Source organism: Scomber scombrus, chromosome 6 (genome assembly GCF_963691925.1).
Source record: "Scomber scombrus chromosome 6, fScoSco1.1, whole genome shotgun sequence".
Classification (NCBI taxonomy): Eukaryota; Metazoa; Chordata; class Actinopteri; order Scombriformes; family Scombridae; genus Scomber; species Scomber scombrus.
The window spans coordinates 30,766,207-30,838,295 of NC_084975.1; the positions used below are offsets into that span (position 1 = coordinate 30,766,207).

At 38.9% G+C, this 72,089-nt stretch overlaps 2 protein-coding genes across 2 annotated transcripts; both read right to left on the bottom strand.

The window, feature by feature from the left end:
* Window positions 1-2,053: 2,053 nt before the first annotated feature.
* il17c (interleukin 17c) lies at window positions 2,054-4,350 on the bottom strand. Its single transcript, XM_062421587.1, has 3 exons — window positions 4,251-4,350; window positions 3,872-4,124; window positions 2,054-2,300 (listed from the first exon to the last, which is right to left on the bottom strand). Exons 1-3 carry the CDS (start codon window positions 4,348-4,350, stop codon window positions 2,054-2,056), a joined length of 600 nt encoding a protein of 199 aa, XP_062277571.1.
* A 14,676-nt stretch (window positions 4,351-19,026) lies between these two features.
* On the bottom strand, window positions 19,027-59,556 carry zc3h18 (zinc finger CCCH-type containing 18). The gene is made up of 20 exons (XM_062420766.1): window positions 59,407-59,556; window positions 57,339-58,321; window positions 55,432-55,516; window positions 49,667-49,815; window positions 49,360-49,455; window positions 46,992-47,134; window positions 46,541-46,570; window positions 45,889-46,003; window positions 44,788-45,059; window positions 34,616-34,798; window positions 32,419-32,544; window positions 30,844-30,936; window positions 29,843-30,121; window positions 25,995-26,111; window positions 25,809-25,817; window positions 25,353-25,561; window positions 25,006-25,226; window positions 24,104-24,200; window positions 22,125-22,221; window positions 19,027-20,337 (listed from the first exon to the last, which is right to left on the bottom strand). Exons 2-20 carry the CDS (start codon window positions 58,308-58,310, stop codon window positions 20,121-20,123), a joined length of 3,510 nt encoding a protein of 1,169 aa, XP_062276750.1. The 5' UTR covers window positions 58,311-58,321; window positions 59,407-59,556; the 3' UTR covers window positions 19,027-20,120.
* Between the last annotated feature and the right edge of the window lie 12,533 nt (window positions 59,557-72,089).

A 72,089-nucleotide genomic window follows, 5' to 3' on the forward strand; every position in this document is an offset into this window, starting at 1 on the left:
TTCAAAATAAATTCCATCGAAGTGCAGTCTTTAATCATACTTATTTCTGATTATGAATTTACAAGCTGGGAATCATGTAGACTCTTTTGATGCCACTCACCTGTCCAGCAGAAGTCTTCTGTGACTGCTGCTTCATCTTCATCTGTGTTACAGCTGCTGTTCTGACAGCAGAGGATGCAGTAGCACCATTACATACCAATGAATCAATGGCTTATTAAACTGTCATGTAGTGATCAGCTGGTTTTTTTTTAAATGTAGAATTTAAGTTTGAATTTCAAACTTATTTTTTAACTTACGTATTTAAATCACAAAATAAGAACATCTGGGTTTAGTGGTTTTGGAAAAGTCGACTGACATGTAAACCTGCACACTTATAATATTTTAAAGCCAAAAATATTTGAATGGTTTTAAGGAAACCATTAAACTCCATCCAAATCTGTTGAAAGAGAATTTCATTATAAATTAGGGCTTATTTTGATAGCAATAGCGACTGCAAAATAAAATATGTAATTAAAATATTAGATTTACAAGAACACAGATAACATCTGAGTTCTCCAGCTGTATATCATTCATGTGCATTACATGTGTAAATGTGTCAGATATCCACTTTGACTGCTGAAGCCTCATATAAGCTTCACATCTACTTTTAAATGACTGTGTGGACACACTGTGGATTTTGTCCTCCATCACTTTACATTGAAAGCACATTTAAAAGAGATCTTTTAATAGTAAATAGTAATAAATAATAAATGTTAACCTGTCCTTTAGTTTTCAGTTTACAAGTCCAAATGAACAGCAATGCATCTCTTAACACTCTATTGGCTGGTTGTCCATTGGATAGGAAGGATGATGACCTTTTTACCATTTTGATAGATAAGTACATTATGTTAGGAGTTAATTGCTCTGTTCATTTATATTCAGTATTCAGACACACTTAACAAATCATTGATGCATGTGTGAACATTATGTGGTTTATACGTTTGTGTTACAATACTGAAGCTATATGTTCTATATAGTATAGTATAGTTTTTACTAGTATTTATTCACTATTTTTCTCTACTCTTATTCTTAGTGAGCTACTGTTACCTGACTAAAGCCGTTAATGCACCTGCAGTGTTTATTTCTCAATTTTTCTCACTTACTGGCAACATGAGTACATCATTTTTCTTGCTTATTTTGTACTGCATATTCTGTACCTGGATCAAACAAATTCTGAATAAAATATATTAGCTTCTATGTCCTGACAACCCCTCAGAGAGACTGCCAGCTAAACATATTTAACATAATAAAACAAAGTGACATCACCATCCTGGGGTAATGGGGTCATAAAAGCAGCTGCTCACTTTGTCCAGTTGGTAAAGAAAAAACCTTGAATGAAGAAACACACTGAGAAATATTCTTTAACCATCTATTTTTTTTAATTTATTTTGCTTCAAAGAAGCTGACCTTTCAAGTCTTAGACTTATAAAGTTTCAATGGTTACAAAACCAACAAGTTATCCAACATAAATAAATACAAATTCCATCACTGACAGGTCCACTCAGAATCTATTCCATCCACTCATGAGTGTTCTACAGCCTTCGAATGCTCAAACATTTCACATGCAAACACACCAAATAAATACATATTGTTAAAATATGTTATCAGTTAAATAGTATTAATAGTATTTTACAAAACTATACAATAGCTAGTTTTTCCGATGACAAGGCCATCAATATGAAAACAAGTAAAATACTCAGTTTACATTAGCTGCACTATGCAGAGCTGTAAACAAGTCATAATTAAGAGAAAACAGGACTTATAAAGACCTACAAAACACACGTTATAGATGTATTCATTATGATGTTATCATTTTGATAATAAATAGGCTGATGTGACTGTGACGTTTGAAGCCAATATAGGTGTTGGCTGTAGGGTATTGATATAAAAAACAGGCTAGAGTTCCCTCTGACCACACCACAGTTAGACATTCCAGAATATTAAGTGCATTTTAAAACAAACACAACAAGAAGTAGAGCATGTCACTGTGACAGCTGTTCTGATTGGGTCCCCTCTAGGAGTGGGAGGCTAAAGCTCTGACACAGGTGCAGCCCACCTTTACATTTCTGCTGACGGGCTTTAAGTGGTACGTGTTATTTCCGCAGGACTCCTTCTTGAGAAACAGCTTGCTCTGCACGACGGGGACTGAGTTGTAGTCGTAAGTCTCAAATGGTTTTTCTTTCTTGAACACGATGCATCCTGAGCATAGGCAATCGGCCTCAGCATAGGTAGAAGGGTAGTAATCCATATCGGTTTGGAGTCTGGAAAGGATGACAAGATGTCAGAGTGAGTTGCTGATCTGACTGAGATACATGACATCCGTTAAAATGACACTTTCCTGAAAATGCAGCTGATTGATTGATGTGTTTTTATTCCTATATCAATAAAAAAAAATCTAATGTGTTTTTTTTTGGAGATACAGGGTTTTCCCATCCACACTTTGTATGATCAGACATAGATAACACATTTCCATCATCACGCATCATTTGCAGGGCACCACGCATCATTTTCACTGTCCTGCAGTCATGGACAAACTACTTAAATCATTTATTTAAGTAAAAGATAATACTTTACATTATGAGTAAAAGTCCTTCATTCAAAATCCTACTTTATTTATTTATTTAATTTTTTACCTCAAACAAACAGTTTATGATGATGATATATAATATATGTTACTATTAAAGCTACTCAGTGAGCTAGTGAATATGAGACAGGGAGATAGGAAGACTCTGGAGCAATACTGACACTTCAGAAAGTTTCGGAAGACCTAACGTAAACAGGAAAAAAGCTCTCAGATCAGCAACAAACAGCCAGTTCATATTTTTGCAATAGATTACAGAGCAAGAGTTGACGCAATCACGTCATTCCCAGTGGATGCGTGCCAATAAAACAGCTGGCGGCAGTGTTGAGGGGACTTCCCCTTCTCTGAAGCCGTCATCGTCTGGTGGAGCAGAATTACTCACCGCTATATACTATAGAGGGCGTGACAGGTACACAAATGTTGCACGAGACTGCAAATATTCATTTCCCGCCCTGAAGAGCTCCGCAATCAGTTTACTGCACCATTCCATCATATGCAAACACTTTTTTTAACAAGATGTGCTTGGGTAGCTTTAAAAACTTAAAATAATAATTTAGTTTTAAGATTTGTCTTTAAGTGAAGATTAGATTATCATTATTGACATTTATGACGACGAAAGCATGATGACGTTCCTTTTGAAGGTCTCAAAAACACTGTAAGAATTTTAATTTGAGAGGGCAGATATTTAAAAGTGTGACCACCTCAGCAGCACCCCCAGTCCATATTTACATCAGATCAGCCACCGGGAAAACCATGTATCTCCAAAGTGTAATGATTTTGAACAGGGTTATACAGTCACCGGCCTCTTCATTAGATACACCTGTGCAATCTAATTCAATCCATTACAACAGCTCTGCTTTAAATACTACTTTTATTAAGTTTATACATTTCCAGTTTTTGTTAACATTGTCAAAAAGGTGATAATTCTACTTAATGTTTATTACTGAAGTCATAGTGGGTGATGGTGGTGTTCCTAATATTTCGTCCACTCCATCAACATACATGAGAAGGGCAAAATATTGTATATACACACAACCAGTACAACCAAAATTATCACCTTTTTGACAATGTCAACAAAAACTGAAAATATACAAAGCTCAAAAACTTTATTGGATGAGCTGTTGTATTGGATAGAATTAGATTGCACAGATGTAACGCGTTATATTCAAGCCAATCAGGAGTTACACGTGATCCAATTCATTCAGCCACAGATTTAGTGTCTCAAAAAAAAAATGGACAAAGAGGACTTACACGTATCTCCACGGGGACAGGGACCTGTCGTTGTGGGGCACCAGCGGATCCTTCTTGAACTGCTCCAACGGGCAGCCAGGTGGGGCGGTCACACGGCTCACAGTGGGATGCTGCAGGTAGTGGCGGCTCAGCTTCCTCTCTGCTACCCCGCTCAGCTGGTCCTCATTATAGCACATCTTACAAGCCCACACGGGCACGAAAAATAGCCAGATGTAGAGAATCTGTGGAGGGATAGAAGGTAAGAGCTGAGCAGCTGAAGGGATGGAGGAGTCAGAGAAGAGAAGAGAAGAGAAGAGAAGAGAAGAGAAGAGAAGAGAAGAGAAGAGAAGAGAAGAGAAGAGAAGAGAAGAGAAGAGCAGTCCATATGTGTGCCACTCACCTGTTTCACGTCCATCCTCTTGTTTCAATTTGTCTCTCTCTCTTCTTTTTCTTCTGACTGTGAACACTCGGGTCTTCTTGGCTTGTTTGCTGGACCTCATGATTGCAACGTCTCTTATTTATGTCGGGAAACACCGGGGCATGAGGAAATGGAAATGATTGTTTTCGTTTACTTCCCCTTTCCAAAGTGAGAGTCGCCTATAGCCACTGTGTTAGGAGCAGGCGTGATCATGTGTTGTCACAGGCATGCATCAGACAGCCCAGCCCAGGAATTTTCTACACACACACACACACACACACAAACACACAAACACACACGCACGCACACGCACACACACAGAGCTGATGATAGATATTGAGAGAGCCATTAATCATGACATCTACCTTAAAAGTTAGGCCTACGTGTGAGTTATAACTGCCATGTCTAAAGATAGCCTTAGTGAGTGACAACTGTTAATATTTTATGACTTTCCTCATCTGTGTGTGTGTGTGTGTGTGTGTGTGTGTGTGTGTGTGTGTGTGTGTGTGTGTGTGTGTGTGTGTGTCTCAAATCAGTTATAAAAGGTTAAATAAAAAAGAAGTTCATCACTCTATCTCTTAAAATACAACAATAAAAAAAACAAATTTGTTAAAGGAGATATTTATTTAATACATATTTCGGATCACTCAGGACTAAAACAGTTTGAACTTTATTTGCTCATTCATTTTAATCACTTAAAAATAGTCACAATGAAATACATTACAGCTTTAATTCAGGAGGATGATGGGTTGTTGGGTGTGACACAGGGTTATAGTTAACTAAAACTGTGAAGAAAAAAATTATTAAGCTAACTGAAAGAGTTTTGTAAAAAAAACGAAAACTAAATAAAAACTACAATGAACAATGCAAAACTAACTAAAACTAAACTAAATTGCAGATAAAATCAGCTTAGTTTTAGTTTTCTTTTCATTTTTCTCCCTCCATTTTTACTGTATTTTGTTCAGGCCGACTTCTTGAAATAACGGGCTAGTACCAGTAGGGAGACCACAAACACAACAAACCTTACCTCAGTGTCAGCATCATTTCATCCTTTTAAGCTTCTACTAATCAAGGCTTTCCTCCTAATACCTGAAAAACTAAAGCTAAGACTACAACTAAATAAAACCTAAACTAAAACTACTTCATCACTTGTTAAACTAACTAAAACTAAACTGAAATAAAAATGCAAACTGAAAAACTAAATAAAAATAAAAACTAATGTAAATTTCAAAACTATAATAACCCTGGTGTGACATGAAAACAAACAAAAAGAGGAATAAAAAACAAACAGAGCATTACTTTCTCTCTCTGTAGGGTTCAACATTTTTTTTCCTTTCTTGTGGTATGGTATGGTATGTCTAATATATGAAAAGACATGTATTAGCATGTCCATGTGGGCTGCATAAGGGTTAAATTTGGGCTTCAAATATGGCTACCAAGTGGGGTTTTGTCTGCAGGGTGGCCCCATGTGTCTGCCCATTCAATTTGCACTGTTTATGTCCATGGCTGCTTAGCCCACTTCCATCCCTTATGGGGCTCATACAGTCAATCCACATGGGTTTCACATGTGGTGCCCATATAACTGAAACCATGTGGTACCTGCAAAATTTCACGCCCCAGTTCACGCCCATGTCGACTCAGTACCATCGTAGCCCGCATTTAACCCATGTTGGGCCACACGGACATGCTGGCTGGGATACAAAAAAAAACACTGTTCTCGTCTCCGCTTCCAGACAGTTGTGTAAACTTGAATTTCCACATTGGTGAGTCAGGTATCTGCTGTGTCAGACTATGTCAAGGATGATGATGTAATTCAACATTTTTTAAACACAACGCTTGTTGATCCTATTGGCCCAGATCCTAAAAAGTGTTTGTTTTCATTTTCATCTCCCATGCTTCTTTTGCCAAGAGAATTTCCAGCAGTGGTTTGTTTGGCTGGCATGGTACTGTACCAACTAACCTCTGAACCTGCTCCAAAGGAGATAAGGTGACAGCTACAGTATTGTCAATATACTTTTGTGGTTTCAGCTGAATGGCACGAAGCTTAAGAAAGACTTCATTGTCGTCCTTGTATAAATTCTGCTGTTGTGTAATCATATAACTCCACGGTCTCAGTGGTTGATCCTGCTCTGTTAACTGTCACTTACAGTATGTGTCACTAACCTAACATACTCTCTCTGTCTCTAACTGGTTCCTTAGATCCACCCGACGTCATAAACAACTCAGTCATGTGCTTTTACGTACCGGCCATGTATATATTTACTCATTAGACGTGTGAAACATGTGAAATATGAGGAAAACTGATAACAACCTCTATCATTCTTCTCCGGCGCTGCACTCACACGGTGTCAGGGACAGAGCAGTACCAACAACAGCAGGTGCAGAAGTGAATACAGTCAAAAAATACAGTCAAATTTAAATGAAAGCTGCACTCTTGGAAAATGAATGACATAGGCAAGGCCTTCAGGTCTGTTGTTATATTAAAGTGAACTAAAGTTAAGCACTTTATTTATATAGCACGATTTTAACAAACACAAGTTTTTTCAAGATAAAACACAATAAATAGATAACACAATAGAAGCACAATAAAAAGATGAAGTACACAATGTAAAAAATATACCTTTCTTTTCTTTCTTGTCTGATTAAGACATGTGTAATCTCTGCTTTCCTTTGAGTGCACAAGTGCATTCACACTGAGAAGTATGGAAAAATGCAGTGCACTAGTGAGTACCTGGATGGTTGCACTCATAATGGTCAAAAAGTTGAGTGTGGAACTATGGACACTTCTCACCCTCAACGGTCGCCATCTTGGCTACGTAGCAGAAGGGGAGGGACCGCTTTTCAAACAGGAAATGACAGCTGAGGACGTTGTAACTACGTTGAAAATCACCGAAGTATACAAATGCATTATAAATGTGTTTTTGCACTAAGCACCACTATACTGTTGCCAAATATAAGCCATCATAAGGTTTATCGGGTTCATTTAGTAGTCTGTAATGATTTGGTGCCACAAACGATTACACTAGCTTGCAAATGCTAGCTTGCTAACTAATTGTCAGTTCCGGTAATTGCCCGACGGCTGTGTTTGATTTGAGACAAACAATAACCTGTTGAAATGTGTGCATTGCACAAGTAAGTGCATAGTGTACACAGTGTACTACACAGACGTGTACTAACAGAAGTATGTGATTTGAGACACAGCAACATTTCTTTATTGTCTAGTGTCTATTTTTGTCTCCTGCCGTGTACACTGAGATGAGCCTTGAGGCATTGTCTCTATGCATCTGCCTGTTTGTTATCACAGCCACATTTTTTTCTTTCGCTTCATTGTTTTCTTTTTCTTTTGTTATGGGGCTGTTCTCTATGTTCTAAAATAAAGCAAATAAAATATATATTTTTTAAAAGCTGCACTAATCAATATTTTTTGTATTAAGGATAAAAATGATGATGTGTAATGTTCATGATATTGTTTGTAGTGATGAATCCGCAGAGAATCAGTTCCACTCAGCTCTATACTGCTTTACTGCTGTCTTTTGCTGATTGGTTTTAAGGCCCAGTTTTCGGGTTTTGGTTGAGTCTCACAGCTCTCATCACATTCATTTCCAGCATGCAGCAGTTTTAAGAAAAAAACACTCTAATAAACCCGCTGTACTCTATCTGCCCAGCACTGAATAGCTTTTTTTCCTTCTCCACGTGCCTTTGGAAGTAGGTGAAGTTTTGCTAGAAATTCGATATCCGGCTCCTCCATTCCACAGTCGATGTGTCCTTGGGCAAGATACTTAACCCCAAATTGTTCCTGTGTATGAGTGTGTATGAATGGTTAGTTTCCTCCTGAAGAGCAGGTTGGTACCCTGGTAGCCCCTGCCATCAGTGTATGAATGTGTGTGAATGTGTCATGTAATGTAAAAAAGCGCTTTGATTGGTCATATCGACTACAAAAGTGCTATATAAGTACAATTCATTTACCACTTTAGGACTTAATGCAACAAATATTCCAGCAGAACCCACCACCAATTTAATAATAACTGCACATGCTTGTGTTTTGGCTACCAACAGGGCATCAGCAGTGAATTCAAGAAATTCCCTAACCTTTACCCTGACCACAGACAGTGTAGAGGGAGTTCATGCCAACACAGGGCATGTAGATTCCACAGTTCCCCTTTTTTCCCCACAAGACATCTGCATATGACATCCCCGCTCCAACCTCTCAAATTCCAACCCTGTCAGCCAGACAGGAACATCAGCAATGGTTGAATGGTTACAAACCTCAGACTACATTCAGCCTTTGTGGTTTTTTCTCACTTCCTTTTCCAGTGTTTTTCAAATAATTGCTTTCTATGATATCTGTTCATGCAACCACTATATGGTGAAAATTATGCAAATATCATGTTTGCTGTGAAAGGTTAAGACTGATTGCAGGTTTGTAATGGCACACATAATTTACCTGATTGTCAGATGTGCTACATCCACCCACCCCCACCCACTACTTTATCCATGCTTACATTGATTATAACCTTCCAACATAAATTGCCGGTTATTTCCTTGAGCAATGACAGTGGACATAAATCATCAGCTGTAGAATGTATGTATAGGTACAGACCACTGACCTGTGTTTAACCTGAGCATCAACAACCATGGCTTGAGATTGAAGCTCCAATAGAGTCCCATTCAAAAATAGTCAATCCCTCTTTATTAGAAATACTCAAGTAAATAAATGAGTCATTATGGTCTCAGTTTCTAAATTCAGGCCTTCTAATAAGTGTGCTGGTGGTAATTTTGGAAATGATTGCTCCATTATTTGAAGACGTCGGTCTGCAATATTGGTGTTGATTGACAGCTTTGATTGACAGTTGGCTTACCTGCTGCTCTCCTCGACTCTTGGACTCAAACTGAGTCTGAGTAAAGTCACAATATTTCACTAATTTTAATGTAACTTGATTATGATACCTGTCCAATTAGCTCAGTTTAGCTAAAGTAGCTAATGTTAGCCCAAGTGTGCAGCACTCGGTGTTCCAAGTAATAGATAGATAGATAGATAGATAGATAGATAGATAGATAGATAGATAGATAGATAGATAGATAGATAGATAGATATACTTTATTGATCCCAAGCTGGGTAATTATAGCTAGCTAGCGTTAGCTTGGGTCCAAGAGACCATCACGCTTCCTCCTCCATGTTTGACAGTTGATGTAACACACTGAGGAACCATCCTTTCGCCTACTCAACAGCGTACAAAAATCCTGCGTGATAAACCGAAGATTTCAAATTTTGATTCATCAGTCGATAACACCTTCTTCCAGTCTTCAGTAGTCCATTGGTGGTGTTTCATGGCCCAGGCAAGCCTCTTCTTCTTATTCTGACGTCTTAGCAATGGCTTTCTTGCTGAAACTCCACCTGTCAAACCTGCAACTCGAAGTCTTCTCTTCACAGTTGAAACTGAGACTTGCTTACTACGACCACTATGAAGCTGTGCTTGAAGCTGTTGTCCTGTGAGCCGCCTATCACGCAAGCTGTTGACTCTCAGAAACTTGTCTTCTGATTGTGTTGTGACTTTGGGTCTGCCAGACCTCTTCCTTTCAGAATTTCCCCTAGTTTCTGAGTGCTTTTTGATGGTGAAGGAAACTGTACTCACTGACACCGTGACTTATTTGCAATTTCTCTGTAGGAAAGGCCTACATTTTTAAGTGTTATGATGGTCTGTCTCTCTTCCATTGTTAATAGCCTTTTTCTTGCCATTTTTATAGCAACACACTACTTTCTGCAATACAATACTGTTTAAATAATGCTCACAAGGGTATGGTACCACAGTGTGTCCCAACACTACTTTTATGCAGACAGATGGGGTTGTAAGTAATCAAGAAGAGTTGGGACATCTGTAGGAATTGGTAGCACCAACTTTCAAGGTTTGATCAACCTCCATTGCTGCAGAACAGCTTTAAGTTGTTAACCCATTTCTTGTTCCCTAAAAAGGCCATTTTGTATAATTCTGAAATATACATTATTTTTTTAGTTTTGGGTAACCTTACCTTTTTTTTTTAACCTCTGGCAGTTCACCACTTACCTTTTTACTATTTCAAGCTATTCATTGGACTTGAAATGCTTGATTTTCAATAAAAAACTGGAAAAATTGGGGTGTTCTAAAACTTTTGACCGGTAGTGTACATTACCCCTTTTACACTTTAGGTTTGGCCAGGTATAAAGCATTTTATGGGACTAGTAGGCAGATAGCAGACCTTTGTGGCCTTTGTTCTCTGAGCTTCAGATTTACATAAGATTAGAATATAACCATTCTGGGGTATTTTAACATTGAAAACTTTTCCTATTTCATCTTTTGACTCATCCTCCACCACAACATACTAGTTTGTATGTAACTGCTCTCCAGTTTGTTCCTTCATTGTGATCTTGCTCTCTTCAGCCTAGCCAGTCTTGTGCTCACTCTGAGCACAAATGATTTAAGAGACTCCCCCTCATGAGGTTTAATCACTGCTTTAGTGATAAACATGTCAAATAAACAGGACTAGTCTATTATAAAGCCATGGTTTGGTAAGAGACTTTGTTTGAGTGTGTTTGGCCCCTGAAATGCAGTTCAAATGCTATTTAATTGTGTTAGGAAGGCCAGTTCTTATTTTGATATTATTTGTACTACATGGTGTTATGATGGCCAAGACTCATTTTATGTGTTTATATATTATTTTTACACGACATATCAGGCATTGCTAAGAAGTAACTCAAAAGTAATGTAACTAGTAGAGTAATTGATTACCCTCTACAGAGAGTAATTAAGTTAAGTAATGCATTACTTAAAAAAAAAAAAAGAAGTAGTGAGTAATGTGTAATTAGGAGCCAGTTGTGGTCCAGTATCCAGTATGTGATGTGAACACTTGAAGCCTCCAGTGCACAAACACTGAGAATGGACTTTGGGGTGATGTAGGAGACATCTTGTATCTTGTACTACTACTGGATTAAACCTACGTCTTTATGGTTAGGGGACTTTCATCATTATAGTTCAAATAACTGGGTTGGTAAATGACTGTGGCCAAACTTATTAAAAAAATGTAACCAACATCAGCAGAAAATCGGCAATGAAAGCCACCACCCATATCAATACTAGACATTTTGTTGACTCATCAACCACCCAGGCCATTCTGTGTGCTTTGCTGCTTTGTAACGTCACACTACTTCCTTATTTGCTCTCAGTAGACAATGGTGACAAGTCCTACTGCTGCTACAGGGCTTTGCCTCTTGAACATAAATAAACGACTGATGCTGGAGGACATTCTCAAAACTTCTTTCTTCTCCTTGGCCTTGGTTCCCACCTGAATCCATATTTTAGCTAATATGGCTAACCCTAGTCCACCATCACAATTCTTGAAAGAAAGTCAGAAAATAACATCAAGCCCAAATACCACTCTTGACTGGGATCTCTGTCGCAACAAATGTTAAAATTTCCACAGCGCTCCACCACTGCCTTCCCCTGCTTTATGATAAAGTCTGACGCAATGACGTATGTAGCCAAATAAGGAGTGAACAAGAGATTAGACCAAGTGTGGAATAAGTATTCAGATCCTTAAGTAAAAAATACCAGTATACAGCAATGTAAAAATACTCTATTCCATCCAAGTAAAAGTACATGAGTATTATGAGCTTTTCGTAGTTAAAGTATTATATTATTATATATGACATCATTAGATTATTAATACTTAAGTATCAGTAGCCGGGCTTACATGGAGCCTAATATTCCGATTAGAATCGGTTTAGAAGCAGACCGAATGAAAATGCTTCATGTAAACACCTCAATCGGAATAAACAGGCCCAAACCGAATGGAATTTAATTTAATTTGGTTTCAGAGGGGTAGAACAATCCTTTTCCTAAACCGATCAAAGGTAAAATTTTATCATGTAAACGGTGAAACTGAAAGTTGTCTCACTGCGTTCTTTCTGCGCATGCTCAGCATTGACGTAGCCTGAATGCGCAGTGACGTTTCCTCACTTGTAGATATGGCGGCTTACAAGCAGAGCTACTGGTACAAGGCGGAGAGCTTGTCTCTAATTCAAACTCTAAAATACTTAAATATTATTGCACGTATTATCGTATGCCGTCTCTTCCTTAGTGCCTCTAGTAGGAGTGCCTTATTATCAAGCTGTTGCTTGAATAAAAGTGTCAAAACAATACCAACTACTGTGCTAACCAGATGACAGATCTCCATCTTTGGTCACGTGATGTTTACATCAATCTGCGCATGTCACACAGCTGCAAAACGTCTGTTCTAAATGCGGTGGTGCATGTAAACAGCAGATCGGAATAGATCACGACACATATAAACAGTTGTCCTGAAATCTTAAATCGGAATGATTTCAATCGGAATGAAAAAATGTCTCCATGTAAACCTGGCTAGTGTTAGGTGGACACAGGACTTGAGAAGGCAAAGCGGTCCCAACCCCCCATGAAGACCATCGCCTTTGTCAGAGCTGGAGAGCACCCAAAGCCTGCCAGAAGATCAGCTTCAGGCATCTTGACTTCAGCAGGTCAATGGCAGCTCTTGGTGGATCTCGATCGGCAGCCAAGTTCCCCAGCCATATCGCAACCACCGCCCTGCGACCAGACATAGTCTTGGTGTTTGAGTCCACCAAACAAGTGGGGAGATGTCTCCCAGTCAAGGTGGGGTGCCAGGGATTTGACGCTCACTCTCTAACCATAGCCTACACCAGCTTAGACATTGTGGGAGAGGTGAAGAGGAGAGCCATCCGCAGTACAACTGAAGCGGCAGAAAAGGCTTCAAGATGACTATGGCTCAAAAGAGGAGAGCCATGGAGTCATGGTAACTTGCTATCTGGACACAAGCTGGGTTCTGATCAGCCCCAGCTGGGTCACCTGGAGGAGGGTGTATGATGTTGAAAGACCCGAAACACCTGATGATTCCAGAAACATCACTGAAGATGTGTCCAGAAGCATCTGTAGATGTATGCTTACAGAGCATACATCTGTACATACTGTTGTAGCTGCTGGAGGTGGAACTAGTTTACACTACTTTATATACGTTTAGCTATTTTAGTCCTGTGGTTCCTAGCGTATGGGTCGGGCCCCTCCAAAGGGTCAGCAGATAAATATGAAGGGTGGTGAGATGATTAATGTGTTTTCAGGTTTTTGGACTTTTTTGCCAGTCTTTGATTTTTGATGAAATATTGGATCGTTTGAACATTTATTGAAATGTAACATATTTTGGTCAGGTGAGGACTCAGTAATGGATCCATAAAAGGGAAAGAAGGTACAATTCCAGTGAGTCTGTAGTGGGACATTTTGCCAATACAACAGTCCATCTATCAAGAGGGGAATGTCCTCTTGTCAACATGAGTGTGTTAGGGGCATTCAGTTAACTTTCCACTGGTCAATCCCCTCACTGTGTGTCCAGCAGTGTTATCTGATAGACTCTACCTATATTGCACATAAAAGAAAGTGAATAAAGGAGATTAAAAAAAATGCTGATGTAATACTGCTTGTATAGGAATTTTGACCACTGAACATGGAAGAAAATCATTGTATTGTATATCTTGTGTATATCTTCATGTGTTATGTTCATAAGGTTCACTCCATCAACTCCTTTAGTTACTTTTCAGATTAAAATGTTACATAAAATAACACTTCAGGAGTTTTTAAATGACACTTCACTGTAAAAGATTAAACCAGTGGTTCCCAACATTTTTGTCTTATTAGTTCTTCTATATAATCAGTGTGTAGAGATGTTTAGGAGCAGTAAGCAATTTTTTGAAGAGACATTTCCCCTCTAAACGTCTCACATGGTTTCCTTTTATTAACGCCCAAAGAGTAAATTCTTCAGTATTTCCCAAACAAGTTAAGATCTCAAAAAAAGTCTTTTGTTTGTTCTTTTTGCTCTCCCATTTATCACGGTGTCCCTTTGGAAGGGCCTGACCCCTAGGTTGGGAACCACTGGACTCAAGTGTATATAAATTAGTTTAAACTTACCAGTAAAATTCTGCTTACTCATTGATTTATCAGTATTAATAATGTACTTTACTAAACTTATTTAATATATCAGTTACACACGTTGACTTTTAATACATTTAGCACATTGAGTCGAAAACACCTCTGTGCTTTTATTCAAATATGATTTTGAATGCAGGACTTTTACTTGTAATGGACTATTTTTACATTTTGGTATTTCTAGTTTTACTGAAAGGACCGGTGCATAGGATTTAGTGGCATCAAGCAGATTGGAAACCCCCCAACCCCTACGTTTAAAGTGTGTAGGATGGTTGCTCTCTATGTAGATATAAAGGGCTCATTCTAAGGTAATAAAAACAAAACAATTTTTACTTTCAGGTGATTATAAACCAATTGAAAACATACTTATAAACATTATATTTCATTTCTATCAAGTCCGTTGTGCCGGATGCCTCTAAATCTTACACACAGCACCTTTAAGTAAAGAATCTGAGTATTTCCTCCACCACTGCATTTTTTTTTTATAAATTTCAAATGGTTTCATAAATATTTGTTTTGATGTCTAGGTGACACACAAATGCATACATACACACAGACGGGGGACAAATTATAGGAAAAACCTGCATAAATGTGTGGAGAAACATAATGAATGCAGATGCTTCCACACATGGGACCTGATTTACTAAGATCCCAAATAAGAGTACTACATTGCGTGTGCAGTGCAACAGATTGCATGTTTGTTTAGCGTGCATTTTGCAGGTGATCAACTAAGAATTGCTGTACAAATGACAACAGGTACACACAGCAGTATTTAAATGAGGGGTTTTGTGTCTTAATAGAGAGTTTGGATGAGTAGAAAGCCTGCAAGTGCAAAATGAAATGTAATCCCATGGAATTACAGGTTGTAGTGGAAGAGGTTAACACACATATTGAGTTACAGCAATAAAATATTTCCAGAAAAAATGCTATATGGGAGAGTATTTGTGACAAAGTTAGTAAAACCAAAAATATTCCATTCCAAAAATATGGGTGGAAAAAACCTGTTCTCTGTGTATTCTGTCATTGTGCCTCCATCTCCTCCTCACAATAACAGCAGTCATCTGTGTGCAGGTCACGGTCAGTCAAACACCCTTCAGAAGTTACCTTCAGCAAAATTACCTTCAGGTCTGGCAAATTGCAATGCATGTGCTAAATTAACATAATTGCATGAAGAATGCAAGAAGAAAAGATCTAAGAGGGTTCATTAGTGGGACGCAAGGTGCATTGAAGCTGTTCTGGCAATACATGGTGGCCCAAAACCTTACTAAGACATTTTTTCCTTCTTTAATTCTTCTTTAATTTGTCCCTCGTCTGCACATACACACAGCACGAGGACAGTTTACTGTGGGAAGCAAACAGTAACCACCACTTCTGTAAGAACAATTAACCTGATAGAAAACCTTAAGATGAAGTGGTATCAATTTATCTTCCGCTAATGTGTTAAGAGACACATCACAGTGTATATTCAGAGAGAAGTTGGAACTTTCTAAATAGATTTGTGTTCTTGAGAAAGGATGCATTGTGATGAGTAGAGGAAGTGCTTGCCTCGGATACTTTTCAGTCAGTCTTCGCACTGAGATAGAAACAGCTCAGTTTCAACCACAAATTTCAATTCTGGAGTTCAAGTACAAGTCATTTTTTCTTTTATTAGTGTGGACTTTAAAAACCACAAACATTATCTCTGTTATACGGAGAAAAGTGTGAATCAGAGCAGGTGCTTTAGTCTCAGTATAAATAAGCATACAGGTTATTTTAGGTTTTACTTGCAGCTTTGTGGTATGTGTTGGAATGATAGCACTGGCTGGTAATACTGGTTCCCTCCTTTCTCTCTCTTAATGGATTTGTAATTAAGCCATCACAACATACTCAATACAATAACTAAAAGGCTAGAGGTCATTTCCTATTTTTGAAAAGAGAAATGGTTTCATTTCAGTTCAGTTTTTATTGTGACTAAGCAACAATGTTACAACTTAATCATTTGAATACTGAGCATGATGTGTCCTGAACTTACTTCAGCCTGAAAGGTTCCATTTGAAACACCACCAGTTTTTCTGCTCAGTGGTTGAATATCGTTTAATGCAGCTTCATGAGTTTAGTTTAAACCTGCAATAATTGATTTTTAAGGCACATGGGGGCAACATAAGAAGCTAACATTGATATTATATCTCCATATGTGAATTATAAACAGGAAAGGAAGGCAGCAAAATTATGCTCAATTTTAGTCATTTCTTTTGAGGAATGAGGAAAATAGAAATCCTTAATGATGGAAGTAGCTCTGTGAATGCAGCACTGTTGATATATCTCCATCAGGAAGGGGAGAGGGGCACCAATGATCGTGCAGGCTGTCTTCACAATCCTGTTCAGCTGCCGTTATTTGTAGGCCTCGCAGCTCCCAAACCAGGAAGTGAAGCTGTAGGTCAGGATGCTTTCAATGGTGCCCCTGTAGGTAGTGGTGAGGTCAAGGGTGGAGAGGTTTTCTTTACTGAGTATCTGGACTGCTGCTGGGCTTTTTTTGATGACTGCTATGGTGTTGATGGAGAAGCAGTGGCGGTTCTAGCTTATACGGTGCCCTGGGCGAACCTCCCTTTCAGTGAAGAGACCTGAGATGAACCTACTCCTGCTCCTCTCCTCATCTCCTTCTACTGACTGAGATCCTCTCAGTAGGCAGATGCTGCTAGTTCAAACTAAAACGACATTGCAACAATGTTAATTGACCTACATGGTAACGTGTGGGTCAATTGAGTGCAAGGTTGAGTGCAAGGTTGTGGGATCTGCACCATGCTGTAAGCTGCTCCACCTCCATCCTACAACCCATCGTTGTCACTGATGAGACCCACCACTGTTGTGTCATCAGCAAACTTTATATGGCCGTGCAGTGTTGGGTGAGCATGCTGAACAGCAGGGGGCCTTGTGGTGACCCTGTGCACACTGCAATGATTCCTGTTGTGTGGCTGTCTTCAGGACATAGAGGAACCAGTTGCAGGGGCCGGTGTCTACCAGCTGTATATTTATCGAATCATGAAATATTATTCAAATCCTGTAAAACATCCAACCATTACCAAAATAATATATTCTTCAAACCAGTTCAGAAAAATAAATCTTACACTTGCAAATGTAGCATCTCATGTTTTATCATTGATACAAACTACAGTGCAATTAAACTGTAAGACCATATACAAGATTAGATACATTATAATTATTGCTGACATATCATTGGTCCGATAAGATCATCTAAACAGCTTTACCTAATAAATGTCTTATTTCTAGCGTTACTATAGTAACTAACAAATGAATGAACTACTCCATCTGTCTTTAGCTGCAGATCTGTGGTGATGTGTGTTGAGCTGTCCTTGTTAACAGTGATTGGCTCAGCTGTTTCAGAGCTATGAAAGCAGTGATATGATTGGCTGAGAGTATATTTTAATCAACACACCCACTGATGTAAATTCACCTTCACTCAGCCCTTTCGCACATACCTTACATTCACCTAAATAAAAGGTGTGCATGTCGATGCCCCACAGCCTGCGCCAAGACACCTATCAACTTTCACTTGTGGTTTCTGTTGTAATGGCAACTGTTACCTGCTGTTAAGAGCGCGGCTGCAGCTACAATGAACTATTGAATAAGCTCTATAATGATAGGTTTGACAAAAAAAAAGATTGGCCTACTGGGAGAATTCCCACACTTCTCGATGCATGATCCGCGCCTTCTTGTCACAACAAAAACAGTAATTGAGGATATTGTTTTTTTGGAAACTCCCTTCATACTGGGCTGAAAAATTGAAACATTTGATACACTACTTTATCAACATGGGGTGTGGATGTCTACGGACTACATAATTTCAGCGCACTATATTACAGATTAATGTATCAATACACTCTGACTGGTATACTGGCATTTACGAGGATGTGTTCAGTCACGTTAAAATCATGGAAAACTAGGCAAATGTCCGGTTCAGATAAAGGTCACAGAGGTACAGTGAACAAAACACCTCGTGGATTCATAAAATACCCCATTTACATGTTTATTTGTTCCTCCATGATGGATGTTCTGTCTAGGCACACACTGTTCCAAAGTTTAGATTGACCCAGAAACCTTTATAGTTGCATTAGCACAAAACTCTTTTCAATTCAATAAAGTAGGTAAATGGTCTACCTGTGTGCTGCATGGCAGTTACAACAACTTCCTCAATAAACACACAAATAAAGTGTTTGAGGAAGGAGTAGTAATTACAGCGAAGAAAACCTCTTTCACTGTTCTTAACTTACAAGTCAACCTCATTGTGGCACTAGAGTAAAAGTAAGAGGGTTAGGGTTAGGGGTTAGACATATTTCATTGCCATCCCCAGGGCCATCCTGCTAACACAAATACAATTTACATTAGAACTTCTTTTGGTTTGAAACTGGAGTACATCTTTAAAAAGGAAATGACGTGGTTTGCCTTGAGTTTACTTTTGTTGTGATGTGGCGCTATATAAAGATTGATAGGTGTTTCGTAACACTGTATTATGATGATGCAATGATGTTTGTGAAAGGTTTGTTCAATGCAATGTCTTACGTCAACAGATACCATGGATCACTTATTCACAAGAACTTCACAAGCCCTGAGCGATACTGATTATTTTTAGTCTGTATATTGTATTTTTTATGCGTCTGAATGCTTCCATGAACTGATTGAACTTGTGACTGTGCATCTTTGTTTCAACACCTTTTTATCTTTCACAACAACAGAGAGAAAAAAAACCCATGCAACTCACCTTCTCTTTATCAAAATAGTTTATTTGGAAGGCTTTTGTCACAAAAGCAAGACATATTTTGTCTCTAAATGTCCCCGTTCCACCTCTCATACTCCTCCAACTAAAAATGTGACACAAATAAAACATTGGTTTATCACTTGAGAAGAGCTAAGAAAACAAAAAGCTGTAGATTAAAAAAAAAAAAGCAATACTTCACATCACTGTTGTCTATAATATTCGATTGAGATAATCTGATGACTTGCTATTATTGTACAAGGTTGTGACAGCGTACACTGTCTCCCCCCCAAAAAAAACACAGAACGCAGACGAGTCATTGGTTAAAGGTGGGGCCCGCTGTGAACAAAGCGTGGGCTCGTGATCGTTTTCAGGAGCCGAATACGAATGCTCGAGAAGTTGTAGATTCATAACAAAGAAGAAGAGTTGCAGGGCTGCCGGTACTCTGTCCACCTGACAGTCACGCCACAGTCACACATCACTTCACACACAGAGGAAACTAAAGAAAAGATGTGAGGACAAGACGTTAAAAGGGGGGCAGAGAAAGACAGAAGTTGGTGTAGAAATCTGTTATTCACCTCACTCGACAGAAGGATTTTTCTTCCTTGTTGTTGAAGGAGTAGAGCATGAAGTGATCGAGTGCACCTTACTACTCCTTCTGTTTCTGTACTGGAAAGCCTACACAAAGTACACTCCATTCCTGAGATGTCCCTCCCTCACCGCATGCCTTTGTTCCCTCTTGTTTCTTAAAGACGAGGTAAACTGCAGCTGAGACATTCAGAGACTTCTAACAGGAGCAGAAGTAGGGTACATGGGAGTGAAAGACACTCTAAAATGAACCTCTCTTGAGGACAACAAGTAGAGGATGGTTTATCGTGGCGGCCACCTTTCACTTACACAATAGCCTGTATACAAGAACCGTACAACTTTTTTTTTTTCTTTTTTTTTTTTTACACGTCCGTTGGAGGCAGGGGGAAGAAAGGTTGGATTCAAAAGGAACCGCTCTATCCCACGACCCTCACTATTGCCCCGGCTCGCATGGCCGTGCAGGCAGGCAGGCAGACTTGCAGGCAGGTGGACAGGTGAGGAGCGGGCTTCCTTTTATTTGCCGGGGATCTTTGCTCTCTTCCGGGCGATCGCGTCTTCCACCGCCTTCAGCTGTTTCAGCAGCTCCTCACGGCGGGACAGTGTGTTGCTGGGTTTGTTGGAGCCAGAGCCAGAGCCGGCGGCCGATGTGGAGCCCGGGGCGGGGGGTTTGCCCGACGGCGCTGCTGGGCCTTTCCCAGACGACTTGGGGGGTGGTGATAGGGGACGTTTTCTAAGAAAGGGGAGCAGGAGTAGGGTTCATATATTTACTATATTTACTATATTTATTCATATGGGCAGATAGTGTGACATGACTAAGAACAAAAAGAGGAAATACCCCATTATAAACACAACAGCAACGAGAACAAGCGGTTGTAATCTTTCAAATGGGGGCATGTGTGTAAGAGGGCTTTCCTCATTGTCCCCTCACATCAAAGACTGTATCAGTTGGACTCTTTATGATCATTTAAAGGATCAGTCAGATTTTTTTTTTTTAAATAAAAAAATCCCATGAAAGCACCCAAACCACCTATGAATGTGTCCTCCTCTCTCATACAGCTCTATTGTTGACCAAAACCTATTAACATACATCAATAAGTCACACTGATTCACTAACATGGATTCATCCACCGCTGAAAATAGTCCCCAATAAAAGCACTATTTCCTCTGTTTGAGTAGCGAGTAAATTTACGACACAGATTCTTACATTAACTCAAATTTGTTATGTTTGGATTTCTTATATAAAGATTAGAAACTCAATATTTACCGCCAGGTGTAAGTGCTGCATTGCTAACTGAACTAACTAGCTTAACTGACATTAGCTTGCTTTTTTTATGATCAGATTAGGATGAAGTCTAAACAAGGTTATGTGGTCCACACATCTGATACAAATGCTGCTTAATAAATGTAATGGGGAATATTAAGTTAACTGCATTAGTTAATGAATTCATTCATTTAAAAGCATGTTACAGTCTCCTGTAGAGTGGAGAGCAGCATCTTTGCTGTTCTGTTAACTCTGGAACAGACATCACTGTCCAACACACTGAGCAGGTGCAGGGTTGTTGAGGTTAAATCAGACTGAATACAAAGTTATTTTCTTCACCTCAGAGTTGTTTAATGCTGCAGTGTGTGTTGGTCAGCTGCTCTCATTTGTTACTACTGATTGCTGCTCCACTCTGCTAACAGTGGCCTATGAGTGACGGCGCAGAAAGCTCACAATGTACTTCAAGTTTGTCTCGCAGAGTTAATTATTTATTCATTAAACAGACAAACTGCTTGCAACCACTGACGTTTTTGAAGATGAACAAAAAAATAACTGTAGCATGTGCATGCTGTCAACTGTGCGAATGTTGAGCGCCGCCTCTTTCACTCTGTCAATCTCATGGTGTACTTTTCAACAAAGACGGCGGCCAATAATACAAAGGCTGCCCACCATTGATTTAGATAGGCAGGCCCATGTGGGATTTGGTGAAACAGCAAACCACAGTGTTAATAGTCTTAAAATCATGATTATTAATCCTTTGGGATTAATAAAGTATTTATCTATCTAGGATATGACAAAAGCTTTCAACTATTAGCAACTTAATATGACTAAGTTAGTCATTTCAAGTTTTCATAGTATTTTGTCTTAACAATGACATTCATTTAGAGTCCATTTACAAAGCAAATGTTCAACACTGGGGTATTTGTACGTGAGGTTGAATATTATGACACGTGCAGAGATGGTGTAATATCTTTGTGCTTCCACTTCAGTAGCATGTTCCTCATTTGGGCTAAACACTTGTGGTCAGACAAACTTTACTATCTGAAACCCCTGATGTGTTTGACCTGAGTAAACATGATCACTGCTGGTGATAATAGTGATGTGTCAGAAAGAACATTTGACACAAACTTTCCACAGTTCCAGCTTTTTTTTCTTCTTTTTCTTAAAGCACTTTTGACGTGTGTTGTTGTATGATGTAGTACTAAAGCATAAATATCACAGTATTACAGTGCTAACATGCTGCAGGTGGCACTAACCTGTCTCCCTGGGGAGGCATGGGTCGGGGCCCTTGGCCTCTGGGCCGATCCATTCGAGGGGAGAGCGGGGGTCGGCCAGGTATCCTCTTATCACGGCCTGAAAAACACCAATTAATAAAGCTGTTAGGACTGAATGGCCTTTAGCTAAGTTCTTAACTTCGGTGTAGATTTGATAACATACGTTGTGTTCTTGAATAATCAGAAAAAGTTGAAATAAGAGATGAAGAACTAAGTCTTGGGGAGGAACACATTACATCAACTTTGCCAGAGCAAAAATGGTGATAGGAAACAGAGATGTTGACTTTTCAGGTGGGAGGAAGTATTCATTTAGAACTGGACTAGTTGATAACATGGACATGGCATCAGTAGTAAGAGTTGATTCTGTAATCATTTACTAATCTGATAAGCATGTGGAACAGAATACAATCATCGATTACATAATGTAATTTGTTATTTTATTTGAGCAACAGCTTAAAAAAAACTTGACAGCATTTCCTTATTAATTCCTGATCCAAGGATGAAGTGTTGGATTTAAAATAATTATCATGATCCGCTGCTGTAATTTTTTTTTTTTTAATCAGTGATCAGCGATAGCATCAGCATGAATGAAATGTTATCAGACGTACATGTTTAAAAAAAGTGTCTTTTCACACTTGAGCCTGTACTTGTCAGATGTCTTCACACTTACTGAGCAAAGGATGCAGAAAGGGTTGGGACATGCGGTTTTAATTCAGCACTTCATAACCAGAAATGAAACTGATTTAATTTATAAGAAATCACAAGTCCTCTTCCCTGTGCTGCATTCACAGCAGTAGGAGTGTACAAGATTCAAATATGACGATATTTCTCTTCGAGACGAATGCTGTCTCGTGAAGCAGTATTCAGGGGACGGCTCGCCAAAAAAAAAAGAAAAGAAAAAAAAAGATGATCGGTTTTCTATCGGACATTTGAACGTCAAGTCTTCTTTTTATGTCACCGTGTGGGTCAATTGACATTGTTACAGTAGGCACCCTGGTTCTAGTTTGTGAACTAACAGCTTCTACCTGCTAAGTAGATCTCATAATCAGAAGTAGGAGATGAGGAGAGGAGCAGGGGGGGTTGACCTCAGGACACTGGAAGCCTGAGGTAGTAGGAGTGGGGGAATCTAGCACAGCTATGGGAGCCTGACAATGCAAATAGTAAAATGAATCACACCACCAAATTAAAACACAATTTATAAGTGTGTTGTTCTACTTGTGTATTTGTGTGACATGGGATTTGTGTTTTTTTCATTAGAAATTATGTTATAATTTGTGATAATTTGATTCTTTATTTCATTTATATTTACATATTATAATTGTTTCTATTCTTCATACTTCATTTTCGGTATTTGTGATTGTATATTATTTTGGAATTTATGGTTGTTATTTCCATAAATACCAAAATGATCTATCTATATGGGGGGTGGAGGAGGGGAAACCTTTTACAGTGCTTGCATATTGCATATGATAATTCATACTTAGAAAGTAGAACTGAAGTGACATTCATTACAAGATGATGAGTTAAAACATTTCAAAATGCAAATGCATTGTTTTGCATTTTGTGACTTTCAGTTAAATAAAGACTTTGTCCAATCATATGTTTCGTCATTAAAGTTTTCTTAAAAATAGTGTTAAAATCTCATCTCGTTCTCATCAACCCAATATCATGTCTCCTCTTGTCTCATGAGCTGAGCGTATCGTCACACCCCTACAGCGGAGAGTTCAGTCAGAACAATGCAGCTTACTGAGCCGGTCGCGTGATAAAAACGTCATCGACACGCCCAATCGCTTGATATGATTTCTCCAGAAAATGCCTGACTTTGTACTCGGGAGCTGGCAGGGAAAAGTCAGATATTTGAGATCACACATACAGCTCCTGTGGGTAATTTCGGGATTACTTCATTGTGAAAGGGTAAAAACAGGAACAGTGATTGAGTGAGTGTTTACGCTGTTTCTCACCTCTGTCTGGAGACATGGCCATTCTCTTGCTGAGCGGGGAACCTGGCCTGTCTTTGTCTGAAGGCAGGTACCTCTTCCTGTTGCCCTTATCTGCCTGCTGCAGGAAAATGAGGAAAGCAATTTAAAAAAAAGGAAGGAAATTTAAGACTTCTAAATGCCAAAAGACTTTGGTGTATTTTTTTGAGTTAGAATTGCCCTGTGATTTTTTGAGGAAACTCATCTGTATAATTGCACACTGGTTAACAAAAGTATGGAACTAAATTGGGTTAGGGAGGGAAGTTTATTAGTGATGGAAAACCCTACTTAATACAAGTTAAAAAAGAAGAAGCAAGAAGGAGTCTATTCTTTTCAAACGTTCCAGCGAGTGTGCAACTATGCAAACTCATTCTACATGTTAATACTTGACAAAATTATATATTTTGTTTACTTTTACAGTTGTGACTTGCAGTGGACTCATGACATTATAAGTGACAGACTGACTGTTGAACTACCGGATTAGTCTATGTGTCAACCTTCTTTTTTTATTTGGCATTTACCATGAGGGTCAAAGGAGAAAAGTCTCCACATCAACATATTTTGCCTAATGACTAAAAGACTTGATAGTTGACTCAGAATTTATTTGACACCAAATGACAGACTGCACAGTCACTTTTAACTGTTTTCATATGTCTTTAGTGATAAAGGGACCAACCAAAACCCTATGTAAGCCGTAGTTAAGACTGTATTCAGACCATATCAAATATTGCAACACCACAGGATTGTGTGTGGGGTATTTAAATGTGCTCTAGAGCCGCTGCAATGCCTGATTTGAATGTGGCCTAACACTAGAGATAGGTGCGGAAAATGTTTTTTATAATTTGGGTGGACAGGGCCATTAAAAAAAAAAAAAGAGCGATAGTAACCTTGTTGAGTAGGGTAAGTTTGATGTCTTTATGAGAACCTGAACCTCCATAGCTTCCTGGGGGACCCATGGTGCCAGGTGGAGGATGCATGGAGTGGCCACCCCTGCTCCCAGGCCCTGATCTGGGCATGGAGTTGCCTCCTCTAGGTAGAGGTGGGTGACCAGATGGGTCCATCTTCCTGCGATCCTCCCTGAAGGGTTCATCTTTCTTTGATGGTCTCTCTGTGATGAAGAAGAGACGACATGAGTGCTGATGAGCCACACAACCCTAATCCTCTCTACATTTATCTCACATCAGCTTGTGTGATTTTACTGCGTGTTGCATTTGACGTTCTGCTCCACACTGACCCCTGTTCTTATCTCTGCCGTGCGGAGGACGGTCCCGCACTGGCCCCCCTCGCTCCTTGCGTGGGTGATTCAGCGTGGGTGATCGGGAGCTCGCCGAGGACACTGGGCTGGCGAGGTCGGCGTACATGTCGTCCGAGTCTGCGCTACGCACTGAGCTGCTGCTGGATGATGCTGATGACACTGACGACACGCTGCTGACGCTCAGAGATCTGCGGAGAGAGATGAAAGGATTGAGCGTGAGCTGCGGTTTCTTAGAATCACACAGAAGATCACAGCTGTCTCACACGCACAGTTACACAATACTATTAAAGGTCTGCACACACCTTCCTACACTTATGAAGACACTCACTGACATAATACATCCAAATGATGCAGTAAAGTTCTTCCTATGATATTAACAGATACACACACACTCACACACACACCCATACACACCCTGATTAAGAACTATCATACCTGGATTTCCTTGAGGGTTTCCCAACAGAGAAAGCACATGGAAAAAAGAGAGAAGAGCACAAAATTAACCCATATTATACATTTATACTGTATGTGCATTTATATTTACATAGCCCTGCAAGTTTCATCACACTCAACAAGTGAGAAAAGCCAAAAATATCATACAGTTTTCACTTGGGCAAGTACCTGGATTTTCTGGATCCAGAGCGTGAGCGTGACAGAGAGTTGGATGAGGATCTGGATCTGGAGCTAGAACCAGTATAACTGCTACCGCTTCCACTAACACTCCCACTCACAGTCCGCCTGGAAGACATATGGAGACAGAGACAGACTTTTTATATGGATGAAAGAATGGATGATGACTGTAGATGACAACGATAAAATCACACACTGCCAGATGTTTATTGTTATTTAAGTTTAACATTGTTTTATCATCACATTTTTGGTTTTCTTCACTGATTTCCACATACAAGCCACAGAATGCTCAGAAACCATTTAAGTTGTTTGCATGTCACACAGTATCCCAGTTTGTCTAAACAGAATAAAATCGGCCTAATGCCACAATGGAGATGATGGTATGATTCCATTCCATCTGTAACATCCTCCTGACTTAATAAATGTTCATAAAAGATGATGTGACATTTTAGTGGCCTTAAAAAGTAGTGAAAAGACTGACCTCAACACTTTTACTGTAACAGTACTGCATAGACTCACTCAGACATGAGGCTTTCTGTAATGCCACCTGAGGCTACACTAGATATGCACTGTCATAGATGGAAAACCACAAATATTAATGCACCTGCAGAGCATAGGTGAGACACACCTGGTTTCATTTTTTATTTTTCCGTACAACATACAGCAGTAACTGGTCATCAATGGTCTATCTATTTTCACTAGATGCAGGCACAGCTGGACCGTGCAGCTTGTGCTTGACACCACTGTTTTTAGGACGTTATAGTTCATAAGTGGAGAATCTTTATAGGTATCATTCTTAGTTTGGACGGCCTTTTACATACCTATGATCATATCCAGATCCATACAGATACTCTGTATTTTAATGCTGTATAGGACACATTGGTGTATAAGACGCACCCCCACTAGTTATCCAAAACGTTACTGCTGCATTGCTTCCTTATTTCCAAAATAAAGGCCGGGACAAGGGTCAAACAAAGTGTGCACGTTAATCACGCATTAAAAAAATGTACTTAATTCAAATCCCCAAAATTCTAATTTTGGGGATTTGAATACATATGGAACTTTAATGTGAAGCTACAGAATGATATAAAAACCTCAAAAACATGTAATGTACCTGCTCTTTAAAGATAGTAACACACTGTCATGTTTCAAAGATAACCTCATCCTGACCTACACCATATTACGTCCTCCAGTTGAAAGGAAGTAGTCTATTGACAGAGTTAACAAATGTGTTGGAACAGGTAATCCTCAATAGTTTCCGTGGTGCAACCCATTCTGCCCACACATTTATACGGAGGTGAGAACACACACACCTGTACTGTTCTTTCATGACCTTTGACTGTTGTTCCTCTCTGACTGCTTTCCGTTCATCACAACACACACGCGTAAGCGCACACACACGCGCACACACACACACAAACTCTGTTGTCTTCCCCCAAACACACAGCTGTGGAATACACCTGTGTGGTATTTGGCACCACACAAAAACAAATATGCAAACAATATTTACACAGTTCTGCTAAATGCTTATCTGTCTGTTGAACACTAGCAACACACTTCCATGCAGGTGCGAGGCCGGGTACAAAAACATGCTGGCAGGCCAACATTCTTCCACCCACGTGCCCACACACCTTCAACTTAAAAGCACAGAATCCTGTTTTCCTGTATGCCCACGCTGTGCTCCCACGGCATTTTAGGAATCATAACCAGGTTTTTGATCCGGTATGACGAGACCAAATGAAAGCTGACATCTATTAAAAAAGTGGAAAACCCAAGCGCCTAAGGGTTGATTACTTTTCCTGAAAACAAAAATGACTCGCTCCAGCATTAAACTGTAGCAGTTCACAAAGAACTGAGAGATGCTGTGGCGTCCACTGCCAGCAATATGTTAAATATACTTATAGAAACAAACTTTATGAAAATACAGATTTCCTGGTTAGATTTATTTTATCATGTCAAATACGAAAATTTGAAGTCGGACTGATGAATCGGCTGCTTCAACTCTTTTCTCTGGAGATTTTTCACAGTGTTTAGAGTTTAATGTATCTCTATGCCTACATGTACATATACAGCAGGCATGACTTTGTCCAAATGTATAGCGAGCATGTTATGGCTTAGTTTTTTGTTTTTTTTAAAGATTTTGTTGGCATAGACACCTTTATTTAGCAATACACCGACAGGACACATGGGAGAGAGAGAGGGGGGTGTGACACGCAGCAAAGGACCTCCGACTGGGATTCGAACTGGGGTCGGCTGCATATATGTCACGCGCTGTAACCGTTATGACTTAGTTTGATTAGTTTAATTTATTGTTTTTACACCTATTATTCTTATATTTGTTTGTACTACGTGTATTTTATACATCATGTAGTTTTACTTCTGAGCCTCTTTCTTTACCTGATTGTCTTGTGTGGTTTTATTTTATTTTTTAAAGCACTTTGTGACATTGTTATGGAAAGTGCTACATCAATAAAGTTTAGTATTATTATTATTATTGTTATTGTTATTAAGTTATCCTGTTTACAGCTTCTTACAGGTTCTGGCGTCTGTATAACTGACAGCTGAAGTTACACTGAGACCAAGTTCACATCACCACACTACTACACAACTACTGATGACGACAGCTGTACTGTATGATCGGCTAGATGGCATAGAAAATGAATCATCACATGTAAAGTTACAAGTGCAAAAAAGCTGTCTTCTTAACTTCACTGCCACACCATCCCTGAGTCTTGCTTCATTTCATAAAAGCTTTGTTTTCCTCTTACATGCTGAAACTCTGGTGATGCAACCTCTATCCACACCTGAAACCACACTGGAAAAGCGCCAAATTTAGTTTGGATGGAGAACACAGAGGAAGTGCCGCCTTTTTATATGTAGCTGGCAAATATAGACATTACAAATAAATTCGGCATCTTCTTCCTGACAAGTAAGAGCACTTCCCTTATCTCTGTAAAACATATATGTTACAGTGTAAATAAAAGTGCATTTATGTCCAATCAAGATGTTATCCAATAAGAGGCAAGTAGAAATGGCTAACATGGCTTACTGGGATTCTTCTAATTGGAACAGAGCCATCATCAAAGTGCTTTTTCCTGTCATGAGAGGGCAAAATGTTCACTGAAGGAAAAGTGTTTGGCTTTGGCTATAGAAAAAGTTATAATGTTCACAAGTTTTCATGTTTCATGAAGCTGATGGGTGATTGGAGAATGATCTGTTTGATCTTAAACATAAGAGGACAGAGTTATTTACCTTTAATTCTTCTACAGTCTCCACTCAGGACATACACAGTGAGGAATGGAGGACACTACTTGTTTAGCCAATGTGACATGAATAGCCTCTTAGCTGCTAATGTGAAGTGTGCCAATACTGAGATCAATAAATGATCAGGGTGCCCATGTCTCATATGATAAATCCATATTATCAGTGATGGGAATAACGGCGTTATAAATAAACTGAATTACTAACTATCAAAGTAACATGCCCAACACTGCATATTATAGACATGATGATGATAATTACGTTATTGTATGGTTAGTCAATAACATAATTATTATGACAGGTCTAGCTGCTATAGGAAGCTGCTTGTTTTCTCTAGTCTAAACAGATTGGCTTCCAAATTTGCAGGTACAGGCATTTTGTCATAGAAGCCATGATCAACTTCAGACAACTGAGTTTGAATAGACCGACAGGAACACAACTTTTCCTCTTCCTGTCATAAATACATTTCTTAATCCAAAAGATTTTCAGAGAAAGACGACCCTGCAGCAACATTATCCTTTTATGTCCCACTTGCACATTGCTTTAAAAAGAACAGAGTTTGATGAATAAATGCCTACCTCCGGGGCGGATGCTGCTGCCGTTCTTTCCGTCGGCCTTCTCTTGGATTGGGGGGCTTTCCAGGTTCCCGTGGTGGCAGGGGTCTCCCCGCTCCGCCGGGGCCTCCCCCGCCACCTGCACCTACAGCCTCCCGGGGATTGGTGGGAGGCTTCCCTCCCTCTGGAAGGGGTTTGGGAGGTCTACCCTGTGGTCCTCCAGGCGGAGGAGGGCTGGGTGCTTTCTTCATGGGAGGCTTTTCCCTGCGAGGAGGGGGCATGGCACCCGGCTTCAGCGGCATGCTTTGGGAGGGGGAAAGGGCACTTCTTGGTTTTTTCAAGCATGCAGACAGTGACAAACAGGCTATATGCTAACAAGTAGCATGCCAGCAGAGCACATGCAACGTTTCAGCTGATGGTCAATAAATAATCAAAGTGACCTCTTATAACAATTTATGAGTTGAATTAAGCCTCTTGTGAACAATCCTCCTCCTTCTTTTCCATGCTGAACAGTAATGAGAATAATCCAAAGAGAAAGATGGATGGAGGGAAGGGGTGTAACAGTAAGTGTATCCATCCCAAAAGGTTTGGTACAGGATGTTTGGTTGGGAAAGTGACTCTGTGACCCAAACAATAACTGTCAGAATTCACTTACTCTAACATGCACAACAATTATTTTACAGAGTTCCAACCAGAACGTTTTGGCAGTGCACCATACTCATGGATGCGTGCTAGCTGGCTTATCCGACTTAGCCTGCTGGAAGTCTTGTAAGAAACAGAAAGGATGTTTTCCTTTTCCACTGCAACACAATTAAACTGTGTCAGTAATAGTTTTGACCAATGAGGCGCTGTTGGATATTTACATGTTTTCAAAATAAAGGACTAAATTGTAATTTTCTACCTTTTTTTTCCTGCCGTACTGACATTGTACTTAACTGTGAATTTTGTGTACTGTTACACCTCTAATGGCAGCTAACACAGCATGGCTAACTATGGCTGAAATGAATGTGTGTGCTTAGATTTACCCTTTAGTGAGCACAGGAGGAAGGTCTGGTTTGTTCTTAGCATTCCTGGGTGCTGCTGGACTCGGTGAGGGAGACGTGGAGAACGATCGAGACCTGTAAATCAATAATCAGTGATTGTATGAAGCTGTGTTATGTCATTCAGAAACAAACCTCACAAACCTACTGTGAGGAAAAATAACTGACACACTATTCTATCATCTATAGCTTGTATATCAAACAATCTTGCCATACAGATTTTAAAATGTTTTGAGATGTTTATCATCTTTGAGAATGATGTTAAATCTTTGGTAATTTAACTGATTTTTTCGTTTTACCTTATGGACAAATTTCTCAGGTAACATCAATACACTGAAATCTACAGAGTCTGTTTTTTTACCTGATGACAGCTGATGTTATATTTAAAGGACCTAATATTGTAGCTGAACTATCAGTGTGTAAACAAGCACAGTATTATTTGACACTATCATTAGCACTACATGAACAAATAAAGGCTGGTTGCTGAAAAAACCCTGGAAAAGGAGTGGAATTACCTGGATTACAACAACTCACATGGTCAGTGTAGCACAACAATAATTATGTCACCACTCTGTTGCTTTGACTGTTGATGTTTTTTTTTTTAAACAAAACTACTGATTAAGATATGTCACCACTTTGTCAATTAAACTCAACTGTTCAGATGTTATAAAAGAAAAAAATAAGGGATTATTCTCTTAGCAGAACCTGAACTGCACCAATTAATAAGTGTTATTTAGTTTTTTCAAACCGATTAAAATCCAAATAATTACTTACCTGTTTTAATGCTTTAACAATATATAAAGTGTTAATGAGTGAGCTTTACAGGTGCTGATATGTTTGGTCAGAGCCTTGTTTCCATTCTATATGCTTAGCTAAGATAATTGCCTCCAGCCTGCAGATTAAAATTTAATGTAGAGGCATGAGAATTATATAATTCATCTCATTTAACCTGTGGCAGGAAAGTGGATAAGCTTATTTACCAAAAAGTCAGACCATTCCTTTAATGAATCAGAATCAGAGCAGCAAAAAAATGTAGTATCATGTTGTTCTGATGTTATGAAACTGTTTATTATACTAAATCTGTCAGGATAAAAAAGAGGAAGGTTTCTTAATAAAATATAATTTAATCTACTTAAATAAAAGCCTTTCTCTTATGTATGCCTTTTATTATGACATTACACCTTTAGCCTCCTGTAAAACCTCCCTTTGTCTTTTTTTATTATAATTTGTGTATGGTTTAAACACACACTGTATAACATGTTGATAAGTTAAATTTAGATGTGCATGTAGGCAGTTGGTTTTTTTACCCTTTGGACAGAGTTAGGCTAGCTGTTTCGCCCCTGTGTCTTTATGCTAAGCTAAATGTCACATTAAACCTCCAGCTGCTCACTCGTCCGTTGCCATTACACATGCAACAAAAGCTTGAGGCTAATCAGATATTTTTTAAATAACTAAGATAGACGTCATATGCACGTCACTGTCTTTCTACTATTGTTAAATTAGGTTCATAATACTTAACTTAATCAAGACATTTCCACACACACACACCCTTTTGTGTACCTGGAGCGGCTGCCGCTGAAGGAGCTGCGCTGGGAGGAGTGGCTGGAGTAGGAGCTGAATGAGGAGGAGCGGCTGCGAGAACGAGATGAGCCTGAGCCCGTGTAGGATGAAGAGTGAGACGAAGACCTGCGACACACACAAACACATGTAAGACCAATGAAGGGCTTCTTAAATGATCAAACATCCTGCTACACATATAAAAAACAAGCAAAGTGACGCATGTAATCTCTAGGGATTACAATCTAAATGCAATCTTCCAGTTGGGATATACATATTTTTTTGTCCAGGCCTTTTGTCAGCCTTGCAATTCCAGATCAGGGGACAGTTTTAATACCTAAAATGCATATTGAGTTTTATCAGAATCGTTTAATATTTATATAGCTAAGAACATAACTCCCTTTTACTTGTCATGTGAAGTACTACTCAGCCTGTGGAAACAGCTGAAAAATGAGGTTTCTAATGTTTGACACTACAAAGACGCCTGTATTTCAAACTAAGAGTCATTGATATGAATTGTAGTTTCTGTTATGAATGACCAGAAACTGTTGTGCATTCATTTTGGCATTGCCCATTTGTGAATATTTTCTGGCAAAATACCGTTTGTGCTTTTATTGTTGAAAATATTGATGGAAGTGTTTATTTTAAACAAACAAAAAGCAAAAGAATGTGCTATGTTAAAAATAGTATTCATTTATAGTTGTAATACGTACATTTTCTTTTACATGTACATTTACTCTTCTTTATTTTTGTTATATGTACCCATAATAGTTTTATACATTGTGTAAATATAAACATCTCTTTCGTAATAACTTGGGGTCAGGAGCTGGAAAGATGTGGGCGTTTTCCAAACAGAGGCTGTCTAAAGAAAAGATGCTACTAGTTTCATTATGGATAATATATAGAGTTGTCACAAACTGACCCACGCTAGGAACTAAAAGTCAGTATAAGAGTGAAAGCTGTCATCATGTACTTCTTCATTAAGTGTGCCAGGAAAAGGAGAAGAGGAGGTGGATTACTTAACCATTCACAGCCCAATTATGAAATTTATATATAAATATTCAAATTGCAAGCAAGTAAGTAAGTAAAAATGATCACCCAATTCTGTGTTAGACCTTTTTAACCAACGTCATTCCAACTTATCACAACGGGTTTTACACTTATCATTGGAAATTATGGTCAATACGACAAATTATGAATTCATACATTTGATCATTCAGTTTAGTCAGGGTACTGTTGGTTTGACTGTTTATAAAGCATAAAGTACAAATTATCACCCAATTCAATGAAAGCAGTGATAATTATAATTGCATAGAATGTAGTATGGAAACAATCGTGTGATTTTCCAGCAATTAGACGTAATAAATCTATATTTCTGACATTAAAAAAAACGTTGATAAAATGGGTAATATTTGAGCCGAGGACAACAGGAGGCTTAAACATTAAGTGAGTAAACATGACATCTACCTCTATCTTATGTGACTTCCCTTAAACCCAAAAGCACAGGATGATGAAATTACAGCTACGCTAATTATTAACTTAGAAGACGTCATGGTTATAATGATTTAACAGAATGCATATAGTACAATGCCTGTAGAGTCACAATATTAACCCCCGTCTTGGACTTGTTTTATTATTTTACAACTTTGTATCACAGTGGATGTTATTAGGATTTGACACTGATTAAACAGAAATGACCGGCTGATGTAAACTAATGACAAATATGATGCGGATGTGTTGTTTCCTGATTGCACCACGGCTCTGTCACAACTCACGTTTCAACATCTTCTATAAAGCAACTATTTCCAATATAGCTTCACAGTGCTTTACTCACATTTTTCATTTTACAAGCATGGTGAAAACACACTTGCAGCTCATTTATTTGTATTGTACTTTTCAAAACAATAGTTACACAGTGCTTCACAGAGCACTGGAACACTGTTGTGGTAACATGTTTTGAAGCTGTACTTTACCCAGTTTAATTGAGACACAGCAGCGCGCCATCTTATTTTTTTATTCTATGTGTATTTGTATTTGTTTATTAACAGACGGAAAACTTTACCATTCCTAATTAATTTCCTGCTGAGGAAAAAAAACAACCATTTATACAAACAGGTTAAGTGAAAAGTACAGAATTGTTTTTCCAATCGCTTCAAACATCTTTCCCCCTCATGATGACACTAAACAGGGGAATTCCTACCTGGAGGAGTTGGACAGAGAGACAGAGGAACCAGAGGGTCGATGACGCCGACGGCCTCGTGGTGGTGAGCCCAGCCCGGGCCGTCTCCTGGGGGATTTGGACCGGCGCCACGGGTCTTTCCATTCATCGGGCCGCCTCATGACTGGAACAACATCTTTCTTGGAGGGAGGCTCCATGGGCCTGCTGAGAGGATGGAAGAAATTAGACGTAAGCTGAACGATAAAAGCATATATTGTTTTACATCCTTATTTCTTCTTTTGTTTTCACCGCATTGAAATCAACCTTATCGCATTAAAAACATTCAACACATATTCAAATTTGGGGAATACTAGAAATGAGAATTCAAGGAACTAGCTAGTTTTTCTTTAATAGTATTGGTATGTAGTGGACCCTGAGTTAAGCATGTTTATGTCAAACTATTGTGTCCAAGGTCAAAAATGAATTTTCATGCCTAGCTTTTGTAAACTTTTTCTTAATATTGGGTGAAAATAATTTGGCAGTGTTTTCATGCAACAGCTGGACAGCACTTGAGCCACTGCAGTTACAAAGCAGGCTGTGGTGATTTAGCATCACTCAGAATGAGATAAGTGCTGTTTGACTCATCCACTGACTTCCCTCTTACTGGTTCCTGATGTACATATATAGACATTATGCTTCAATGACCCAATTTGCCCTTCACTCATGCCCCATCTACTGTATTCTAATACAAGGTTGTGGTCAAAGTTTGTGGAGGTATTTTTAGAGTTGAAACTCATTTGGCTACCTTGACACATTCATGATGAATATCAGAACTGGAAATTTCTTAGCACCCCACAATTACACATTTTTATATTGTATGACTACATTCACATAAATAATCTGAAAAGTCTGATGAATTGAATCCTATGATTATTTCTTAACATGACACAAGTCCAACTGGTACGTTGAGGTTGTCACACATGTACATGACTGATGGTTTTTTAGGTATGTGATGCAACATGTGTGTACTCATTGTACTGTGTGTGAGTAATGAATAGCTCTTATCGTTTAGCTAATAGCTATCGTTTGTCATGCACTGCATTCAATTCAAAAACACGCACATTGGTCTTTACAGTGTTTACAAAAGGACGGCGCTGTTAAAATTCTGTTTTGATTAACAGAAGAACAACATCAAGAAAAGAAACCAATTAATAGGTGTACAAAGCACAAGTGTGTGATCAGATTTCACTGTATGAGGTTCACGTTCATAGTACAGGCTTGGTCTGGTTGTAACATGCTCAGCTAAAACATAGACAAGATAAATCAAAATGCACATGATAGAAGACCAGATTAAAAACGATTTATTATTTATTTAAAAAAAAAGATTTATCCGGCGGTCATCTTCTTAATCAGCCTTTTGTGAATTTGTTTGGCTTGAATGTAACGGATGTTTATTTATATGTCAAAGTTCCACACAGCAGTTTGAGTTTAAAGCTGAATCTTTGAAAAAAAAAAAAAGTAGATGAATTACAGAATATCTTAATATTAAGTATGTCCTCTTTTTCTTTAATGAAGGCCTGCACTCGTGCTGGCATAGACTCCACAAGTTTGTGTAAAATCTGAAGACCCAGGTTATCCTGGCATGATTTCACAATGTTCCAAAGAGCATGTTGTTATGTCTCAGATTGCTGGGTTTTCCTCCGTCTTCAAGTGCATCTATAAGTGTTTCATGGGGTGGAGGTCCAGCTCGTGTGGAGTCTACGTTCTTAGTACATTCTGTATCTGTTATGTTGTTGTGTTTAGTCTGATGCTTTCGTCATTTACTATCTGCCTGTTTGTGCTTTAGACATAACTGATCCAGTTTCCATGCACTGCCCCCTTACAAACTGTAAGTCTAACCATGATGTATGCCCCTGTTTGCTTAGAATAACAATCTGATTTCTGACTTAATTCTGATGCAGTATTTCACAATGCTACTTAGAAGGCTGGGCGGTATATCGAGTGTTAAAGATATATTGATATATTTTCAAAAGAGACATTATCATTTATATCGATATAGTTTATTTTGCGTTAAAATAACGATACATTTTTGTCATTCTGAGTCAAAAGGTTAATTACTGAGTTAAGTTGTCAACCCATGTCTGTGTCTCTGCTGCACATGGAGGGCTCAGGGCTATTTTCTGATTTACGTTCAACAGTACAAATAAACTTCCCCACACACCTCCACTCTACCCTGCAGCACTTCGCCTCAAGCCTCTGAACCCGAAACGCTGGCGTACTGTATAAAAGCACAGCACGCTGCACACACACAGAGACAGTGAACCATGTGAAGAACTCAAGGTGATAACTACACTTGTCACTGTAAGTGCAATAAACTACCAGAGTAAAAATCCAACAAGAGTAATTTAATTGAATCTGCCCAAAAGGTGAGGGTTTTTAAATGGGGGAGCACGGACCAACTATTCATTCAATTAAAATGTACTATAACAGTATATGTATCATTATCGGGATATGAAATAACCTATATTGGGAAATGAGATTTTGGTCATATAGTCCAGCCCTACTACTTAGTAAGCAATGATCTGCTAAAAACTTGAGGTACAGCCATATTTATGACAGGTGAACACTGGCTGCAAACTTTCAAACTCTAAAAACCTTCAAACTGTCTGATTATTTCCAGGCAGGTTTACGTGAAAACATTATATTTCTCTAATGTGACCTCAGCCTTTTGGACCACACTGTGTGTGGGAGCTGATTTGTGATTAACCGGAGTTTCCCCAAGTAGGGGAATCAATATTTATATGTGTGCAAAGTCAGACCAGTGTTTAGCTTCAAGTGAGTATCTAAATATTTGTTGGAGGAAATTAACAAGGTGACAGTGGATATTCCCACTTTGAGAAAGAGAGCCGTACCTGTGTTTCAGTTGCTGTATGATGAAGGCTTGGTATTTTATTCAGTGTAGGAAGTATATTTTGTTTAGTATTATAATAGAAACTGCCTTAGGCACAGGTGCTGCAGAAACTATTTGAAGCTAAACATCACATGTAAAAAGGAAGAACTAAACTAACACTAACGATAATCTGGGACACATAATTAGATTTGTCAACAATGAGTGATACATACAAATTACACATCCTCCAGTGAATGAGAAATTCCGCAGGTGTGATGCAAGAGCAAACAAGTAAACGCAACCCAGAGTTAAAAATAGTCACAACACAGGTGCTATTTTTAGTTCTGCCGTTTGCTTTGGGGAAGGAATGAAAAAAAGAGACAAGTGGGGAAAGTAATCTCATAAAGTCCCTTTGGTACAACAATAGGTAATGGGATGTTGTCATATTTATGAAGGGTTTCATGAATTGGCCTAGGGAGGCTTTGGTAAGGAGGAGGATCTGTTGATTATAGAGGCTAAAGCTTACCTTTGCATGAACCCAGTGTCACTGTTGTCAATCATTTAATTTATAGCAGGTGTGTTAACGTAATTTCATTACATATTAAGACTTGTTAAGGAGCAGCTGACTGATTAAAGTTCAACACATAATTATTTTTTCAGTTATTGGTAGTTTCAGAGTTAACACCCACACAACATGGTGTCATCATCAATGCACTGAAGGGGTGAAATGACCTGGATAACATTGGTTTACATATCGACTCTTTCTTGTGCAATAAGTAGCACAGAGTCATGTCATAGCACTCTTCTGCTTGGAGATTTTGTTTATAAGAGAAATACTTTTTGTTTAGTTTTTTTCATTTCTAACCATTTGCATGGGAAAACTTGACCCTGAACAACTCCTTGCTGCCTCTGGTAGGTCATATCGCTTAAGGGATTTACGTCACTCATCACTGAACACAATTGCAAAATATGGGCATTAACTCCCGTCTTGATTGATGATTGCAGTGACAGGTATGTCATCCTCATTGTTGCTACTTCAAAGGTTGACAAGCAAAACTCAAGTTCCACAATTTCAAAACCAGAGAAGGCGGGTGAAGCAATGGAAATATGTGACACTGCTGGCCGTGTCATAAACAAGCCGTGATCAGATATGTCCATTCTGAATCACAACTTTACAAAGGTTTCTAAAAACCGGACGACTGCTTTTCCATTCCACCATTATACGTGTGACTAACAATGGTTACCATTAGCTAGCTGGCTTGTAACAATGCAAACAGAGTTGAAGTTGTGATGCAATGAGTGGAGTGTTTTGTTACGCTGCATGCCCCAACAGAGGCAGACTTTTTAGCAGTACATAGAAGTTGTAATTACAAATTTCCATGCCTGACAGTGAAGAGCAAAGATTCATATAAAGCAGGAGTGTCAAACTCATTTTAGTTTAAGGGTCACATGCAGCCCAATTTGATCTCAGGTGGGTCAGAGCAGTAAAACCATTGCATAATAACCTACAAACAATAAACTATATATTTTTAATAAACCATCTATTAAAAAAAACACATGAACATGCTGAGAATTCTTAAGAAAAATCTGTTTTTTCAGATTATTTTGCACAGAAGCTGCTGATTGACATTGTTTTGTACAATGTTCAATATATGAATGGTTTAAATATGACCACAATATGTATTCATTGTTTTTTCAGAGAATTGTATTCTGGTCTGAGTGAAAAAACAACAACATCTGAAGCAGCAGAAAAATTGGACTGGACTTCTGCAATTTTCATACTTTGCAAAGTGTGCCATATGTTTGACACCCCTGATATAAAACCAAAGCACTAAAAAGGTTTAGCAAACAAGATAATGTTAATGCAAGATTTGCATTTTGCATGTAAACTCTGATTTGGCCTTTATTTCAATACTGGCTTTATTATGAGAATGTATGTGCGTTCGTCTACTGTTAAAGACTTTACTATATTGTTCACACCAGTTCAGCTATTCCCTTAATAATTCTCTGGGTTTTCAGTAAGCAGGATTCATTTATGATATTTATATGATATTTGCCTGAATGTAATGAATTTCCTGGATTTGGATTAGATAAAGAAGATATTTCTGTCTTGTTACTTTATTTAGAACTGTTGATTATTTCTATAAATCATATTACAGGACAAAATCACATATCATTTTTATAGTATTTTATTTATAAATTAATCTTACATTTTTATTAAGTTTTCTCTTAAATTTGTGCACGTTATAATATTAGCTTGTATTTTATCATTGCCTTTTACTAATGATGTAATCTAATTCTGTACAGCACTTGGGAAACTCTGGTTATATAAAAATAAATATGACACTGCACTCTACAATTTTTTCCCCAAGTTATTAACATCAAGTGGAAACATGGAATAACTAAAAGAGAAACATAAATATTTGTTGTTTAAACGGACATATGCAAAAAGGAAACATAACACTTATGATTTCACACTTCATGACTCACTGACACACATTATAGTGGACAACATCCAACCACCACAAACCACCAATCATCAATGAGTCTCTGTAGCAAACACATTTGCGGGGCATATCATGGCCTAAAATTAACAACATGCAGATGGGGAAATGGATGGTAATATGTGAGTATGTCATCTGTGTCCATTTTTGTGGGAATCTTAAACACATTTTTACACCTCCTACGAAATATTTAAATGCCTTCACAACTCAAGAGGCAAACATGCTTTTTTACACATTTACTTCTAGTTGACAATTTTTATTAAGTCATTTTTTCATGTTCCAGTGACAGACCGCTAGTTAGCAACAGTGACAAGAATGTACTATATCAATAAGTCAACTCTTAATGGAAGCTGCAGTTCTGAACTCATGGTAGCGAAGTCGTAAATGTTCATGTGTGGAGCACATATTTTGATGATGAAGATTTTAAAAACAAAAGCATTTATTTTAAGACCAAATCATTAGTAACTGACATCTAAGAATAGGCTCACAATTGTTCAAGTGTGTTAAACCAGCAGTCAGGTGTCTATATGAACAGTGAGAGAGGTTTTCCTCTCTGTAATGATTCCTCCTGTTCATACTGACTATTAAAAGATCTCTTTCAAATTTGCTTTCAATGTAAAGTGATGGAGGACAAAATTCACATTGTGTCCACACAGTCATTTAAAAGTAGATGTGAAGCTTATATGAGGCTTCAGCAGTCTGAGTTAGTCATATCAAGTGATATCTGACACATTGAAATCCTTTTAGCATCAAATTCCCTCTTTGTGTCTCCTCGGACAGTGTTTCTGTGGGCTGTGGTGGAGGTATAGGAACAAAAAGAGGGAACTTTGCTTCTCGGCACTTTCCCTCTCTCTTGTAAACTATCATCCAATCAGGTGAAGTCATCATACATAGTATCAAGCCTGATTTAATTGAGTGAATCATTTGTGTGCTGTTGAAAAATATGCAAAGTATTGAGGATGTAAATAACGTAGCATGACAAAAAAATTGTTGTCAGCACAGATAATACAATACACAAGTCACTTCTTCAGGTCACTGTTATGCCAGGAAGACTATTTCTACTTTTCCTGACAATGAAATGTTTGCATTAAAAAGACTAACGTTGAAAGATATGTACTTGATTTGACTCATTTGGACAGCTAAAGCTTCATATTAGCTTCAGATCAACTTTTAAACACATTTTTACACAGAAAGAGGTGTGTGGATCATGAAAGGATCTTCTAATGGTCTGTATGAACAGGAGGAATTACTACAGCATGAAAAAGCTATTTCAATATTCATTTGGATGCCTGACTGTTGTTTTAGACTTATAAAAACTGTGAAACCGTCCTTCAAGTTGTCATACGCTTTTTTCTATTAAACAGGAGGGTGGAACATAATGTTTAACATTACAAAAAAATATATTTTAGTCATTAGAGTGGCATGTTTAAAATGCATTGCTTTGGTGATGTATAATGCTTCTACCATTCTCTGGCACATCAGCCGATGACTGACAGTTTGGGGGAGATTCTGGCTGCGGCAGGTTCAGTTTCATTCATTTCATGCTGTTCCTGCTGTTATCAGAAAGCATCTCACCAAACCTGAATAATTGTGGTTGTGCCAACAGGAAAAGAAACGTCCATCAGACAGAGACACCATGCTGCTCTCAGTTTCACAATGGAGACTTGGACTCTGTTGCTGTTGGAATTGAGAGTGTGGGTGTTGCTGGTGGAGGTGGGGATTTTTCTTTTCAAGATTAATCAGAAAAAACAAATGCCAAGAGGATCAAGATGGTATCTGACAGCTAATGTGGTTTATTTGATAGGTAATGTTGTGCCACCCGAAAGAGGTAGAAAATAAATACTGTGCTTGATTATGTTTATACCAAGGTTATAATAGTTAACTAAAACTAAACGTGAAAAAACATTTTAGTTAACTGAAATAATAAAACTAAAAATAACCGAAAAATAAAATAAAACTAAATTATACAGAATATTTCTTTAGTTTCAGTCTTTGTCAATTTGGTCAAAATTGTAAAGACAACAAGCATAAGGAGGCAATGGTGCATATGTTGACGCTGGGATGTCTACATGACTCAGGCAGTATTGTTGAGTATGTATTCTAATACCTATTCTGACTTTCAATGTTGTTCCTGACTAATTCAACCAATATTGGTCTATCATAGATATATCAGTATCTGCGTAAATGTTGTCCGATACACGCTGATATTTATTTAATTATTTTTAAGCTACATATGCAGCATTCTATGTATATTGGATCCTTTTCCTTAATTTCATTTTAATACATACATAATTTTTTTGTTCTGTGTGTTTAAAAAAAAAAGTATTTATAGTAGTTTATAATTATTACATTCACAGTGAAGTTTACTGTTTCAGTGTACAGAGGTCATTTTATACAGTAAAGTTTATTGTTAAACTAAAATATCATACCTTTTTTTAATCCCTTACATTGGTATCGGTATCAGTATCAGCCACACAAATACATTATTGTCCCTGCTGCCCACAGAAGCAGCCATCTGACAGCAGAAATGTACTGAACCTAAATAGTTTGCATGTCGGCATCATGAGAAGAAATCAACAGCGTTTGTATTTATTGATTCATTGATCTTATTTCCCTGCCCGCTGCAGCAAGTGAGGGGAATCTACTTGAAACAGACAAGCTCAGACACACTGGGAGCTTATCACTAGTAGATACAGGTAATAAGTGCAAAACCCATATACTGCAGGATATGAGCACATTTCACTTCATGAACACCACAGAAATAGACTTTGATAGGGCTGGGCGATGATGGCAAAAATCTAAATCACGATTAATTGAAATTTTAACCTCGATTACGATTAATGAAGGATTATCTCCACCCTTGATGAACAACTATGCAGTTTCACAGCTTCTTTTGTTTTGTATTTTACACTGCTGCCCTCATCCGATATTTTGTGATATTTTTCGCACATGAGGATCTTTAGGGAGTGAAAATAATGATGTTTTAAGGTGTGACGCTGTGGTTAATGTCTAGTTTACTTGATTAGAACTATGAAAAGATCATGGTTTGGGTTAAAATGATCACTGGAGACAGATATGCAACCTTTACTGTCATGGTAACAGTGAACACCACGATTAATTGACATGAGCAAGATTAAGTCGATTAGAGTTTCTAAATGTCGGTTTTGATTATTTTTCGATTAATTGCCCAGCCCTAGACTTGGAGCATAAAAAAGGCAGAGGTTCTACGTGAGATGTGTGTCTCAGATTCAGTGTGGACGGATATATTGATAAAATGGAACTGTATCTGTTCAGTGAGACGTGACTGATGGCCTTTCAAGTTATCTCCACATAGAGTACGTACAGCATTGAAATAAGTACAACTGCATTTCATGTGCAATCCACCGCCACCAGGGATTTTGGGCCCCATGTAAAGATATCACATCGGCCCACACCAACCATGCGCAACTGCTGTAATCACACCTTTACCCGCGAAGGCTTGAAGCTCTCTTAAAGTCCAATTCTAACTGTACAATATCCACTGACATTGAGCTGTGATAATAGGAGAACGATTTTCATGTAAATAGAGGGGGGTATATGGGCAATACAGAGGCTTTGGATGGTTAACAAGAAAAATAAAGTGTTAGTTTGATGAGTACATTGTAAATAAAATATTCTATTACTGTCTATTAATGATAATAGGTTAATTTAAAAAAACTAAAAATGTTCTAATATTTTTAGGGCCCCTGTCAATCACGGGCCCTAAGAATCATCCTATCTTTTCACTCCCTTACAGCGCCCCTGAGCATATATATTTTTCAGTCTTCTCCCATTAACACTTTCTTTTTGCACTTTTTTGTCACTTTCAGTGGATAAATGAACTTGTTACTATTTTAGTAACCCCCCCCCTCCCTCAGGTAAGAGTAGTAGTTGTAAACTGTGTTTGTCTGATCTACAGTTCACAGCCTTTGTGTAACGTGTATCTCTTGTAAGTTATATCTGAAGAAGACAGTGGTTAAGATGAGCGGATGCCAAATGGCAACCATCACTTGTAATAAACACTTAATCTGCTTAATCTGTGTGTGTATCACCTGAAGATGGAAGGGAAATTCCCTGACAGTACTTACTGTCATTAAGCATTGATAAAGAAACCTCCTGCACCAAAAAAAAAAGAAAAAAGTTTGTGCAGATTAATTGTTAGAACCAGTCTAAAGATCAAGTGATTTTCTTCTCAAGTGCCAGAAACTTGTCAGAGCAATTGCAACATTTTACAAATATGCCGACAGAAACTGCAGTAAAGAGGGGGAAGTGGAACTGTACTACACATTTCCCTATGAATCAAACTTTACTTCTCTGCACTTTCCCCTCTCTAGTAAACTATCATCCAATCAGGTGAAGTCATCACACATAATGTCAATCCTGATTTAATTGAGTGAATCATTTGTGTGCTGTTGAAATATATTCAAAGTATTGAGGATGTAAATAATGTAGCATGAAAAGAAAGTGTTGCCCGCACAGATAATACAATATACAAGTCACTTCTTCAGGTCACTGTTATGCCAGGAAGACTATTTTTACTTTTCCTGACAATGAAACTAATTATTCAAAAGATAAACCTGCCAAGAGAAGCTCACTTGTCTTGAGGTTCTCATAATGAAAACAGATAAAAGAAAATACGGTAGTGATACCTGTCTATGTGAACCACACCTAATAATTAAAAAAAGACAACTGTGCCAAACATATTTGTAATGTTTGGATTTATGCTGTTGCGGCATGTGATGTAGAACAAACATCAGCATAATCCGTCTATCAACAACACAGCTGACTGAAACTTCACTTACTTGGGTGGCATGCTCATGGGCGAGCGCGGTTTGAGTTTGTCCTCATCTTTCTTCTCCCTGGCGTCTCGAGGAGGACGCATCCTAGGCCTCTCCTTCTCGTCCCGCTTCATCCGGTCCCTCTCCCACTCTTCTTTCCGCCGCATCCTTTCCTTCTCGCGCTCCCGCTCTCTCTCCCGCTCCCTTTCTCTCTGCCGCCGCTCCCTCTCGCGGTGGTCCCTCTCCCTCTCTCTGTCCCGGTGGCGCTCTCGGGGGTCGCGTTCACGTTCGCGTTCCTGCTGCTAAAAAACATTAGAATATGGACAGGTGGCTCACTTTCAGTTTGCACAATAATTTAAGTGCCATGTGTGCCAAGACATAGACATTAATAGACTGTATAAAAGTAATTTGACAGTAATTATTTGGTTCACAGGAAGCACACAATATAAGAAAATTAATTAAGAAAACTTCCTGTACTGAATTACCCTGAAAACCCTGAGTAAAATACTCCTTTTACACACCTAAAAATTGTAACTGCTCTCAAGTGTTGCCCTTAGACCTGTCATGATAACTACTTTTGTTGGACGATACATTGCCTCAGAAATAATCACGATAAATGATATTATTGTAATTTGAAGATCATTTTATACCACTGATATAATGATAATATAATAGCATAATAATGCAAGGGGGGTGGGGGGTGGGATTGAAGAGTGGGCTCTATGCTTGTGTAAAAACACAGACTGCCATTATGGTTGGGGACAGAGTTATTTGCCTTTAACTCTTCTGCAGTCTCCTCTCAGGACGTACACAGTGAGGAATGGAGGACACTACTTGCTTAGCCAATGTGACATGATTAGCCTATTAGCTGCTAATGTGAAGTGTGGCAATATTGAGGTAAAAAAAATGATCAAACTCATGTCCATGTATCATACATTAAGTCCATATATAGACATGATGATGATGATGATAATTACGTTATTGTACGATAATTCAAAAACATAACTATTGTGACAGGCCTAGTTGTTTTCTGTCTGCGATTTATACTTAAATGATTTTTGCTACATTTTGGGTTGTTGATTTAAGAAAAAAAAAAAAGCCTTTGACATTAAGCAGAATACTCACACTGTAGTGGTAAGGAAGAGGAGCTTCTGTGTACTGCACTCTGAAGTTTTCATACTGGCCACCGCGCCACAGGGCCTCCATTTCATAGTCATAATATGGGTCAGCATATGGATCACTGCAGGAGGGGGGGGGCACACACACACACATTTGAGAAATTCTACTACCCCTGAGAAAGGTTCTGCTTCACTGACTTCAGACTTGATGGGTTTTTTTGCCCTTTCACCCAAAAAAAATAAGTTTTTTTTGCTGGTCGCTTCTTCCTTTGCCATAAGACATGACATCATAGAATAGAATTTTAGTCAATGATCAGTGAGCCAGACTGACAGTATTTTAAACATGCCATTCATAACTTGAAACTGCTTTATGATTGTGCAAAAAAAGCAGTCATTAAATCATCCAATCAAAACAAAGATGCTCCTATGAGCAAAATTGTATTCTTCAACCCCCAACGGATATTTCAGATTTGGTTATATAACTTTCAAAATAAAATAGTGACAAAATCAAATGCATGCATGTTTGACTGTAAGCAAATAGCACAAGTTGTGTCTACACAATGACCCGAGGAAGATATGGTGTCTTATGAGGAACAGAGAACTGACCAGTGAGGCGTTAAAGAGTTTTATTAAGACTGTTTAAGTTTGTCTACACTTACCCATAGATAGGATCTCTGAATTCCATTTCACTGAAAGAGCAAAACAGGTTAGTTAATAAAAAAAATATCACTGGTATCGGGTTTATATTTTCTATCTATTTTGATCTTTTTGTTTAACATAAGGAAAGCTTCTCTCCACTGAGACGTTGTCTTTAGTTGTATTAGTTTTTTTACTATGTGTACAACGGTTCGAATTATTGCGTAGTGCGTCATCTCACCAATCTTTAATTTGGTGAGTCTGACGGAAGTGCTGGATGAGGGTGCGTCTATGGTTAAACATGGAAAATGTGATAAGCTAATCTGAAACTATTAGTGTCTATCTGGCTGATATTCGACTGTGGAGATGACCACAATTGCAGCATCAGTGAGTCTACGTGAGAGTCATAATGTGTGTCTTGTGTGTCCTCATTTTTAAATGTTGAGACAGTGCGCTGGGTGTGGCAGGTCATACTCTCTGATGATTCGGTAGCTGCGTTCTCTGAAGAAATCGTTTTCCTTGTCGAATTCTCTTTCGTCCTCTCCGATGGTCACGTTGAAGCGCTTCTCTTCGAAGTCCGGCTCCTGCTCTTTACGGATGGTGGCTTTCTTCAGCACCTATGGGACACAGAGATACAGACACCATTATAACAATCTGCAGTAGGGAACTTCACATGGGTTAGAAGGGAACAACATCACACAGAAATCTGCAGGTTTTTACAGCGAGGTGAGAAAGGTCAAATATTTGTCTGCCTGTTACACTCACTGCTTTTTATGACACTGTTGTTCATTTTCTATCATGCTTTTCCCAACACAGAGTCATTGTTTTGGTGTATTACCATTAGGGATGTCAGGATTAACCAGTTTTACGATTAACTCCGATTATAAATATCACGGTAGGATAAGCGCAAGAATTTGATAAATTAAGGTTTCTCGTGAGGTTGGAGTGGCGGAAAAACGAGTTGCGACGGGAGACATCCTGTGTGTGTGTATATGGGCACGTGTGGCGTGCAGTCATATTGTATGCCCAGCATGTCAAGCTTTCAGCTTACCTGGTGTGCGTTCCATAAAGCCTGTCACAAGCCTTGTCAAACACTTGACTTGAATGAGCCTAACAAATGAACACCCTGCCTACAGTGAAGCATGGCGTTGGCTAAGTGATGCTCTTGGACTGCTTTGCTTCCTCTGGCACTGGGAACTTGCAGCGTGTGGAGGCAAGATGGATTCAATCAAGTATCAGGAAATCCTGGGAGAAAATGTCATGCCGTCTGTGAGGAAGCTGAAGCTTGGACGTCATTGGACCTTCCAACAGGACAATGATCCCAAGCATACCTCAAAGTCCACCAAGGCTTGGTTTCAGAAGAAGTCCTGGAAGATAGTGGCCATCACAGTCGTCTGACTTGAACCTCATTGACAATCTCTGGTGGGATTTGAAAAAGGCATTTGCAGCATGCAAACCCAAGAATATTAGTGAACTGAAGGCCTTTGCCCATGAGGAATGGGCCAAGATCCCTCAGGAACGCTGCATCACGTTTGCAGCAGCTCATAACAACAAAAGGGTGCTCTACTAAGTACTACAGATGCTTGTCATGAAGGGGTTGAATAATTTTGAGACTGCAGTAGTCATTAAAAGTGGCATTTTGTGTTGAATTTGGAGAAAGCACTTGTAATATTAGTTGTGTTGAGCTATTTAAATTGTTCTTGTTTGATTTGTTTATTGCAAACAGCTGCTAGTTTGTACATTTTGCCAATAAACCTAATTTGCAGTGGGGGTTGAATAATTTTGATTGCAACTGTATGTATATATATATATATGTGTATATATATGGTGTAAATAATCGTATAACCGTGATTTTTCCTCTCAAAATAATTGTGACACTAAAATATGCCATTGTGGCATCCCTAATTAGTTCACATTGTGTTAATTTACTACAACTACAGAACATTTGTATTACCTGCACATGGAGGTTAAAGGATGAGGCTGGAGATAATTGTTCATCTACAGAGCCAAAGTATTGTGTGTATAACCAAAGCCTCATATTATCTTATTCTTCTGTGCCATAGACCTTCATTGTTGTTCAAAAACTATTAAAAACACATAAATGAACCACACTGTGAGTGACATGTCCTTTCATTATGAAACGTTTGGTCACATTAGATGTTTAGAAATGTCTCCTGATGACATTTTCAGTCTCAGGAGGGTAGTTAAGTGCGTGCACAGGAACATGGTTCTGTTTACAGCTTCACCAGCTTGTTTTGCTATTAATCACAACCTCTTGACTTTGTACTGAAGTTCTTGGAGAAATGTATCATACAGCACAAAGTCAAACAGCACATATTTTACTGTTACAGGTGCAGCTTCTGGCAGCATTTAACTGCTTGTTGGCTTCACATTTAACACATGTTTCTCTCTGCATACAGAAGTACAGATGGAGATACTTGTCTTTCTGTGCTGGAGTTCCCTGAATGACATAATACATTTCCTAACCCTAACTTTCACAACTATAGTTTGCATATGAAAATAATGCTTCTTCAGCATTCATCCACATAAACAAACAACAGGACAAAAACATCACGGAAAGGTAAACATAATACATTTGGCTTACAAAGAGGGCTTTAAGAGGACATGTTAGTTGAGTAAAAGAGAGAGACTTTCCACACTTCCAACTGCTGATAAGAAAACACAGTGCTACAATAAAACTGCAATCAGACTTAACCCTGAAATGTATAGGCTCTTCCATCTGCTGTGGAGTGTCATTAAACAAGACAGTTTACACACTCTGAGCAGCATTTGGCACAGGCTCAGTGTTGTTTCCACAGGATGGAGAGTGGCGGTGTTTTACCTCTTTGGCATGCCTCAGGCCTCTCTCCCAGGCGCTCTCCACAGGAGGCTCCACTGGAGGAGGTGGTGGTGGGAGCTCCTCCACTGCAGGACCAGCCTAAAACACAGGTACACAAAACTAATTCATTCACCTGTTTTTCATACATACGCCTGCTCACTCTGAGAGACTTAGATTTCCTGAGCCTTGCACTCAAATCAGCTAATAGAAGAGAAATAAAATTATGTTAATAAGAGCCAATCAATTAGCTGTTTGGCTGATGTAAAAGAAACATTTTATATCCTCAGACAGCAGTATAAGAGAGACGTACCCAGGGGTTGTTGGGTATGAGTGGGTGTGGTCCTCCAGGTGGTGCTCCATTAGGTGAGAAGAGGTCTGGCTTACTGATGAGGGAATAGTTACCTTTGTCATTGACTCCAGGGTGGATAAACCTACAGTTCATACCCCAAGTACAATTTCCTGCAGGAAACAAAGGATTTCACAGATTTAGAAGTGGACTGAAATATGTTTGTAAAATCACTTTACAGTTTGCCTCTAATTCTCCAGTTAGACATTGTGCTTTTTATCATGGATGCATCAATATGGTTTTGGAATAATGCCAACACGAGATGAAATACTCAGAATCCATAAGCATTTTTGTCAGAATCTCAGTATGAGTGAGACACATATTAAGATGCAAATACAGTAAGAAACAAGACACCAGAAGAAAAGGACATTTAGAGGTGTGGAAATTACTCGACTCCAAAATGCAACGCCATGTAGACAATTCTGAATGGAAGTGTCATAAAATGTCATAAAAACAAAATGTCTAAATGTTTGTTAATATTGTGATGTTGATGGAATGAAAAAGTCAGAGCTCACTCAATCTACAGTGTGAAAACACTAGCGTTATGTTGTAGCTCATCTTTAAAAATTGCAGCAGCCGCAATCATATTTTGATTTAATGAATAATAAATGACCTTTATGAGACAAACGGGAAGTTTACTGAATCACTCAGAGACTAATTCTAGCAGAGCAGAACAGCAAACTCCAACAGTAACAAACAAGAGCAGCGGACCAACACACACTGCAGCATTAAACATGTAAATCAACTCTGAGGTGAAGAAAATAACTGTATTCTCAGTTCTCAGTCTTCTGAGTCTGTTTCACCTCAACAACCCTGCACCTGCTTAGCGTGTTGGACAGTGATGTCTGTCCCAGAGCAGAGAGGCTGCTCTCCACTGCTGGATATATAATGTTAATAACACAGTGGAGCACTTTCCCTCCTCAGTTTGTTATTCTCACACAGGCAGAAGACTGTAACATGCTTTCAAGTTCATTAATTCATTAACTTGTTAACTGCTTTATATTGGATGCTGGTAATGTTTCATATCGTGTTTCAGTGGAATAAGGACACCGGTTAATGGTTTGGCACACAGTATACCGGAGCAAGAGAGTGAAAATAGTGCCCCCATTTCCATTTATTCAATCAATAACGAGAGTTGATTCTTATTCTAATCAGACACCCAAGAATTGAAAATTTAAATATGACATTCCCAAAGATCCACACCCCTATGGATATTGGATAGATACTAGGAGTGCATTATATTTTCAGAATATCATCAGTATATACTGAAAAGGGCTTTAAAATGAAACATCAGCATGGCCGTGACATGAACATTTCCACTGATATGACGAAACTTCAATTTTGACTAAACGTTCAATGAATTGTTTGTTTGTCTGGTTCATGTTGGTGGATGTTATCACCGTCAGACACCTGTGGACTTTTGCACCTGTGTTGTTTAAGTACATATGTTTGGGGATGTAGCTGCAAGGTGAAGAGAAAAGGGTTTAAATAGTTGAAGTTAAACTGCAAGATGAATCTATAAGACTTATATTTCTCCCTGATGGTTCTCAGAAAGACGTTTCTGTGTTAGTTTTGGTGCTAATTCTATGCTGGATCTTATGGTTGTAACTATAACCTTGATATCTTTGAAGGTGGAAGGTAGGGGTGCAACGATTTGTCGACAAAAATCGATGACAAGGTTAGTCGCTGACGAATTTAATAGTCGATAATTGTCGGTTACGTCATCAGGCGTGTTTTTCGTGCTTTGCGGACCGGTGAACTCCAGCAGTAACAAACAAAAGCAGCTGAAAAACACACACTGCAGCATTAATCAACTTAACCCAACTCTGAGGTGAAGAAAATAACTCGGTGCTCAGTCTGTCTCACCTCAGCAACGCTGCGTCCTCTGTGTGTTGGACAGTGACTTTCCCGGAGCTAACTGGAGGCTGCTCTCCCTGCTGGAGACTGTGCACACCGCACACCACATGTGCTCCAGATATTGTCATCTTTGTCTCAAATATCCTTGGGAAACCGTAATATAACACTGTGGTGCTGTAGTAATTCATCTGATTCAGTGGCAGTATGGGCAGCCAGCATCTTACCGAGGGCAGCAGGGAGCGCACACACACACTATCGCTCATTTACGTCAATGATATAATGTCACCGTGTGGATCAGTTTACCTAGTTACACTGTGGCCCTTCTTCTAGTTTATGAACTAACAGCTTCTACCTGCTGAGATCTCAGTCAGAAGTAGGAGAGGAGCAGCAGTAGGTTGACCATCATTTTGTATGGTAGCTTAATGATGCAAAAATTAAAATCAGTCACACCAAATAAACCACAGTTCTTACTGTGAATATGTAGTTTCACAGACACATTGTTGTATTTTTTCTGGGTTGTGAGTAAAATCATTAAGAATAATGTAAAATCAGTCTTCACACCACCAAGGTGAACTGGTTTAGTCTTGACTCTTGGTTGACACTGTTGGAGGATGGTAATATTGATTAATAAATGTGTTGTTCTATTTGTGTGTGATAGAAGATTTGTGCAGTTTACTTTTATTAGCAGTATGTTATAATTCGTAATAATTAAAATAACTTACTTCTATGTTTATACTAAAATAGTTTCTATTCCTTGTATTTCATTTTTTGTAATCATGATTAAATATCATTTTGGTATTATCAGCATGATGAGGTTAAAGTATGAAACTAAAAGTAGTGGTGCTGTCCCTCTGACTGATATATTCATACATATATATATAACGTCACTGGATTACACTATGTGTATTTATGTTCTTGCGGTTGGCTTTAATTACTGAACAGTTGACTTACTTTCACATGATACCTTTGGACAGAGATTACATTTATTTACATGTTTTCCAATGTGGTAAATAGGTAATATTTGTATCATCCAAGCCTTTTAAAAGTATGATCAATCTTAAAGTTTTATTTGAAAATATTACATCAAAATAAACATGGCATGTTTAAGTTTGAGTAGTTGTCTTATTATGCCCAGTAATTGAGTACATTTTGAAAAGTATTGTATGTTATATCTGAATCTGCCAGTGGGCCACCATATGAGAACAAAAAGTAAAGTTGTTGGTGTATCTCTAATGTATATTCTTTAGTAATTAGTCACTGAAAGACAATTCAATTACTCAATACTTGATTACAGGCACTGGAAAAAACAACAAACCTGAAATTGATAAGAAGTACAACAGCTCCCCCTGCTGTACAACAACATACACATTTATCAATATACAGACAATAATAAACCATATCCAACCCAACAGCATACTTTGTACTCATGTGTATCAAAACACAACACAAGTCAAGTCTTTTATGTTTACTTTTATCAGTGTAAAGCTTATCTAGAATGGAAAACTGCCCTAAAGCATTATATTCTTTAGTAAAACAACTCCTACTAACTCCAAAATATATCATTCATTTCAAATGCGCATGCTTTTATATTGCTATATACAAAAATGTGTGTTAAGTAACAGTATTATGACTATCTGCAAGTCTGGGATGAGTGCCAGTGGTGTCAAACCTGCAGCAGTCTCATCTAGGGGTGCAACGGTACAGGTAACCCACGGTACGGTCCGTACCTCGGTTTTTGGCTACGGTTTCGGTACGTGTTTTGTGCGTAAAGAGAACAACTTTTTTTCCTCCCAAAATTATCTCTTTATTTTGCTTGTCAGCAAAAACTGCATTTCACAGTAAACTATTCCAGTATCAATGGTGTACTGAATAATATAACACTTATACCAGTTACTAAACACAACACTTTCAAATGGTAAACTGCCTCTTATTCCTTGACTACTTGTATACACTAGGGGTGTCACGATTCTCCAAATCTTCGATTCGATTTGATTTAGATTTTATGGTCACGATTCGATTCAATTCGATTCTCAATCCCTTTTTTTTGGGTCCTTTTAGCACAGATGCCTATGCCATTTTTAGACTAGTCATGAGTGATATAATCTCCATCAGTTGTTTGCAATGTACCACACTAAGGCCCTAATGTCAAAATTAAATTATTTATGAGCAATATAATGTAACTATTACTTGTTTCAGCAGTCAATTGGAAACTTACTGTAAACAAAAGAATCATGTATTTACCCTTTAGTAACTGCAGTGTGCACTCTTCATATTAGATGATATTCAAGTTCACAACAAAACAAAAACTAAATTCAAACAGCCTAATGTCCATAGCCATCCCTGAACAATTAAGTGTGTTAACTGTCCTAACATTGTCCTAACTGCATCCTAACAATAGCATATCTGGTGCTACAAATACCCTTATAGCGCTAGTTATTGCTTTAGTGCAGACATCCCAACTCTCTCGCATATTTACAGCGGCTCCCTGACGCCCGCAAATTATATACAATCTCCCGGAATCTGCAGCGAGCGATCAAGAGCGCGCGCTAGAGTGTCTGCGCGAGTGTGTTTGTGTGACTATCAATGCAGCGCGTGTGAGAGCAAAGCGTCCTTATAGCTCTGTGTTGCTGCTTATTACACCAATCGCCCCCCCCACCGCACCGACAACCAGTTCTAGTCCGGTTGATGTGTCACCTCTATCAGCGGTTGCCATGGTGTCTTTTAACCGGCTGCAGGTTCAGGTTAGAAGATGTAATGTTGACTCGCCGCATTTCAACACGTGTGTGTTTTTCCCCCTCTTGACTCGCCTGCGGGGCGTGACTTTGGGGGCGTGGCTACATCCTTCGAAGGTGGAGATCTTGAGGTAATTTCGATCGATATTCGATTTACAATCGAGATCGTGACACCCCTAATATACACTATACAGTAGTATAAAATATTTATTAAAAAAAAAACACTGGGTTGGGGAAGGGGGTGCGCAATCGGTGTCGGTCCGGTGGAGGGGTGGGAGGCGATTGGTCTAATAAGCTGCAACACACAGCTATAAGGACATTGTGCTCTCATACGCACTGCATTGATAGACACACGCGCAGTCACTCTCTAGTGCACACTCTTGCTTGCTCGTTTGCGGGCGTGAAGGAGCCGCTATCAATATGCGGGAGAGTTGGGATGTCTTAAAATTTCTGTAAACAGTTCACTCCCTCGTCGTTGTATTCGTTGCGAAACTGAAATGAACCCACACCGGAGATTTGAATGACACACACACACACACACACACACACACACACACACACACACACACACACACACACACACAGTAAAAGTAAAGCATCAATGGAAAATGAATTGCAAAACCGAAAAACCGTGGTCCACAAGGTCGTATTGTTCCGTGCATAGCGGACCGAACGGTTCAAAATTTTACCGAGTACCGTTAAATCCCTAGTCTCATCCTCGTGAACCCATGTATCGTTTCATCTCATGAGCTGAGTGTATTGTCACAGTCCTAATACGATACAATGCAATACGACGCAATATGATACGATGCAATACGATACAATACAATATGATGCGATACGAGTCCCAAATCCCATTCACATTGGAATGTACTTGTCTCTGGTGCAGCATCAGTCTTATTAGACTTTATGCTGAGAGGGCAACAATAGTTTTAAAATTAATGTATTTATATGAATCTTTTAAATATGTTTCTTTAAGAATTGGGACTAATATATCCTGCGTAGGACATTTCACTGTTGAAAAATGTAATTATGGAGACACCTTTTTGATATTTTTTGTACTGCAGTTTTCTGTTACTTGTTAGTTGTGACAGAAACAGCTTTCAGATGAGCTACAGTCTAGGATCTGCGGTTACCTACCTTTGATGAAGAATCTGCAGATAGGACGAGGTCTGATCTTTCTGTCTGAGGGATCTTTGACCTCCCCCTCCTCCAGGTCATCATCCTGCAGACATACACATGGAACATCATTATAGCATATTCTTTTCTCCTACCTTCACATCATACAGAAATACATTGAGGGACAGAAACGAACAACGGCCAGTTGCTGCTGAATTTGCTCAACCTATCAGCCACGGTGGCAGACGTGTTGTAACACACATTACACACTGCCCTATTCCTTAGCCACAAGCGTTTCCTAGGCAACGACACAGGTTGACACACATTTCTGAACAGTGGTGCATGGAGATGCCCCAAATGCTATTTATTTACAAATGAATGGATATTTGTTTTTTAAAAAGATTTTGTTGGCATAGACGCCTTTATTTATCAGTAGACCAACAGGAAACTTGGGAGAAAGAGGGGGGGGGGGTAACATGCAGCAATGGACCGAATCGGGGTTGGCTGCATATATAGCATGCGCTCTAAGCACTCGACCACCTGTGCGCCAATATTTGGTGTTATTTTTGGCATTAAAAGAAAAATAGGGTTAAGATTTTTTTTTTTGGCCTGGCAGGGATCTGGTCCTTGCGTTTCCCCTGTACAATTATAGGAGAAACACTGTCTCTACAAACAACAGTTATATTTACTTAAGCGGTTATCAAGGACCACAAAGCCTCCAAATACCTCAAGGAGGTGATCTGCATCATAGAAGGAAAGATGGCTGTGGAGAAAACGACTGCAATGTGTTTGTGTTTGTGTTTGTGTGTGTGTGTGTGTGTGTGTGTGTGTAGTGGTACATTTTTAAAGTTCTGATGTTAAAAGACTGTTCTGACTTAAAATGGATCTGCAGTGCATTGCTGTTTGGATGTCTGTATTTCGTTTTTGTACATGTGAATTGTGTGCACATGTTTTTGTTACCTCTTGGGGACCGTTTCCAGTAATAAATATATTTTGGGTTTGGCTGTCCACAATAAATGGAAGTCAATGCAATGTCCTAAGGATAGCTGCACAAACTCTGTGAGTGTGGGGGGGGGGGGCATATAATTAAAAAAGCATAACCATGATGGATAAATATTAAATTAATGCTTTTAATGTACAAAAAAAAAATGTTTTTTTCTTCCATTACAAGATAAACATTAAACAAAAGTTAGTAACACACAAAAGAGCGATTACAAAGTGGTGGCTGGTACAAAAATATGAGTGGCTAGTGAAATGAAGAATCCACTAACCACCGCTATTTGTGATTTAAACAGCTGCCTGCTCACATTACGCTTCACTAAACCCAACAGGAACACACTCAGAATGTAAAAAAATGCAGGGTGGTGGTGGGGGCATCTGTAAGACTGTCAGGGATTCAGTTTGGATTGATATATTTACTAAAATAGAAGTGTATCTTTCCTATGAGAGAACACTTTCTATGTTAATTGCCACAGCCTCTCACTACCAGGTTCACCAGATCTCCTCCACCATTCAGCGGGTACTGGAGACAGGAGACAGTCTGTCCTCATGCACGCACGCACGCACGCACACACATCTGCTTTGATGACTTCCCCGTCCTGTGCATGAGCGTCAATTTCCCCTGCTGCTGATTGGCCAGAGTAGTGTTGCGTGGCTCACTCCAGGCCACTGTGTTAACTAGCCAATTTACCCCCCCCCGACCCCCCAGCGTACATACAGAACAGAAAGCTAGCAGACCGTGAGGAAACACTGAATCACTGACTCTACCTTTAATTAGAAAAAAACATTTTCTTCAATGTCTGATGCTCCAATGCTGGTCTTTTTCTGTTCTTAAAGGCTGCATTACACTTTAGTTAAATACAACTTTCTGAGCTTGTAGACTATAAACATATTGACATGTAACTACCAATCAAAAAATGATCACTTACATCAATCTCTCCTTCATCAATCTCTCCATCATCCTCTTCCTTTTTCTTGTCTCTGAAGGAATCTCTGCGCACCCTCTCAGGTCCTTTGGAGTCGTCTGTCCTCCTGGGTTCCCCGTCTTTGGGAGATGGCGGGAGGATTGGTTTCTTCTCCTTCCTCTTACTAGACTTGTCCTCCCTCTGCTCTTCTTCGTCTCCCTCAGCTTTTGCGTCTTCCTCATCTTCCTCGTCCTCATGTGCGGGGATGCTGGGCTCCTCAGGCACCTCCTCGTCATAATCCAGCTCGTGCTCGTCCAGCTCCCGAGAAACGGATGCAGAGTCTTCCTTCATCTCCCTCGCCACTGCGGCTCTTCTCCTCTCCTCAGATCTCTTCCTTTCCTCCTCCTCTTCCTCCTCAGCCTTGCATCTGTCCTCCTCCTCCTCGTCATCCACATTGGCTGTCTTGGTGCCAGGCTCTGCTGAAACGACCTTTCTGTAGTCTCCATATTCCTCGTCCCTATCCTCTCCATCCTCTTCAGCAATGAAGCTCCTGCCCTGCTCTGAGTCTGGAGACTGCGGGGTGTCAATGACTTTATCCTCTCCTTCCTCCTCCTCGTCATCTCCATCCAACTGACCCCCCTGCGGACCGTCATCATCCCCTTCCATCAGCAGGATGGTCTCATCCTCCTGTCCCATTCCTCCTCTTTCTCCTAACGGCTCCTCATCCTCTGGATCAGACACAAAGTCAGGGACCACCTCATCCTCTTCTTCCCCCTCCTCCTCCTCTAATCCCAAACTTCTTCCTCGACTGCCCACTGCCTCTTCCTCTTCATACTCCTCTCCCAGCCCCCCATTCTCCTCTTCATTAAATATCTCACTGTCTGAGTTGACCCTGTCCTCCTCTTCATCAGCAGAATCCAGTAGCTCACTGTCAGAAAGGCCCTTCTCCTCCTCAGGAGACTGAGGGGACTGGGTAGGGCTTTCAGGGGTATCCATCAGAGAATTTTCTGCAATAAACAGAACAACAACAATGTATCAAGTAACACACAGAGCAAGCAAGTAATGTGCTAACAGAGCCCATATTTTGATAGTACATTTAAAAAGGACATCATACCAAACTCCATTCATAAACCTGTCAATTTTACATCTATACAGCTGTCATGTCAGCCAGGTAGAATAACACTTCACTATTAACAAACCAATAAAGTTCTCTTTTCTCAAAACATAACTTATGTCCATAGAAAAATGTTTCTCACAGCAAACTATTTAAACGCAGTTTAATTTAGTGGTAAATATTACTAACAAACTAACTGTACATGCCTTAACCAAATGAGCAAGAAAAACGATATTGCCAGAACTTTAAATTGAGTGTGGCATGTTGGACTCTTAAAAATAACCAGCACAACATATACTGAAATCAATACCAATAAACGACTGCAAACTTAATGTTTATTTTTGGGTGATTTGGACTTTGTCTATGTAAAGAAAACTCGGCTAACTTATTAACACACTAGCTTAATGAATAAATGCGTACTGTTTACATATAGGTAATTATTTAAAAATAACTAAGTCATTTTTGACGCGGGAATCTGATTATATTTAACTGTTTTGCTGAATGAAAGTTTTCTTCGACGCTAATTGAAAAGAAAAACTTTCCATTAGCAAGCTGGCTAACTGCTGTTTACCTATGGTTGGGGCTGAAAGCTTCATATACTTAAAATGTCTGGTAACGGTCCCATGTTACCTACTCGTGTGCATCAATAAACAACATTTCCAATGTCGTAAATACTGAACAGTTCCCCTGCAGCGTAACATGACTGCTAACTGCTAGTAGCTGAGACGCGCTAGTTGGCAACAAGGCCGTAACTTGTCAAAGCGAAAAGCTGGTTATCAAGCAAGCACACAATTAACCGCCATGACGAGCAGAAAACTAATAAACCGATTCTCTTAACGGCAGAAAGTCACTGGAGTACCGGGCGGACCCTCCGGTTCTCTCGTCCGTCTTTGAATTAACAATGCAGCCTATCCTGAAGCTAAGCTAACAGCGCTGCCACTCTTTGCTAGCTGCTAACAGTCACACATATGAATTCACCTTGCAGACCCGGAGCTCTTTAAAAACGTCAGTTCTGCGTTATGTACTGTCCTCCCACGCTGATATTGTTATTTACAGTCAACAATAAATATGACACGGTTTAATTTAACCGCTGCGGTGGAGAAAATAAAAAACCCCGCACGGCACAGCCAGAGCGGCCATTACCTTTACGTCATCAACATAGGACAGCCGGGGGAAAAGCCGCGCTGGAAATGAATGAGAACAGACCCGAAATCAGTGTGTGACCTGGGTTGTGGATTACTGTCCTCTATTCAAAAAAACAAAATCTGATTTACGATCAGTGAGAGCAGGTTTACTGAAGCAAAGCATCCCAACAGAAGAACACTTCAGGAACCTCATAAAAATCGATGTATTCTTATATTATATGTATAACTGTGTTTGTATAGTAGCTTTTATTCAAGAAATGCAGCTTAAAGTTCTTTTAAACAAAATAAATTACAGGCACTAAGTAAAAAGGACAAAAATAGTACATACAAGCATGTAAAACACATGTATGCAACATATGATGAAAAACAAGACCTATTTGATAACATTAACAGAAATAGGATGAAATACAGTGAAATGTAGTACAGCATTTGCATTTTGAATTTCACTCATCTCTTTGGCAGACTACTAAACATGAGAGATTAGGGTTTTCCAGCTTGTTGACATTTTACATTTGCAGGCAGGAAGTGATGCTTTCTTGCAGGTTCTTGAAGATTTAAATGTCATTGCTGGGAGGTTTGATGTGTGAAGGACACGATCAAATTGAGAAAACAAACATGCTTTATGGAGAGGGGGACAATCTCCTCTAGCCTACTTTTTTTGGGGGGGGATTTTTGCCTGTTGGCCTGCTCTACCTTTCATTGACTAACCACCTGTGGTGGACCTGTTTTCTAAACTTAATTTGAACCTTTTCTGCTCCACCATAAGTTCTGCTTGACTCCACACCTACCTTAAACATCACTTAAGACATTTTCATCAATGAAGAGTCATGTGTCCTGAAGCTCCTGGCTGTCATGTTGAAACAGTACCTTGAGTTTTGTAAGTAGACCATTTTATTCAGATGGAGGGTTTTCACTTCAGTTCTGCTGCTGAGGTAATCCATTCTTATTCCTCAGTGTCTGCAAGTTCTTGTTTGGTGACTGCCTGTTCTATCATGTTGCCTGCTTGCTCATTTCAGCAGCAGCTTAGTATTTCATGGCCTCCAGCCTGCATCCCATTTAACCATTTATCCTGTTGCTCCTCCTTAGGTTTCTTCCTTTTTTCCTGTCAACTTTTGTTTGTTTATCTAAATCGGAAGTCTCAAGATCGATTCCCTTATGTTGCACTGCTTTTATATCCCTTTGAGGGACATTTGTTATCCATAAATAACATTGACTCGACCAGCCTCCAGCTTGCTTCTCTGCTGGTTTTTCTTCAGCCTGAGTGCTGTCCAATTGTCTCATCATCCTTCCCAGCTGTTTTCACCCGCTTATCCATTCTTCTGTTCCTCTTCAGGACTGTTTCTGCCTGCGCATTAAAATATTAGTAGTAGTAGTAGTAGTAGTAGTAGTAGTAGTAGTAGTAGTAGTAGTATAGTAGTAGTAGAGTAGTAGTAGTAGTAGTAGTAGTAGTAGTAGTATAGTAGTAGTAGAGTAGTAGTTGTAGTAGTAGTGGTAGTAGTATAGTAGTAGTAGTAGTAGTAGTAGTAGTAGTAGTATAGTAGTATAGTAGTAGTAGTAGAGTAGTAGTAGTAGTAGTAGTAGTAGTAGTAGAGTAGTAGTAGTAGTAGTAGTAGTAGTAGTAGTAGAGTAGTAGTAGTAGTAGTAGTAGTAGTAGTAGTAGTAGTAGTAGTAGTAGAGTAGTAGTAGTAGTAGTAGTAGTAGTAGTGGTAGTAGTAGTAGTAGTAGTAGTAGTAGTAGTAGTAGTAGTAGTATAGTAATAGTAGTAGTAGTAGTAGTAGTAGTAGTAGTAGTAGTAGTAGTAGTAGTGGTAGTAGTAGTAGTATAGTAGTAGTAGTAGTAGTAGTAGTAGTAGTAGTAGAGTAGTAGTAGGAGTAGTAGTAGTAGTAGTAGTATAGTAGTAGTAGTATAGTAGTAGTAGTAGTAGTAGTAGTAGTAGTAGTAGTAGTAGTAGAGTAGTAGTAGTAGTAGTAGTAGTAGTAGAGTAGTAGTAGTAGTAGTAGTAGTAGTAGTAGTAGAGTAGTAGTAGTAGTAGTAGTAGTAGTAGAGTAGTAGTAGTAGTAGTAGTAGTAGTAGTAGAGTAGTAGTAGTAGTAGTAGTAGTAGTAGTAGTAGTAGTAGTAGTAGTAGTAGTAGTAGTAGAGTAGTAGTAGTAGTAGTAGTAGTAGTAGTAGTAGTAGTAGAGTAGTAGTAGTAGTAGTAGTAGTAGTAGTAGTAGTAGTAGTAGTAGTAGTAGTAGAGTAGTAGTAGTAGTAGTGGTAGTAGTAGTAGTAGTAGTAGTAGTAGTAGTAGTAGTAGTAGTAGTAGTAGTATAGTAATAGTAGTAGTAGTAGTAGTAGTAGTAGTAGTAGTAGTAGTAGTAGTAGTAGTAGTGGTAGTAGTAGTAGTATAGTAGTAGTAGTAGTAGTAGTAGTAGTAGTAGTAGAGTAGTAGTAGGAGTAGTAGTAGTAGTAGTAGTATAGTAGTAGTAGTATAGTAGTAGTAGTAGTAGTAGTAGTAGTAGTAGTAGTAGTAGTAGTAGTAGTATAGTAGTAGTAGTAGTAGTAGTAGTAGAGTAGTAGTAGTAGTAGTAGTGGTAGTAGTAGTAGTAGTAGTAGTATAGTAGTAGTAGTAGTAGTAGTAGTAGTGGTAGTAGTATAGTAGTAGTAGTAGTAGTAGTAGTAGTAGTAGTAGTAGTAGTATAGTAGTAGTAGTAGTATAGTAGTAGTAGTATAGTAGTAGTAGAGTAGTAGTAGTAGTAGTAGTAGTAGTAGTATAGTAGTAGTAGTAGTAGTAGTAGTAGTATAGTAGTAGTAGTAGTAGAGTAGTAGTAGTAGTAGTAGTAGTATAGTAGAGTAGTAGTAGTAGTAGTAGTAGTAGTAGTAGTAGTAGTAGTAGTAGTAGTAGTATAGTAGTAGTAGTAGTAGTATAGTAGTAGTAGTAGTAGTAGTAGTAGTAGTATAGTAGTAGTAGTAGTGGTAGTAGTAGTAGTAGTAGTAGTAGTAGTAGTAGTAGTAGTAGTAATTACATATGACTATTTTAAATCAAACAGCTAACTTGGAGAAAAGCTATGAAAAAAAAACAGTAGATTGTTCAGATGTGACCTTCTTTTCAATCAGGCCTATTCAGGTGAACTCAAAGTCTCCTGTATATATAGCAATGTGGCTGTAATTAGACTTTTTTTTTTTTTTTTTACATAAAAAAACCTGTTGTGCTTAAAACTCAATTCATCAACTCAAAAAATTCTGTTATGCTGCCCTTATTATATTACCCTTTTTATTGTATAACTTGAGACTTGAACTTGAGACTGAACAGGCTGATGGATTACCTCATTGACATTTTAAAAAAAAAAATGATCGGGTCGGCCCTATACGGAGAAAAACAGCAATCTCCTTGTTAATATATCATTTAATTTAATGTAATATAATATTGGCTCCTCTGTCATATTAATAGTGACACTGATGCACCTACAGCAATAACTAAGCTGCAGGTGAAAGTAAGCTACTTCATAATTTACTGTAAAGATCACAACATTTTGATTTTTCAAGTGACAATAGTTATATAAAATTCCCCTTAAAAAGACATTAATTGAATATCAATCAACAGTAATACAATAAAGATCAGTTCCCTTTTTAGTTAAGATGCAAATACAACATTATCTATCAATAACTCTCAGGTCTCTATAAGTAAAGGTGAATTTTAGTGAGGGCAATTGAATACTTAATATTGCATTTCTAATTATTTTGTTAAGTAAACTCAACTAAAGGGATAAGGAACAGATGATAACCAGTTGCATGTTTCTTTTGTTTGAAGAACTCCTAACAACTGAAATTGAAGCTAAGCCTATTATGCCTTTATGCTATACAGGATGTCATATCAGAAATGAATAGACTGTATGTGAAATTTTAGCAAAAAGAACAGTCTATAACTATAACTATATACCTCACGTTTCTTCAGTTCAACTTGAATTCAAGCTGTATACAAGTTGTATTGAACTTTCTTCAATTCAAGTTCCTCTCCTTTCCTCTCCTCTCAGTTGTTTCAGACAGATTGTCCATCTTGAGGAAAAATCAATATACACTGAACAAAAATATAAAGGCAACACTTTTGTTTTTACTCCCATTTTTCATGAGCTGAACTCAAAGATCTAAAACATTATCGATAGACACTATATATAGGTCGAAAGACAGAAAAGTAGTCAGTATCTGGTGTATCTGGTTTGCATAACCCTAACCACCATTTGCCTAACCCTGCTAACCCATCTCCTTCGTATAGAGTTGATCAGGTTGTTGATTGTGGCTAGTTAATAATATCCAGCAACTTCACACAGCCATTGAAGGGGAGTGGACCAACATTCCACAGGCCACAATCAACAACTTGATCAACTCTATGCGAAGGAGATGGGTTAGTAGGGTTAGGCAAATGGAGGTCACACCAGATAATGACAGAAATATGACAAGTCCTGACCCATTCTCTGGATGTTGATAATTATGGTCACTTTCAGAAACCTAGTATGTCCAAAACAAAATATGGAGTTACAAGGTTTGCACCTGACAGCAGCGTTATCCAATCAGAATAAAATAAAAGTTGTTTGGTGGACATGAGCTTCAGTGCCCAGATGCCCCCTGGGGGTACTAACGCAGCCTTGATAGTAAAGTTGCTTCCTTCTGCTTCAACACTGAACTGTGGCAGCTTTTAGCCGCTAGATGGCAGCATTACACCAAATGTTTGGTCACTGCTACAGACGTGTCAGGACAAAACAATTTAAATGTAGTGTTAATTGTCATGTCAAATAACATTGAACCAGGTTTACACAAAATCTACTCCTGTGATAAATGATCACATAGCGGGAGTCTTATGATGGCAGTGAATGAACATGGATGTTTAATAGTGATGTTTGAGTGATTTAATAGTTTGCAATTTGGACAAAATTACACATACCTTCACAGATTCATGTCTCACTTTTAGTTACTCATATTTATATCTTTAAAAAAAATTCTCCAGTCTGTCAGAGTGTTTTATCTTTGGAGAATGAGGGTTTATTCTGCAGGTAAGCCTATGTTACTGACAGGAAAATGATTGGAGAAAAGTGGTAACTGAAGACTTTAAAGGTTCGTCAGAGGAGGATATGTAAACTGCAGTCAGTGTGTAATAGCAGTGGACATCAAGAACAATGTTGGAGCCCAGCTTTACTGATGTTTAGGACACAGTTTGGATAGTGCTGGTTGAATTCATTACTAGTGTGTGAAGAGACACTGTACAGGATTTAAGGCTGTATTTAATTATTAACACATAATATCATGTGTAACTAAACAGTCAATGAAACTTAATCTCGTCACCTGAACCACGGATTCCTCTTGTGATGCAGTTGGCCAGTGTGTGTGTGTGTGTGTGTGTGTGTGTGTGTGTGTGTGTGTGCGTGCGTGTGTGTGTGTGTGTGTGTGTGTGTGTGTGTGTTGAACATATGAGTCCTGATGTGAACGAGGAACCGTAGCGCACTGGAGGCTGCGACTGTAAGAAGGACCAATCATCAGGCTGGATTTATTGAGGATGAGCAAGTTCCTGTGACAAGTTTCAAAATAAAATCATCATGTAAAATTGATTTACTAAAATCTGAATTGCACCTCGATGTTTTTAACGGCTGATTGCAATTTGTTAGATAACGTCAAATCACCTGTAGTAGGCTAATCAAAGTGAAATTAGTTTAGAAAGCAAATTAAATAAAAACAGATAATAGATCATTTTATATTTATTATCACACATTATTTAAATTTATTAGACTATAGATAGATTTATGCTGCCAACTTTGTTAACAAAATGATGACCGAGTGATCAATATGAGGTAGCATCCAAACACACACACAGACACACACACACACACACACACACACACACACACACACACACACACACACACACACACACACACACACACACACACACACTGAATAATATAATAAAGGGAAGTAAATTAATGTATTATTTGTTTTATCAAAGAACATAGAAATCAGCACAAGTCAGCATCACTACAGTGCAGCTCACTAGATAACTTATTTTATGATTTTATATTATATTATTACACATCCTTTTTGAGCTGTACAATATAAAATACAAGCCACCACACAATAATAAGAACACATTGTACTTTTATTTTGAAGGCACGGGCGCTGCTTCCCACGTCAAATCTGTGTCAAAGTGACGGAGCTTAGAAAGAAGTAGCAGGGCACTGTGTTGCACATTAGGTAGACAACTGTTAAAGCATGGCTATGCTGCAGACCGAGCTCTGATCTGCGACACATGCACACACACAAACACACACACACACACATACACATGCACATACAATGGAAACTAATCAAGAATTGTATTTCGTGAAGAGAGACACAGACTTGTGAAGAAGATTCTGGAGGAAGGTTGTGGAGATGATGCAGAGCTGCACAAGGTAAATCATTTTCTTCTACTTTTGAAATGTATTTAATTATTTATTTTTTACCTCAAATTATTTAAAAGATAATTAAGTTTAGAATGAGTTTGCTTTTTTAATTTAAAAAAACTCCACGTAGCTCCATGCAGTTTTATTCTCAAAGTTTTGGTGACACTGATTTCACCACAACTACATCATGGCAGCAGTTGGGGTTTCCATACCTTCCTCAGTGGCAGCTTGATGCCAGCTGCTGAGACACAGAATTTTCCCCACTTGTCTAGTGACCTCAAGCCTGTTGCTTTTCACCAGTTTAATTAGATGCCAGATATCTGTTATCATTGTAACCTTGGGAGGAAAGACCGGACCTAAATTCATCTCAGGCAGGAAACTGTGCAGCCTATAAATGACAGTTGTGCTTATTTTTAATGTTAAGGGGCAGTGAATTAAAGAAATGCAAGGGGAGGGAGGAAGCGAGACCATCAGCTGCATGATCACCTTCAACTTAGACAGCAAAGGAGAGGGGTCACGGACTGGGTGTCGATTAGGTTTAGTGGTCCATCACTCAGCCAAAATGAACCCAAATTTAATTCTGTGGGCTTTAAGAACTATAGGATTTACAAAAATGTACTGAGAAGTCCCTTCCGACAAGTGTATGCTGAGGAATTTGTTGACCCTAAAGTATTGATTACAGATAAAGTGTCAAGCTGTGGTCAGCTCCAGGTGTAGTCTTACAACAACAACGAGTGGGTTCAGGTACCCTTGTTGCATTAGAACCAGCTCAGTCCACAGTTCAATGGCAGCACATATAAACAGGGAAAAAACTGTAATTTGTAAAGCAATTGTTCAGCATTATGAGAAATATCCTCATTAGCTTTCTAGTGGGGAGTAAGGCGAGATTAATGATACCACTCTCAAGTATGAAAATGACAAGTTGTAGTGACAGTGATGAAAAGACTTTGAGATAGTCACTGGGCAACATAAGGTCACGTCAAACCACAAATTGCATTTTTAAAAAAAAGATTTTATTTGTGGCATTTTTGCGTTTGTTGGACAGTGGACAACAAAGAGACCGACAGGAGACAAGGGGAAACACAGATGGGTTTGACATGCAGGAAAGGTCCCTAGTTGAAATCAGGTCAGGTACATTATAGCTATGTGGCATGTGCAGTAATGATTTGGCTTTCAGGGTGCTCTACAAATCAGTTTTACTCACTGGTTTTTGTATGTCTGAAAAAAGTATTAGAGCATTAGAGGTGTGGGTAGGAGGATTTTGTTAACCTAGGACAGAACAAGACAAGCTGCTTTCCCCTTGTTTCCCGTCTTTATCCTAAATTAAACTGTTTCCTGGCTGTATTTTCATATTCAATGGACATAATGAGAGTGGTATCAATCTTCTTGTCTAACTCTGGGCAAGAAAATAAATGAGTCCATTTTCCAAATGTAGAACGATCCCTTTAAGACAAAACTTAAAAAAAAAATGTTTGTTTCTCATGTCGAAAAGGCAGCTGTGTATGTAATCCACTGTAAAACATGAGTGCCTCAGACTGAACAGGGTTACTGCCGCACCTCACTCAGTCTAGTATGATGGACAGTCATTCAAATGTGCAGAAGATCAGCTCCACTGACTTGTGGATGTATGTGTAATGGAATGGAGAGTGGATGCAGTCTGACTGATGGCAGAATGGTGAAACTAAATTACTTTTCATTTCATGTCCACCTCAATTTATTAGAGGCAGCCCCCAGGAGAGGAGGCCCAATATGTGTGTGTGTGTGTGTGTGCCCAGGCTGGGAAATGAGTGAAAAGAGCAACAGATGCCTCGTAAAGTTTCACAGTGTTGCACACTGGTTAATTAGCTTTCAGCACGATGTGAAACCTCAAAACAATCCTCAGAATTCTGGTTCACACTGTGTCCTCTAACAACCTTTGAAACTTTTCAGCAGAAACATTTTAGTCAGGAATCCTTCTACTGCACAGGATTTTAGGAATATGATTGAACTTTACCAGAAGCACACTAGGAGGCATCATACTGCAAGTGCATTATGAGATCAGGAATAATTGAAGTTTGTGTGTTTTGTCTTTCTTGGAATATTATGTTCAAATTAACTTAATACACCCACAGAGTGTGTTTACGCCTTGAGTGTAGCATTAGGGGTTATTTGTTACGCTCATTTGAATATTGCCTATTAATGCCTAACCACATTGGGTGTCATTAAAGCTTCATTGGGCACACATTTTTTTGCATACTTTCAGAGGAACATTAGAATACTTCTAATGTCCCCAGAAGTTTTTTATGTCCAAAATGTCAGTTCAGAGCAAGAAATCATACATTTCATTACAGTTTTTACCACTGGCTACATTGCCATCACATTTTATGGGTGGATATTTATTATTTTTAAAGGATCAGTCTTTCTCAGAGTTTTTCATGACCCCCACTCACCATTCTTAGCACCACCATCTCAGAAATGTACACTTGATCATGTCTTTCTTCTACAACAAAGGATACAACTCAGTTTCATTAATTTCATCCTTGTACCTTACTCCCTCTTTCTGAAGATCAAAACAAAAGATGTGAGGGAAGATCAATAATCAAGGAAACATGTTTAGAATTAAATGAGATGTCTGCTTTAACTGCTAAAATACACTTACATAAAACGACATGTGCTGTCCAAATAAAAAGAAATGTGCACATATAACATGACTAAACTGAATGTGAAATATGAGTCATGTATGTAATGTTGTCCCTTAAAATGAACAGTTTGAGTGGAACATAAACCACAGATACCTAACAAAGTTGTCTTCAGATTGTGTGTACAGTTCAGTTAAACCACTTTGGAAGTGTAACTGCTCAGACACTGAATGACCTCATCTGGCAGCAAAGCTTTTAAAAAAAAAAGTCATGCTAGCAGCTGGATCCCTGACTTTTCATCGAGGGGCATCAATAGGTCTAATATTTTAGTTTGAAATCAAATACCTGCAAATCTAATGATATTCCCATTAACCTCAGCTGTACTGTGTGTTTAGTGCTAATTACCAAATGTTACAAAGCGAACATGGTAAACTAAGATAATGATCATGATAAACACTACATCTGCTTAACATCAGCTTGTTAGCATTGTCATTTTTTAACATATATCTACACTTTTCCAGGTCTACATTTTTAATCTGGGGCTCTCCAGTTAAAAACGTCTTATCTGTCTTATACTGCCCCTTTATGCATTCCCCCAGTTGTGCCTCTGTCTGAAACAGGCATTTATAAATTTTTTTTTTTTTTTTTTTTTTTTACAAACCATGATGCTGCAGCACAAATGTGCCCCCAAAGGAACTACCTTCAGTGCAGCCTATGAAGCAGCTACACTTCGGGTTGAGTGGGCTTGTATCCCTGTAGAAACCTCTGTTCCGCCTAAGCATGAGAAATGAGACCAACACTGCTTAAAAGGTGGTAACCCCAGTTTTGCGTTTCCATAGCAGACAAAAAACTGAGAATGAGACCCCCTTAGAGGCTGAGTAAAAGTTACATAAGCATGTGGTGTCCTAACTGGATAACGGGTTAGCAACTCCTCCCACTCTGCTTGTGAGGAGAAGGAGGTTCTCAACTGACCAATCTCCCGTACCTGATTTGTAAACTGATGATTAAATACTTTTGGCAAAAATGGAGTATTAGGCTAAAGTGACACCCATGCGCCATCTGCTTTCCACCATAAATAGTAGGGGTGTAAAAAATAACCGATTTGATCAGAAAATCGGTTTTGATTTAAACGATGCGAGTGCATCGGTACACGGACCCCTGAATCGGACTAAACGTAGCATGAACCGGCCGATGGCCCGATTACAAAGTTATGAATCGGTTTGTTGCTGATGTGCTGCTGAAAGCTCCATTTACTCCCTGTCTACGTCTCTCTCTTTCTCCCATAAAAGTCTTGCGATACTCGTCACAGTCACGTCAGGTAGAGCTGTATTTGCGAGAGAAAGATAAAAATGTCAGACACCGACACTATTCACAACACACCGTCGAGCTTAAAGTATATACATCTATATGCAAAGAGTGTAAAATTGCAGTAAAGTACACCGGTAGTACAATAAATCTCAACATTCACTTGGTGAGACGGCATGGGGAAACAGGTGATGAGGACACAAAGACAGACATACAAGACTTCTTCCAGCAAAAACTCGGCTAGAGCTAAGGTTATAACGGCTTCAATAGCCCGGTTCATTATTAAACACTTGAGACCATACTGTGTCGTGGAGAACGAGGGCTTTCGGGACATGATAAAAACTTGTTTAGTTGTTTCTTTGGCTCTAATTTGTGCCAATAGGGAACTTAAATATTGTTTGTTTTTCATTGTCATAGAAGCTTTGTAGAGTTCATACAGTGCAATATGTTACACTAATAAACATGACATGTTTCTGAAACCACATGTCAAAAGTAACAAATATACTTGTTATCTAGTCTTTCAAAAATCTACTGTATTTGAAGGCAAGCAATGCCACATTTATAGTATTAACTTATGTTAATTCATAATGTAAAATGATTGTCTACTTTAAACAAGGAACTATCAGATTGTATTATACCCCATCAAACTGAACTGTACTGTATTGAATCCAATCGTATCAAAATCCTACTGAATCTAATCGAACCGAATCGTTCCATTTTAAAATGTATCGTTCCTGTATCGTATCGTGCCCCATGTATTGAGATACGTATCGAATCGTCATATATTGGAGATATGCACACCCTTAATAAACAGTCATCACTTACAGAGAAAGCACACAGCTCTCTCACACAGTCTTGAAAGACAGAGCTTTCAAGTGTGTGTCAGCAATTGGCTCATATGGGGCCTTACGACGATATTTCAACACAAGAGGCAAGTCCCAGCCTGGTGCCTGCAAGGTATGGCCTGGAAACAAGCTACAGGCACCCTTCAGAAACTGAAACACTAAAGGATGCCCATCCAATAGTTCCCCCATGAAAGGCCGAAATGTCTGAGCCATGAACCTTTATTGTACTGGCTGCTTTGCCTTGGTCCAACTGAGACTGGATGAAGTGAAAGACAAGCGAAAGAACAGGCTACTGGGTCAACTTGCCGAAACACCAGTCTGAAAAGATTCTCCACCTTAAGGAGAGTAGCTCAAGTGGGCGATACTCTAGCATTTCTCAATGTCTTGTTGACAGTCTCATCTCCACAGAGACCAGACCTACAAGCAGCAGTTGGTTTTGGGTGCCAAATCTGTCTGACCATCTGCAACAGAAGGTCTGCTCAGCATGTCAGTTGCCCAGCTGAGTCAAGTCTGGAAAACCATGGCCTTCCTGAAAAACATGGAACAACCAGCAGAACTCTGTAATGACCCTGACCCTTCAGAAGACTTGAGAAGTCAGTGGGAGAGGGAGAAAGCATATAACAAGCCTGTCAGCCATTCTTGTGACAGCAGAGCACCTAGGCATATACTGCCACCCTGACCCATGAGGGAGTACTATTCCAGGTAATGGGTCATTTCCTTGGATACAAAAAGATCAACCTGTGCCACACCCAGATTTGGGTCACTACATCCAGTTGTAACCTTCACTCTCCCTGGAGCCTCTGTCCAATTACCCTGTTTGCTACATCCTGGATGTGGACTGCCCTCAGAGAGGTCAGTTGAGGCCACACCCATGTCAGTAGCTCCCTTGCGACAGCGTAGTGACTTTGTTCCATCCTGGTGATTTATACAGTTTGCTGCATAGGAAAATGAATGTTCCTCAGTTTGAGCACATTTACATGTTATGATGACCAGTGTCCTAAACTCCCAGGTGGCTCTCCAGCCTGTTAGCAATGCATCTGTTGAGAATATTGACCCTCTGTGAGGCAGGTTCCCCAATGGAGTTCTCTGAGAAAGAAGCTCCTGTCCCTCCAGGGGAGCAGGGCCCACATGCAACACTGTGTTACAAGCAGTCTTTTCTTCTATTTCTTTTTTGGATGGAGATGAAAGGAGTTGAACCATCATTGTACAGAAAGCACCCTCAGCAGGCTCAAGGGTATCACCACCGATGCTGCTGCCATCGAGCAGCAGTTTCTGAGCCCTGTGAGCAGTCACAAGCTTCCTTAGTTGAAAGTGACTAAATGCTTTCCCCAAACTGTCCA

What these genes read in the sequence shown, in the direction of transcription:
- zc3h18 (XM_062420766.1), bottom strand. Translation starts at nt 58,310, where the DNA reads ATGGATACCCCTGAAAGCCCTACCCAGTCCCCTCAGTCTCCTGAGGAG. An exon ending in GCCTGAGGCATGCCAAAGAG is followed by an intron (nt 47,135 to 49,359) that starts GTAAAACACCGC and finishes TGTGTCCCATAG; the next exon opens with GTGCTGAAGAAAGCCACCAT. An exon ending in ATGCCTCCCCAGGGAGACAG is followed by an intron (nt 20,338 to 22,124) that starts GTTAGTGCCACC and finishes CCCCTTTCTTAG; the next exon opens with AAAACGTCCCCTATCACCAC.
- il17c (XM_062421587.1), bottom strand. Translation starts at nt 4,350, where the DNA reads ATGAGGTCCAGCAAACAAGCCAAGAAGACCCGAGTGTTCACAGTCAGA. An exon ending in AGAGGATGGACGTGAAACAG is followed by an intron (nt 4,125 to 4,250) that starts GTGAGTGGCACA and finishes CCATCCCTTCAG; the next exon opens with CTGCTCAGCTCTTACCTTCT. An exon ending in CTGTCCCCGTGGAGATACGT is followed by an intron (nt 2,301 to 3,871) that starts GTAAGTCCTCTT and finishes CATCCTTTCCAG; the next exon opens with ACTCCAAACCGATATGGATT.